This window comes from Dermacentor silvarum, chromosome 4 (assembly GCF_013339745.2).
Source record: "Dermacentor silvarum isolate Dsil-2018 chromosome 4, BIME_Dsil_1.4, whole genome shotgun sequence".
Taxonomy (NCBI): Eukaryota; Metazoa; Arthropoda; class Arachnida; order Ixodida; family Ixodidae; genus Dermacentor; species Dermacentor silvarum.
Genome location: NC_051157.2, coordinates 183,700,952 through 183,769,238, shown reverse-complemented (window position 1 = coordinate 183,769,238; position 68,287 = coordinate 183,700,952). Strand labels below are relative to the sequence as shown.

Below are 68,287 nucleotides of genomic sequence, written 5' to 3'. Positions count from 1 at the left end.
TATATGCTGCAGTTACACATGCCTCATCTAGTTCCGAATATTTGCTCCGGTATGTTTGGAACCTCAAGCAACTGGTTCGAGCCTCAAATAGCAAGGCACTGCCTTTTTGTGTTATCGTACAGATTTTCCCTTCTAATTTCTTTATTTTCATCCTTCTGAATCTCCATGGTCCTTTTTGTTTTCATTCTTTGCATGGGGACAAGAGGGAACGAAAACACTGATAGAATTCGGCAGTAAGGCCATCCGGGCCGGGCGTCTTGCCTTTAGCTAATGAATCTATGCATGCAGTTATCTCATTAATATAAATGTTATCATTTTTATAATCATAATCGTCCTGATGTAACTGGGGCAGCAACGATACAAATTTGGTGGCAGACACACCTGTATCCAATGGCTTATGGCTTGGAAATAATTTTTGATAATGTTCAAAAAGCGCTTTAGTTATTAGGGTCGGCTCATTAACAACGATTCCACCATAGCCTATATCTAGGATTTGTTTAGACAGCGCGTGTTGCTCATCACCTAGGGACCTACTGCATGGCTGTTCTTCCAGAAAACACTGCGCTTGCGCACGCACTTGTGCACCTCTGTATTTTTCTGTGTACAAAGCTTGTAACTGCGCCTTGGTGTTATGAATATCATCAATATATTGCTACGAGAGACACATTCTGCCAGGGGCAGAAAACAAAGAAGACGGTTCTGTCGGGTGGTGGTGGCTGTCCACCATCTTGGCTACTGTGTCCGTGTAGTGTAAATACAGTGTAAATAGTCGCGCCTTGTGTCGTTTTGCGTAACATCTTTGTGGTGGAGGTGCTGGGTAGTTCCCTGTTTCCATCACGGAGCTCTGCAACGGCCGCTTCATCACGCTTCCTACCATGTCAGTCGGTGCAGGCACATCGTCTTCACCCCCTGCCCCTCCCGTGGCTCCCACCTACATCGTTCTTCCTCCTGCTCGTGATCCTGGCGTCTTTTCCGGCCAGGATGGGGTTGACGTCGACAAATGGCTCAACCTTTACGAACGGATCAGCGCCAGCTACAGGTGGGACCCGACCCTTAAAGGGACACTAAAGAGAAACCGGAAGTTGAGCTTAAATGGTAGATTATCCTTTCGCGATCACAGCCATACCATTCTTACTGCAAACAGATGTTTAATAAGCGAGAAAATAGCGAAAAACTGAAGGATAGGTGCTGACGCCCCTTCGAAATTCCCGCACTAACGTTCATGACGTCGGAGATTACAAACGTAGGCCGGTCGCGATTGGTCGAGAGCGATTTATCGCTGTTAATAAAACGCAAAATGAAATACACCTTAAACGTACATAAACAGCATTTGCCAACTTTTTAAACCATTTCAAGCGAGGAAGTACAAGTTTAGCACAAAATTAAATAAATAAGAAAAAATGGCATGTCGATACATGCGGCCGTGATAGTTTCGTAGTTTCGTTTTTGGTCAATGCATTGTCGCGCGCGCCTGTTCCGCTCTACGGTGTTTGGTGGCGTGTTGCGTGGCTCGAAAAACGTTGACTTCGCGGGAAACAGCCAGAAAATGCCTCGTGTGTGTAGTGTTGAGGGCTGTATAAATGGCCCAAGGCGTTTGATCAGGGGCAGCGGCAGTGTTGACTCGATTGTGTCCTTTCATGTGGCGTCGCGCGGAGAGCCCCGGCTCCCCGGCGTTCGCAATGGCTCAGTGCTCTGCCGGTGATAAAACGGCAAAAGAGCCAGAGAAACCGATGGTGTGCTCTCTGCATTTCTCGCCCTCGGATTATGTGTATAATCTTGCCCTCGGAAAGTACCTTGGCGTGCCCCATAGGCCAGTCCTTTCTCGAGCAGCTGTTCCCTCAATGCGGCCTTCATCAAACCCCGTACCGATGCCCCTGCAGCAGCAAACTGGCGGCTCGGTGAGTGCTGAATGTCATTAAATAAAGCCACGAAATAACCATACCGAGTACGTGCACAAATTTCTACGCTTGTTCTGTCGGGAACATCGTCGCCTGGCTGACCGGACGCTTCACCTTCGTCGACGAAAACGAAGCTCTGCATTCCGCCGGCGCGGCCGGCGGCTCACCGCCATCGCACGCGGAAACACCTACCGCTCGAGCACGAAGGATCATTTCGCGCTCCGTTTCACTGAATCTCGCTGAAATGCAGTCCTGCTTCCCTGGCGAGCTCTTCGTTGCAAGGTTCAGCGGCAGCAACGGTATCCATCGCGGCGAACGCAAACGCAGCGACCATGCATGCAGCCATGATGCATCCAGCGCCTCGGCCGTTTACGCAAGCGGTGACGTATCATGGCGCATTCTGATTCGCCGAGAGCAATGCAATCTGTGACGACACTGCTTCAGCGCCAAATCTGGGGTGAGAGAAATTGAGGAAGAGATAATTGGTCTTTGTTTACGAATTTCTCCGCTAATAACGCATATTTTTGCACCCAACAAAAACCGCATGCATTCCTGAAGGTCCCTCTTTTATTCTAGCTGAACTTCCCGTTTCTCTTTAGTGTCCCTTTAAGCTCGCCAACGTGCTTTTTTACCTCGATGGCCCACCACGGGTGTGGTTCGAAACGACACAAGGCGGGACTATTTACACTGTATTTACACTACACAGACACAGTAGCCAAGATGGTGGACACTCAGCACGATGCGAGCCAAGAATTCACATCGGGTATTATAGATACGTGCGAGGTGACACGGTGCAACTGCATAGTTTGTGTAATCCCAGTTCTTTTTTTAGATGCGAAGCATCTTATGCTCGGGGCTATGTCACTCCCTCCTTGCCTACCTCCCTCCATCCATCCAACCGCCGTGCGTCCGAACCCCTACTGCGCATGCGCATCCTCCTCCCCCTCCTCTCCTTGTCTCATATCCTGTCCTCTCGGCATTCCTCCTCTCCTCTCCGACGCTCCTGTCCTCTCCGGATTGCGCAACGAATGACAACACCTGCGGCTCCGCGAGCGATAATGCGAAGCAGCTTAGGTTAGAGGCGCGACGGTAGGCGCCCCAAGGCACCGGCAACAGTCACCAAAGCCGCGCGCGTTCGGTGCGAACGCGGGCAACACGCCGACGGCGTCGACAACAGTTCTGCGCGTTACTGGTGCTGCTGCATGTGCAAGTTTATACAGCTGATAAAACTATCCTGAGTCGACCCCATGGCTGCTTCGCATACTACTCAGGGTTCCCCTACGGGAAGATGGTGTATTTTTTTATTATTTCGTGAATGTGGCAGTCATTGTTCACCTAGTTTATTTGGATATTGTATGTACCGGATTATAGTGGACATGATGTGCGTAATACTTTTAATTGCGAAGCATTTCTTGGCGAACATTTGCTACTTTGACAGTATTTATCTGATCTATAGTCGGATACAACTTTAGAAGACAGCGGCATTTGCCCCTCAAAGGCGGGTGCACACGAGCCGGCACCAATAGGAGCGCACTTCAGGTGACGTCATGAGCCGGACGGCCGGCGTCCCCGCCGACGGACAACATGCCTTTAAGCCCGGGATACATGGAGCGAACTTTCTCGACGAACTTCACGCGTCAAGTAACGACGCGGCGACACGACGCAGGATGTTCGCTGTGTCGCGATACATGCGGCGAACGCCGCCGCGCGTTGGCCGCCTTGTTGGCGGCGGTCCCGGCCGCCGGCTTCGAACTGAATTTGGCGTTGTCCTTGTAGAATTCACTTCGTTGGTAGCAAATGACTGCGTAAACGGCTTTCGCTTAGTCTCAGGCCGCTTCTACGACAAAGTATTATGGATAACCTTGAGTAGTTTTCGAGATCGCTTCTCGTTTCGAACGCGTCTAAGCCTAACGAAAGATGATGATGATGATGATTTATTGGCATCCCCTTTGAAACGGGGCGGCGACAAATAGTCACCTAGCCTGCTTGATTTAATCAGGTATACTATACATGTTCTTTATCTTGCATTTTTGTATACCTATCATTATTTTTCTTTTTCAAAAATTTACCTTGTACCGCTGCCTATGATTTTAAGAGATCAGGTCGCATCCATCTTTTCCCTACTTTTTTCCACCAGTACTCTAATCGTCTCTTGCTGATCTCTACGGCTGATCTGTTTATGTTTCCTTCCACTTTAAACCCAAGCGCTTCTGGGAGTTGCACGTTACCTACGGTTCTCGCTGGGTGGATCCCGTCGCATTCCATTAGGATGTGCTGAGTGGTCTCTGGATCTTTACTGCAGCATACACATGTCTCATCTAATTCCGAATATTTGTTCCGATATGTTTTCGTCCTTAGGCAACCGGCTCGAGCCTCAAATAGCAAGGCACTGCCCTTTGTGTTATCGTACAGATTTTCCCTTCTAATTTCTTTCTTCTCATTCTTGTAAATCTCCATTGTCCTTTTCGTTTCCATTCTTTGCATCCAATTCACGGTCTCTATTTCTCTCACTTTCTTTCTGATGACCCCTGGTTGTCTATTTACAGTTTCGATTATCCTGTACTTGGTTGCCAACTTCCTTGACCTCTTCCTCCATTCTGTGTCCACGCTTTTCATGTAGAGATACTTGTGCACTTTAGCCGCCCATTTATTTTCATCCATGTTCCTGAGCCTTTCTTCAAAACTAATTTTGCTTTGTGCTTCTCTGACTTCAAAAGAGGCCCAACCCATGTCTCCATGCACTGCCTCATTTGTCGTATTGCCGTGTGCTCCCAAGCCAACCGGCCTACTGATCTTTGGTTAACTTCCAAACCCGCCAATATATCCGATTTTAAGCATATAATGGCATTTGCGAATGTTAGCGCTGGCACCATTACTCCTTTCCAGATTCCACGCACCACCTCATACTTATTGTGGCCCCACAGTGCTCTGTGTTTCATTAACGCTGCATTCCGCTTCCCTTTATTTTCAGATTATCTTGGTGGTTGCTTGAGTAATTCTTTCCTTCGTTTATGTGTACGCCGAGGTACTTATATTGCTTCACTATGGGTATTACTTGCTGTTGAATTGACACCACGAAGTTACTCGTGTGCTCATTAAAGATCATAATCCCTGATTTCTCTGTGCTAAACTTAAGGCCTAGATTTGTCGCTGCGTTCCCACAGATATTCGCAAGTATCTGTAAATCTTTTTTATTGTCCGCTAGTAGCACAATGTCGTCTGCGTACATCAGTCCAGGGATCTTCTGTTGCACCATTTGTCCATTACGCATGTAGGATAAATCAAAACCTAATTCGCTGTTTTCCAGTCGTCTTTCTATGCCCTTGACGTAAAGCGTGAACTTGCATTGCCATTCTATATATCACCGACGTTACTGTAACTGGCCTGTACGAGCTCGTCTTATCCTTATCTCCTTTGCCTTTGTACCGGGTAAAGAAATACCCGATGCCAGCGCCATCTATCGGGGAAGTCAGGAGATAGGCATGACGACAGCATGCGGCCTCTGAGATCAGAAGATTTCTGTTGAAGGTTGTTGCAGAGAGCTTGCACTGCTTGTCTGTTTCCCCGCAGATCAGCGGATATGGGATGTACAAATACAACGCGATTCATGAAAGATGATACTGGGAACTACTCAATCGGTGCAGAGACATGCAGACACGGCAACACCAACGCGATTGCAGACGACACGAAAAGGTGCGCGCGCGCGAAACACCAGCATGCATTGCGACCGGAACTAGTGCCTCCTGATTGGCTGTCGTCCACTGCTGCGCGCTAGACGCTTCCGGCGGCGCCGCTCGCCCGACGAAAATGTCTGGACAGGCAGATCGGCTGCGGACGGCAAATTTCTTGACGCCGGCCGTCGGACGTTCGCCGCCCGACGAAGTTCTTCGCTCGGACGCCGGTTATTCGCTCCATGTACTCCGGAACATGGCCGCCCTCGCTTCGAACTGGGCCGAGTCGCGTCAGCTTTGTGCGTCTCCCTTCGTCAGAGTGAATTCGAATTGTTTGTGGTGGTCTGTCATGCCGGAAATATTATTGTGAGCTTACGATGCACAACTTGTGCCGCGTGCGTTTGTTTTGAGCCGTGAGCCGGCGAAGAAAGATTGCAGCGAACATCGGTGGCGCTGCGCTGCGCTTCGTGTGGAAACAAGATCCCGCGGCGACATACCGCTGCAAACAAACATCGTACGTGTTTGTTCCGTGGTGTTTTCTTTTGCTCCTAGGTGAAGTTACGACGAGGAGAGTTCGCCAAAGTCAGGTACCTACTGTGAGCGGCGGGTGTGTTTGTGTACTGGGCCGCTATTTTGTAGCGATGCCTTATGACTTATTTTGGAATAGTCTTATCATCTACCGCTCACGGCCGGCTGATCCCGTTGATAACGCGAGCGGACCGTCGCTCTGACCACTGACAAAGCTCGATAAGCGCGAAAAGGCATTATTACTTTAAAGTCATCGCTACAAAATACCGGCCCTGTGCCCCTGCGTTTCTCGTCGGACGTGGTGAAGTGATGGAGCAAAACCATTATCAGGATAAATGAGAAAAGCGTGCGCGGATGAAACCAACCTGCAAGTTTCTCAACAGAAAAGATTTGTGCAAGCAACCTCCAACGCAAAGATTCGTTGCTGCCAGCTCAGCGTGCAAACGACCGATCGTTGGCAGCAGTGCGATAAGATAGCCGAGCGTCTAGCAGCGTCATTGGAGTGTTGTGTAGCACCGTCGATTGATTGCTTTCCACCAGTGAGGCTTGCCTGCTCTACGCCTTGCTCAGACAAAAAAGATTAACACTAAAAAACCAATGGAATGGGTTCGGACGTGGCCACTAAGTGAAGGAAACACTAAAGGATGATGGTAGAAGTTATAGTCATGACCATGACTGAGCAAAAATGACAATGACTCAGCTAATAAAGATTAACACTCAAAAGCCACTAAAATAGGTTCTGACGTGGGCACTAAGTGAACGAATCACTAAAGGATGATGGTAAAAGTCATAATCATGACCATGACTGGGCAAAAATGACATTGACTCAGCGAAAAAAGATTAACACTCAAAAACCACCGAAAGGGGTTCGGATGTGGGCACTAAGTGAAGGAAACACTAAAGGATGATGGTAGAAGTTCTAGTCATGACCATGACTGAGCAAAAATGACAATGACTCATCAGAAAAAGAAGAAACACTCAAATATCACTGCAATTGGTCCGGACGTGGGCAATAAGTAAAGGAAACGCTAAAGGAGGATTTTAGAAGTCATAGTCAGGAGCACGACTCAGCAAAAATGACAATGATTCAGCGAAGAAAGGTTAACACTCAAAAGCCACTGAAATGGGTTCTACCCGCCGCGGTTGCTCAGTGGCTATGGTGTTGGGCTGCTGAGCACGAGGTCGCGGGATCGAATCCCGGCCACGGCGGCCGCATTTCGATGGGGGCGAAATGCGAAAACACCCGTGTACTTAGATTTAGGTGCACGTTAAAGAACCCCCGGTGGTCCAAATTTCCGGAGTCCCCCACTACGGCGTGCCTCATAATCAGAACTGGTTTTGGCACGTAAAACCCCATAATTTAATTTAATTTTGAAATGGGTTCTGACGTGGGTACTAAGTGAAGGGAACACTAAAGGATGATGGTAGAAGCCATAATTATGTGCATGACTCATCAAAAATGACAATTACTCAGCGAAGGAAGATTAACACTCAAAAGCCATTGAAATGGGTTCTGACGTGGGTACTAAGTGAAGGATAAGGCTAAAGGTTGATGGTCGAAGACATAGTCATGAGCATGACTAAGGCTTTCGCCTTAAGGCCTCTTAGGTGTAGCTAAAGGGACTCCTGAGAACTCATGACATGAATGTCATGACATGCATCTCATGTAGGGCATGAAAGAGCCGCCTACGTCTTGGTGCTTTCATGGTCGTTTCGTTAACTTAGTAGGCTCCCCATAAACTGCTTCGCATAACATCGATTCCCACAGGACGTGGGATCTGCCGGTTTTTTCATGATACGTGGAGTATCCTGGAATGTTAGCTGAAGCATAACGCTTTTTTGTTCTTAGTTGTTATATTTTAATTGTGTTGTTTAAGGTATATGGCTGCTCCGTGTCTATTGTGCTTAGTTTTTCTCGTACAAAACGATATTGCACTTCGTTTTGAAAACGTCTGCCTTTTGTTCCATCAAGGCTTGTCGATGAAGAACTTCACTTTGTTCTGCATAAAAAAGAGAATAAACTTTGTGCAATCAAATGAAAGCTCTAAACGCTATGTTATGGGTGTTTACATATAGTATTGAATTTATGATCCCGCAAAACGAGAAACACATTTTGGATTTATATGCAGCGTTCGTTCCTGCCCGGCTGTTTCCACCTTCGTTGTAGTACTTTTTTTTTCGGAATAACATCAGCTCGGCATGTTACAAGGACGAACTCCCTTGTAACATGTGGTTTAATATGCTTGCTTAAAAGGTTAATTAGTGGACTTCTGCTAATTAGCAGCTTTTCCGTCACTATTTGTTGAAAATAAAAACGTGTGGCCTGAATTCAATAAAACAACGTGGTAAAAAGAGCGCTAGCCCCTTGAACCAGTCCTCCCCCCCCCCCCCCCCCCCCGCCCCGCATTCTGGCAACACCCCCTAGATAAGGCCTTGAATGAATGAATGAAATCAACTGTATTCAAGGTCCAGCAGGCCACGAGAGCTTTGGGGCTCTCATGGAGTGGGCGTCTCCCACGACGGAACTGGGAGGTTGAGTTTCCTGGCGGCGTCGTGGACCTTCAAACTTGCGCTTGTCCGGTTCGGAGTCAATGAGAGCTTGCGAGCACAGCCATTGTAAATGATAAACGTTAAGGGATGTATTGCAATTGGTGCAATAAGACTTGTCGTAGAGCTCGGGCATGTAGTAGTGTAGTCTGCTTTGGGTGGGGTATGTGTCTGTCTGTAGCATTCTGAGTGTAACCGCTGGAGCTCGAGTGAGCGTGCGGTGTGCGGTGTGGCCTCTACGTTGTAGGTAGTAGTAGTAGGACTGGGAGAAAGCCCTTAAAAGCGGCGACCGCTCGGTTCAACTTCGGGCTGTCCAGAGGGCCGGCGAGAGGGCGGAGCGCTACGGTCTTCCGGTCCCTGCGTGGGAGCGGCCCGCGACTACTACCGACTCCCCCTGAAAGGGGGCGTCCCAACGCAGCTCCTCACGGCCTGAATAAAGGTTCTCTGTCTGTCTGTCTGTCTGTCTGTCTGTCTGTCTGTCTGTCTGATTTCATTGTATGTAGTGGGGGCGTCGTCATTCTCCGAGTGGTCGGGTGGAGCCGCGCGCACTGTAAGAGCGCGCGCAGCCTCGTGTAACACCTCGTTTGGGGACGTCGTCGATCTTTGGTCCTAAGTGTGCCAGGAACCAGTATATGACGTAGTGTTTAGTCTCTTTGTTTGTGACAATTCTGAGAGCCTGATCGCAGACCGTGCCCTTCTGAAAAGCTCTGATAGCGGCTATCGAGTCGCTGTAGACGTGAGAAAGATTGTCGTCGTTGAGCGCAACGGCGATCGCAACCTCAGGGGTAATTGGAGATCGCAGGGAGAGGCCTTCGTCCTGCAGTGGACATTTATATAGGCTGCTGCTGCTGATGATGATCTACATTTCTTGAATGCTAATAGCATTAACGTCACTATTGATCGGGAGGTGGGTTTTGTCGGAATTTTAATGCGATTGGCGTTCTTTGGGTACCTCACGGACTTTCCGAGGGCTATCTATCTATCTATCTATCTATCTATCTATCTATCTATCTATCTATCTATCTATCTATCTATCTATCTATCTATCTATCTATCTATCTATCTATCTATCTATCTATCTATCTATCTATCTATCTATCTATCTATCTATCTATCTATCTATCTATGCCTTTAACTGTTTTCCCGCCAACCTGGGGCACTGTGTAGTCCATGGTTGAGTGGTTAGAGCGTCGGGCGGACAGTTATGAGGAAACAGAGTTCGAAACTTATCGTCGGACTAACTGGGGTCCCTGAGTATGTGCCACTGGCTATGTGCTACTCTTCATTAACAAAGAAATAAATCTTTAAAATTTGACGGATAGGGGAGGGGGGGGATCAAGCCCTCGTCATAGATATGTAGGCAATCTTGTCCGAATATATACTGAGACACGCGCCACGCGTGGACTGCGCCAGAAGGCGCAGCGTGGCCATAGTGATGCGTGAGATGGGAGGCCAAATGGATACACGCATCGTACATGCGTGTATGCGTGTGTACATCGGCGATGGCAAGAGGGTCGCTGCATTGCTTCAATGATAATCGCTATATCGTCGACATTCATCGCGAGAAGGTTCCGCCCGGATTTTTCTTTTTTTTTTATGGGGGGGATTTGAGAGCGGTCATCTGACAGAAACCTGTCTAGGCAGTAGATGAAGAAGACGAGAATCTGAAACATCGCGTGCCATCGTGGAACGCCACGAGACCAGAAGAAGAAGCCCTGCTTCGCAGCGTACACGCATCGCAACGCCCGGTCCATAAGCTTCCCAGCGCCCTGCTTAGAATTGGACGAGCCGGCGCGACCTTCCGAGGCTCATCGAGATGCACTCGGACGCTGCCCCGTCATCGCCGCGTCGCCGACGCGACACCGACGACCAGCGAGGTGGGCACGAAGTCCGCGCACCGGTGGCCCCCGACGGGAGCTCCGCTGTGCGACGGAAGACGACGACCGCAGCCAGCAGCGCCTCTCGTGGACCGAACAGCCTACAAGTGCAGGCCTCAAGTCCAGATCGGTGAGTGGCGGAAACGAGGTTCGTTAATTTAGCACTCGAAATGATGTTGGGCGATGCATGGCGGCAGCGGTAGTCAAAATCACCCACCCAAGCGTGGCGCAAACGTGCAGTCCTGTCACAAGTTTCTTAGAAATTAGCTACATGGTCATCGTACGGTTGGCACTGGTTCAAAATACTTCATTACATATCATGCTCCGATAAGCTGTTGCAACTGCAGCTTTGATTCTACGGAAGCTCATAGTACCGATCAGCCATTTTTAATTTTATTGTGACAGCAATTATGTCGATACTTCAGGCGCATTTCCGCCGTAGCCGTGACGTTCCGTATAAAGTCCAAGTGCGACAACATCGCGGCCGCGCGCCGTATGCTGTGGGTGCGAGTGAAAGCGTGTGAGTGTGAGCCACGGTGTTAGAATAAACAAGGGAGGTGCTGACACTCTCCCCACAACGCGTACGAAAGCGCCGTCCGCTCGCGTCCAGATTATGTTGGGCCACAGAACACCCATACAAACTTAGAGAAGGGAAACTGTACCTTCCACAGTGCAACGAAAATAAGCGTAGCGGTGGCGTTATGAACTAAAGTATGCGACCGAGAGATGGCGCTGGCAGAATCGAAACTAATATCATCATCATTATGTAGTGAGCAATATGGCCGCTACGGTAGCGGTTCGTAGGGCTGGTCGCGCTGCTCGCTCGCCGCTTTTGGGCGTTTAATTACCGCTTTCGGGGAGGTATTCGTGTGTACTGTACTCTAACATGACTACAGATATCTTCATTATGTCGCCAGGTGACCGAGAGGCCTCAACTGGCAATAAAACACTTCAAACAAGTAAGCTCACATTGTTTATTGTCAATGGTGAATGAGGCAGTACATGATCACAACTTTCGTACAGCTCAGGTGGACTTAATGTTGTCCGTCACTGAGTTTACAACACAGAAACACAGATAACCATCTATTTATTGGGACCCAAAGCTGAAATCGAGCGAAGTTTTCTCATCGTGTTCGGCGTGCCGTAAAGCAGGGAGAACGAAGGTTCAGACAGTGATATTTATGCTGAGCTGCCCTCGTACTTGGATTGCGTACAGTGCTGCTTGACCTTTTACATTCTTTGCGTTCGACGATTTCAGCTAGATTAAAGAAAGGAACACAAAAAATTGCTCGGCAAAAATGTACTGTCAGCAAAATAAGCTCGAGCTGCAATGTCCCATTGCTCTCATAACACATTGGCGAGAGGCACGAAGTGTAGGAGGGGGGCGTTATGCTAAATTTTACATCACATTTTCTGCTCTTGATATTTTTCTGCTGCACATTTAGTGCTCAGGTGCCCCAGCAAAGGCTTTGACACAAGTGGAGTACTTGTAAGGAAACCAAAGAACGTTATGGAGACAGCAGTGCTTACAAGGACTTCTGGAAATATTGTGTGAATAAACAAGGGCACTAAATCAACATATAAGCAAGCCCAATTAATGCTCACAGATCCTTGGGAAATGGAATTTGTGGTTTCATGGTGAAAAATAATCTCGGTATATGTATTCAAACACAGCAAAGAGGTTGCAAGGAGATGAACATTTCAGTTGAGTAACAGGTGACCAAGGGAAGCCTCAGCTTGGAGCCAGCGTTTCACCAAGCAAACATATTAGTGAGGGCCGAGACGAAGACCAGTTCCCACGCTGAGGTTTCCCTTGCTCGTTCACTGTTGATTAGCTGAATGTTAAGCTGAATTTATTCTGTGAGTACATTTGAAAATATTTTTGGGAGCACACCGTGCGCAGGTTTTGTCATCTGCTGTTTGAAGAGAAAGAAAATTTGCTTTTAGTGATTTCTCATGTTTGTGAAGTGTGAAATAGGCTGACCGGTTGTGTGAGCTTGCCTTTTCTAGCTATCTCTTATGGTGCAGTACTAGCCTAGTTATTGATTTCATGCAAACTGTATATGAGCCTCTTGTAGTAAGCAAATGTAAAATCATGTGCATTTCCAGATCTAATTCTAATCCTAGCACTTGCCATGCTAACGTTCCCTTAGATTTTGTCATATCATATAAATAACTTAAATTGGACCAATAATATAAAGTACGTCATTAGCAGTGTTAATCACATGCTCGGGTACTTATGGCATAACTTTTCCAAAGCACCGTCTACTTTAGAACTACAGCTTTACAAGACTAATTCGCTTGAAACTTGAATATGCATCTGCAATACGGGATCCCAGTCGCGTTAATCTTATTACTTCACTTGAACTAGTACACAGTAACTCTACTCGTTTCATTATTTCTAATTATAACCGTACCGCAAGCATAACTTCAATGTAAACTGGCCTAGCACTCATTCCACTAGCTAATCACCGTAAAGTCGGCCATCGTTTGCTATTTCATAAAATTTTCTATCACACCACACTTCATGACGACCTCATACTGCGGCCTCAGTGTATTTCAAACTGCGTCGATCATCGCAGTAAGGTAGGAATTGATTCATGTAACACGAAGTCTTTCTTTCATGCCCCGTACATCTCAGAAATGGAACCACCAAGTATCGTAGCCATCACAGATAACAAACGTTTTTGCAAAACATTAGCTAACATTGTATAATCAGGAGAATCATTATGTTACAAGAACTCACTGCACTTGTTTTTTTATTTTTTACTCTACTACTTTGTAACCACTCCCCTCTTTAATGCCTGTGGCCCCGAGGGTACTTTAAGCAAAAAATAAAATGAGTTTCAGTCAACATGAAGTGTCATTTCCTTAAAATTGCATTAAGCGCTTTTGATCACTTTAAAATTCTTTGCATTGTCATGTAACAAATTATCGTTGTGAGGGAGCATGTGATACTTCGTGGTACTAATGCCCGTCAAATTGATTTGCACATAGCAGATGACAGAGTTTGTGCATTAGCAAGTAGGAGCTTGCTACATTGTTTCTGTTCTGGTCGTCATGGCTATAATGACTGCAAAATAAACAAGTTGGGACTCAACATGTTACTTCTCCGATTGTCATAAAGCGCCCTTAAAAGCAACTAAGCTTGTATGTCAAATTTCTCATTCCCACTCAGTATGATACAGAACTGTAGACTGCTGTTTTCCTAATAGGGCTCACACCTCTCTATCTGGTAAACTTCCAAACATTTCATAGTGGGCACGTAGTTCAAGAGGACCTGTTGTCATTGTGGTGACAGTTGAGCATCTTGTGGCTTAGCGTGGGCAGCTTGCAGACCAATAATCTCTCTTTTGTCAGTCTTCCTGAAAAGAGAAATGACAAAGCCATGACACACATGAAAGCAAAAAATGGTGAAACAAAAGTCAGTCCCATAAATGAAGAAAAATCACGGTTCTAGTTGAAGTGTTCAGAAACATACCCTGTGAGGATTCTGGCCCTTGATGATACTTCCAGTGGAGACACATTCACGGTTGACTTCTATGTCCAGAGACAATAGAGTCCAAAGGGATGAGTCCAAATATGAGCAGCGTCTTGGAGGCTGGAGTCGAAAGAAAAAAGAGCCTAAATTACTACGGTGGAAGTGTGCGTGAGTTTGTGATTCATGTATGACAGAGAACAGTGCACGAAACGCTCCATGACAGAAAAACACACAAACCCACACACACAACACTGTTTTGAGTGTGCATTTCTTTCAGTGGTGTCCTTGTGTGGGCTGTGCTTAGTCAAGTCTCAATTAGATTACAATTGTTTCTGCCAGATACTAGTAACAAACACAGTCATCTTATTATGTCTCAAATGCAGTTAATCTAACTGTATCACCGGAAGTACACTTGTCACTAATGTGCAGTGAACTTATCGCGGTGTACATTTATGCAGAAATAGCTAAAACTTTATTATTTATGCTGTACTCATGTTAGCAATTTTAGCAACTTGGCAAAGTAGCAAGAGCCTCGTTTGAATTGCTTTGGAAGGGCAACAACTTTATAATTATTACTATTTTCTACTTTTAAGAAATGACAACAGGAATCTGCTTTATCCACCTCGCACGCAAAGAAATTCAAAGTTGAAAATGCGAAACACTGCTTTTTTACTCACCGGCGCACAAGCCCAGGGGCTGCAAGGTTAATCAGCGTTCGTGGGTAGTCTTCAAGCAGACTGTGCTCGGTTCCGGCGATGAATTTTCGTGCTGGCCAGCACGTTTTTTCGAGCAACCAGACGCAACGCGGCCAGACGCGGCAGATCACAAACGGCGGAAGCCGTGCATGCAGCCGCCAGTGAAACGCCGCAGCTGATAAAATTCACCGTCTTTAAACACGTTCGCTTCGTGGCAGCTATCGAATGTTGGACGCATAAACTGGCTGAGGTATTATTGATATCTAATTAAAATGAACCTGCGTGATGCTGCTCAAAGGAAACGACCACCCCGTTCGCAAATATAACCGCCGTACAATTTGAATCGATAAACAGCACGGACTGCAATCGATACCAGTGGGCTGCCGCTGATAACATGTCAGTGAGGCCTCAAAACCTTTATTCAAGTAACAAAGCACGGACTTTAATAACAGAAGTCCAATAAAAACAATAGACTGCTTATTTTGTAAAAAAATGACACTGTAACTGTGTCTGTCGGTTATTATATGTACTTTAATACCTCAAATATTGAGTCGTGTTGAGCGCCCCTAGCAGAAAAAGTACAAACTAAAGTATTCGACCAAATTACAGTAACTCCACTTGCGCGCTTATGCTGGAACGCGCCGCGGTTGATTTTTCGCCCTCTGTGGCCATTTGGTGAACTCGAGAGTTTCCGGGGCCTGGTTGGGCTCGGTTACAGCTCGGTCGGCGCCGTCGTAGTGGGCGCTGCGGAATTCGGTCCCAGCCTCGGCGGCAAGGCGTGTGCTGCCGCTGCTTCGTCTTCCTACTTGCATGTGCGGCCGCGCTGTTTTGAATGCACGCTTTCTGTTCGCGTGCGTTTCGCGAGCTTGTGCTTGGATATTGTCGCCACGGTCCCTCGACAAAGGCCGCAGCGGCCTTCTGATGGGCGTTTGAAATGGCTAGAAAGTGCTTCGTTCCGAACTATAATTCTGGATACCGGACTTGTGCGGAGCGTGTGCCTTTATTCAAAGCGCCGTCCGACATTGGTCGTCTAGAGCAGTGGCGCCGTGCAAATCTGAGGGCAGACCGAACTCTAATCCGTACCGACCATGTCTGCGCCAACCATTTTTCAAAAGATACGATATTGACGGCATATTACGCGGAGCTTGATAGAAGGATTCCCACCTTATTTCCGAACTGTCAAAAGAACCTCACATGGTCAAATAAACCTCGAAAGCCGCTGCGGAAGAGAGAACCCCCTGTGTGCCACAGCAGTTTGTGCAAATTTTGCGGCATGTACAAAATATATACTGGGTGGTTTAACTATCATACACCAAGATTTTAAAATATGAAAATGTCACGTAGCTGGACAGACCCGAGGTAATGTTGTCTGCCGTCGCTTGGAGATACTCAGATTTTTGCATTCCGCTTAATTGCATAATTATTTTCATAATTGATTACTCAACTTTTCTAACGTTATAATTTTATAAAAAGTGTGAACGAGAGAATTGTACAGCAGCATGGATAACTCCCAATATAGCTTTCTGTTGCTCAATACGTGATACATAAAAGTGTTTTCCGAGCGTGAAAGAAACCCGCGAATACACGCAAAATTTCCGCGCGACTGGCCGGTCGAGGCACTTTGCGTGTATTAATGGGCTTCTTTCACGCTCGGAAGAAGTTCTACGTAGCGCGTATTGAGCAATAGAAAGCTGTATCGGTAGTCTTTCATGTTGTCTACAATTTCCTCATTGACCCTTTTAATCTATTTATAATATTTGAGAAGTTGATCAATGAATAAGACTAATTATGTAATTAGGCGGAATGTAAAAAATAATTGAGTATCACTAAGGGACGGCAACAACATTACTATGATCCTGTCCAGCTACGTCACATTTGCATATATTATAATTTTTGTGCACCCCGTATAATACTGCTGCTTTCTGTGCCGATAGGTGCCTGATTTTCAAATTTGTTCCATCCTGGCTACGGAATATATCTTTTTTACAATGCGCGTGCGGTGTATATTACACGCTTGCATGTTTTTATTCAACATTTTCCATTGTGGGAGTGTATGAGAGCGTAAGGTTCTGCGATGATTATCCCCTATTAAAATTATAGAGCTGCTTCATGCCCAATTTTTTTCGTATTGTGTCCTTGCAAAAAAAAAAGAGGTCTATGGGATTATTGTGTGGTGGGTGTAAGTGTATTTGTGGACAGGCTGTGGAATGCATTGTCAAACACGCTTACATTGGCACATTCTCATATGCAATTCAAGAAAAAAGAAAGCCACCTCTTTTTTTAGATCTTGCAAGAGCCACTCAGTCCTCAATGGACGAAAGCCAAATGAATAATATACACTGTCTATGTTAAGTGGAATTGGAATAAAAAAAAAGTTGTCGCAGTTTCACCCGAAAGGCGAAGCATCAATTGCGATAGCAAATTTGTAGCGAGCTATACGGAGTAAGGATAGTAGTTTTATCAGCTGTACAAACTTAGACATGCAGCAGCACCGGAAACACGCAGAACTGTTGTCGACGCCGTGGGCGTTTTGCCCGCGTTCGCACAAAACGAGCGGCGTTGGTGACTTGCCGGAGCCTCTGGGGGCGGGTCGGAGGTTTTCGACGAGATCAGAACGGGACACTCGTCGAGCAGCGTTGGAAGTCTTTACCACCTTCTCGCCTCACAACGTTTTTATGTAAATAGGCATTTTGTGCCGCAGCTAAACGTCGCCTCCCTTCCCCCCCCCCCCCCCCCCCCACGGCCTTTCGCGTGTCTGAAGAAGTCGCGTTTGCTCTACATATATGGTGATTGTAAAAGAGGAAAGAGACGCTTAATTCTGCAGCCCTTAAGGGAGCACGGCGCAGAACGCGCGTTTGTTCTCCGCCGTGCGTTCACTCCCCGTGAAAGCGCGCGTCCCTCGCGCCCTTTCAGTCGCACATACATCGTTCGGCGCGCGGCGACGATTTCATCGCCTTTGACGTCATACGGAACCTCACGGCGACGGCGACGGCGACGCCGACGGCAGAAATCTGCTTAGGAGTGTCCATATAATTGCTATCGCAATAAAAGGCATTTGCTCTGGTTTTCACCAGTAAACTGTATTAGTGATGCTCTAATGCAAGATAGACGCCTGCCCTTCGTCCCGCCTAATAAATTCCCACTCTAAAGGGTTTTTACATAGCTGATGTGCATTCTCATCTTAAGTTCTAGCCATGAACAGCCACTTTGCTCTAGTGCATTGCATTTCGCAAGCTTGTGCCGTTTCATTTCTTAATTAATATCGCGGCCACATTGAATTCGCGCAACGATGATTGAACGGTTTTCTGAGTGTGAATGAAAGCAGCGATTAACATGAAATACAACATTTTCCGGTGCAGTCACTATTTTATTCTGATCGAGGGGTGGTACGTGGGCTAACGCGTTTATTTTTTTATGCTTGGATGAACGGCTAGACCGGACGAAACAAATTGTGCGCGCGAGCGTAACTTGAGTGGGCTTTGAGTGCTGCCCGATTGATCCGTGTTAACGACATCCACGCCCTGCACAAGGAACCTTCATGTAAGCGAAGCATTAAGCCTGGTACACTTATCACTTTAATGTGAAATAACGATTTTTTTCGCGCTTTGAGTTTTACTCACTCCACTAAAAAAATATCACAGTTTCGCCCTAAGGGCGAAGCAATGAATGCGATAGCAACACAGCAATGTCATACGAAGTAAGGTGAGCGGCTTTGGTAGCAATACGAATTGTAGTAAACATGAGCTGATTAAGTAAGCAGGTGTGCTGCGGCGTAAGTAGACCGACATGAAGAGAGACTCGATGACCACGAGAAGGCGCGTGTGAAACGGTGGTGTTGATGAGAAGCGCTTCCCGTGGGCAGCGCGTGCGAAGGGACACACCTGTAGCGCTGCACTGCCGATCCGGGCAGCATTGCGTGTGTAGCGTGCGTTGGAAAATGTGGCCCGACTATTACGAACTGAATGAACAAGCGTGGTGTGAGCGCGCACAAACACGAAGAGATCACACTGAATGACAGCAGACAACGACTGTCAAAACGCTGGCAGCAAGCATACGCCGCAGCGGGCGAAGGTACGTGCGGTCTATCGCTTCAACGGAAACTGAACTGCGAATGCACGGCGCTTAAAGGTCAGAGCCGTGTGGAGATAAGAGACGGTGCGAGCGAGCGACGAGCGCGGTTGTTGGCAGAGAAGTGCGCCCCCCCCCCTCCCCCGCTTCCTCCGGCGCTGGCTTCCCGCTTCCTTGCTTGCGCGTGGGAGAGATAAGAGACTGCGGACGAGCGACGAGCGCGGTTGTTGGCAGAGAAGTGCCCCCCCCCCCCCCCCCCCTGCTCCCTCCGGCGCTGGCTTTCCGCTTCCTTGCTTGCGCGTGGGAGATTGAGTGCGTTCGCTCTCCGTGATAGCGCGCGTCCCCGCACGCTTCCTGTCGGGCATACGGCGCGCGGCGAAGATTTTATCTATAGGGAACCTCACGGCGACGGCGACGGCGACGACCACGGCGACGGCGACGCCGACGGCAGAAATCCGGTGCAAGTGTCCATATAATTGCTATCGCAATAAAACGAAAATTTAGGGGAGGCAGAGCAATGTCAAGCCGCCGGCGCCGCTAAGCTGGCACCGCTGACCGCAGCGCCTTCCTATCGGCTCGCAGCAGAGCTACTCGGTGCGCCCGCGCGCTGCCGAACATAATCTGGACGCGCGCAGTGTCAACACCTAAATGTTCTTACACCGTGGTGTGAGCCGAGAAGGATGGTGGTTCGATCTATCGCGCGCATGGGAGGAAGGCGGGGAGGAACGCGCGCCGTCTTCCATTGCGCGCAAAGCAGTAGCTAGCGGGAGAGCAGAGGGTGTTGGGGGCCTTTTACTCCGTCGGCGGCTGCGTATATGGCGCGGGCACGGAGGAAGATTATTTAGGAGTAGAAACTCCCGTCAGCGCGGGCGCTCGCGTGCGACCAGATAACGTCACATTATTATGCGCCGACGGGGGCGCATGCAGTGGCGGCGCCTTGCGGCACGTCATGCAAGCAGCAGCCCGGCGGATCGGTGGTGCCGCTCGGGCGCGTTCTCTTTGGCGGCGCCCGTGTCTCCCGCGCTCAAAGTAGACGACACAGGCGTTCGGCGTTCGCTTCAGCGTGCACGCCGTAGCGTTGGTTTTGTGGGCCTTTAAGTCAAACAGTAACTGTTCTTGTCGATGTCTGTTCGAGGGCCGTAATACTAACAGCGCTGATACGTGCAGTGTACCCTTGTTCGGAAATTGCTAGCCTAAGATGGGATGCAGGTGGGATGCGTGAGTGCCCTCAGTAGAAGTTGTGAGGCGCGCGGCCGAACGGGAACAACGCGCGCGGCCGCGAACGAGATAAAACACACGTGACCGGTTGCCTTGGCAACCAAGACGGCGGTAATTTCTTTCTCGGCCGCCAGGTGCCGCCAGCATGATAGTGGCTCCGCGGACTTGTGACATTATCTGGTCGCCGCAACTGGCGGAGTTTCCACTCCTAAAGGTTTCTTGCTCCGTGGGCGCGGGTGAGCGTGGCCGCGCGGGCCCTATCTTGAAAGCCATTGACAGCCTGTATAGCGTATAGGCGCGCCGAGGGCTGGTGGCTTCGTGTGCGCTGTGTTCTGGCCGCTTAGTTCGCGTTGAAGCGAGCGGCAGCATGAATGCTGTGATCTCTCATTACGCTCACGCTCCGATCGCGCACGCCGAACCACCAACACGGATTCGAGCACGACGAGCCGCCTTGGGTATAGGGCGCCGGGTCGCCTGCTCTGTGCTCCGGCCGCTGTGCGCGCGCGCCCCGCCGGTCCCAGCTATAGGGAAGGGCGAGATCGTGCACGCAGCACCGGAGACCCTAGGCGAACCTCTCCGGAAAGAACAAAGAACATTTATTTAACTGGGTTTCGATACAAGTTTAACAACACAACTGAACCTCAGCCTAATCGGTACACAAAACGTAGCCGAATGGGCGCCGGTGTCCGCTAACGGCGCGCCGCAACAGAATTAAACATAAAACAAAGAATCCAGTCTATCCTTCGGTCAGCGCCTGCCATCGCGCACCCAACAGCAGTGGAAATAGAAACAGAGGGACAAATAGGGCACGATCTGACGGCGCTGCTTCAGGATATTGAGACGTCGGAACAGTGCGCACGGCCGGCGGCGGACGAAGGAACACGTACGCACCTTCCGACGCCTGTATGTGGTCTCCCCAGAACCCCATCTTGCGGGCGTGCACCCAGAGCTCACGCAAGCAATTCCCGGATCCCGCTAGAAAGTCCGCGAATAGGGGAAGCCCGCTGACCTTCCCGTGGGCGGGATGACAGCTGAGTGACAGTGTATTATGACGGTATGACCCGCGGCCATCCCGTCCAGGCAGGGACGTGAGGGACATCGGGAGCGCAACGGTACAGCGTGCGAGCGCTCCAAACCCCACAAGGTCGATTCCCTCGCTGCTGCTGACCGCTCTTCCTCACTCCAGCGTTTTGACAGCAAGTGTCCGCGCTCATCGAGTGTGATGTGGTCATTTTGCCTGTGCGCGCGTGACACCACGCTTGTTAATTAAGTTAGTAACCGAATGTTGACAAGTTCATACGGCCGATAAAGCTGTCCTTACTTCGTGTAGACGTCTAATAATCTGCTATCGCAATCGATGTTTCGCCTTTCAAGCGAAACTCTGGCATAGTTTTTTTTGTGATCTGTCTTGCGATGAGATTCAATCGTTCGGTTTAACAAGTCACAATTCGAGTCTCCTTCGAACACAATGGACGGCACAGTTGGTCAGCCTCAGCCTGCCATATGAAAGGTCTGACATCTGCGCTGGCTGCATATGCACACGATGTAATTATTTCAGATGACACTGACTGGAATTATTGAAGTGCAAATATTCCTTGCGTAGGCTGAGACTTTTATTGAGGAAAATCAGGCCGAATTTTATTTACCCAATACAGCTGCACGTCATTCAGATTGGCACAGAAACACCCGGCAAAGATTGTTTTAATTTGCGAATGTGATCTACGCGCTCCGAATCCCGACGAGGTCACTCTTGAATATAGGTCACTGCAAATAGTTATTTGCTCTGAATCTGTGATACAGAGTGGTAAGGAATGATAAGCGAGCTTGTTTTCTACTCATAGAGCATTGTTCTTGCGTAGCCTGTTCAGAAGCTGGTCATCTCTGTGTTCAGAGGAGCCCCGCAACACTTTCAGGCCATCATTTTGGCTATAGATCAATTCTTATTATATCAAGGAAGTAAGAGAAAAACAAATACGAGAGCACACAATAAACCAAAGTTATCAGTCGCAGAATAATACAAGCAAAATAAGTTACCCTCAACCCAAATTCTCGCTGCTCTAAATGTCACATTTCGCTCTCCCATGAAGTAGAACTGCGGTTCCTTACAACAGCAGGGCATGGACGAGTGCAGCTGAAGCCGGCGTGCTGAAGCTGCCGAGCGTGCTCAGTTCGTTGATGGTGTCGCTTCCATGGTTACAACACCTTCTGCGTGGCGGTCGTGATAATCAGGCGATAATGAAAACGGCTGTGACACGTAATGTCCTATAGTTGTTTCGTACTGCTCACAATATCGTGAAAACGTAAGTCCGTGTACATTAATTTTCATTTGCGAATATTCGAAACCTTTGAATAAGGAATCGAGTATTCACCAATTCTGCACTCAGTATTCGCAATCAGCGAATATTTCTCGAATACTTTTCGAATGACATCCCCAGGATTTCGAGGCATGTACACGTTGCGCCATCTTTTGACAGCGGCCGAGCGCCCCGCCGTGACTGGAAGGGGAAAAAAAAAAAAAACTCATGAAGAAAATTGTCAATAGAAAATGATTCATGGTTATACATACTATAGATACCCAATAAAACATTCTGGGGAAATTCCAGTAACGTGCAGCATGTAAGTTCCAGCATTCAATACAACAGCTAGAGAATATGAGAGAGTCTTATAGGCAATGTTGTGAAAAATCTCATACATGTCCTGTAATCCTGGCAATATTTAACTCGTGAAGTGTGCTTGATCAAGCTTGAAATTACAGCAGAACTTCGATAACTTTTATCTCGGCGGCCATAGTAGGCATAAAACACGGGAAGTTACGTAGCGGAGCACGCTATACGTCGAACTGATGCCGTCGCACTGATGCCGGCTCCCATGGGAGCCAGACGCCAGCCAGCTAAACCGACATCATTCGCACTCACCGAAGAATCCAGAGTACGCGAACAAGCTGCATGTGTGTTTCTGTGCTCTATTTGCGCTTTCAATGAACAACGCTACATAATGTGCATTGGCATGACAGAAGATTGCTCACGTCGTGGATATACTAAGATGTGAACATTGTTGTGTATTAATGGTTAAAACTGCTGCTTATTATTCGTAAACTATTCGTAAATTATTTCACATTCATATTCGATTCGGTTTCACAAATTACTATTCGCACTTCATCTATCTTTAACCAATGATCTCATTGCTGAGGATCGAAGTCACGTCCTGTTTCAGAGTGCACGAAATCGCCGCATCGTGTCGATGCCGCCCAACAAGCATTCTCGGGCGTGTTGCAGCGCCTCTTTAAAGCGGCCGTGGTGCCAAGGGCCCTATAACGTAACCCTATTCCAGTCAGAGTTAATTCAGATCTCCTGATGTCAAAGTTACGTAACTGCCGACGCAAGCACTGGCGGTAACCCGCAAGGTTGTTTTAACAGCCCTGGTCACAGCTATTCTCGTTTATAGGAGGTCACTTTTGTTTGATTTCAAAGCGAATAGCATTGACTACGTTGACACGTTCTATTTATCTAATTGGCTGACAAAAGGCCAGGAGCACGCTCAAGTGGAGAGGGTTTCGATGAGGCCGAGCTAGCGCCAGTGAAAGTAGAAAACCGGTCGAGGAGTGTGATGCCGGCGTCTCAGATTGGTCTCCTTTCTCTTGCTTAGCTTGCGGTGGCTGGTCGAAAATCGCGGTGACGTGCATCGCGGAGCTAAAAAAACAATGGAGGACGCTTAAGCTTCGCCTTTAAGAGTGGAACGCGATAGCATTCAAAGATCCTTGACTGTTTGTCAGGCTTCCCGGCAATTGCAGCTTTTTTTCTGCACCTTCGCCTCGGCGCGCCGCTGCCGAGGAGGCGAGTGCCATCTGGATGGCGTTTTTGCAAGGAACACCGAGCAGGGCGCGCCGCTGTATGAATGGTAGAAATGCTGGAAAAGGGGCTTGTGTTCGAGTTTCCGCCCCATAACAGAATTATGTTTTCTCGTATACTCAAATTACAGTCCGACGCTATCTATACTTGTAGGTTGTGGTTAAGCCGTACTTTAAGATTCTTCTGACCCATTTTACTTGGAGAAATTAAATTAGTTCACCAGCGCGTCTGCGCCACGCGGAGGGCCTGCGTGGTCGGGGTGGTTCGAGATGATTTTCGCGGCCGCGGACGCCGAGACTGACGCCGACGCCGGATTTTCTGCGACACGGGGCCCTTAACGCTGTCGCGTTAAAATGATGCTAAAACGTATCCTCAGCGAAGAATTCACAGAGTGTGGTCGTATACGTGTCGAAACGGCTCGACAACGTTACACTGCCTAGCAAAACGTTTTATTACGCGCAAAGAAATTCATTTTCGCCGGCAGCTCCTAGTACAAGGCGATCTATTGGACGCCATTTCCTGTTCCTTTCAGATAGGCCAGCCCCTGGATATTCCAAAGTAAATTCAGGGTTTATTCGGCATATTAATTCATTTTTAGGGCTTACACGTCGCTTTGACGTGGTGAGCTTTCGTGACGTCGTGTGACGAAAAGGGAAAGTGGTCGCAGCCAGGAAACCTTTTTAACTGTAGCGGAGGACTAATTTCGGAAACGGAATGGAAAGAGATCGGAATTGCTTTACGTAAGAGCGCCCCGAATTTTCGAGCTTGAAATATCCATTGCATGTTAAACCGTGGGCGTGGCACCGCAATCTGACCACAATTGAACGCATTCGATGCGCTATGAAATTAGTCTTCAAGATTCTTATATCGCGATTGCACCTTACACCACTCTGGCAACACTGGCAGGTGACAATGCGAAGTGCGTTCCGCGTCGTCAATGCGCGTGGTGTACGCGCTGTTTCGTTTTTTGCGTGTGCGTCTCGGCGATCGTTTGGACAGGCGTAGTCTTGTTTGTGCTACTTTGATCGCGCGAGTGAAAAAAATTGCGGGCACGATGCACCGGCGACATCATTGCTGCGCCCTTGAGCGAGCAGAGTGAGCCCGGCAAAGGCCTGCACGTGGTTTCGGAATGTTCCGGAGCAGACAAGGCAGCGGTTACCCCGCACTTCTAGACGTCACACAAGCCATGCCAACATGTCGGTCGCTGGCGGAGGGAGGCTCTTAGAGGCAGCGATTTCAGATTGAAATTTCGCTTTAAATGGCGCATAGGGGGGCCCGGGTTTTTGTAGTATATAACGATAGTAGTGCTTCTACTATCAGTTGGAATAAACTGGGAATAGTTGGACGACCGTGTCGTGAGAAATGACCTCTTTAATTTCATACCTTTATTATAACTAACACTCACCCGAGCGCGCTCTGTCCGAAACAGTGCTCCCGTCGCCAGTGCTGGTCACGTATCGCCTCGGCAACCGCGTTCCCCCGGTGCGGCGACCGACAAAGGCCAGGCGACGGACGCCAAGGATCAGGGCCACATGCAACTGTCCGTGTCCAAATCAAGGCGGAAGAAGAACGGGGCCAAACAGCGGCGCAAGCACGGAACGGAGCGCTCGGGCGCCGGTTCTCCGATTTCGGATCGCGCCCGCAACCTCAGGTATATGTACATGCGCTGCTGTTGCAATTAGGCACATGCTGTCAGAATGTCAGGGTATCCACCCAAAAGTACATAGGAACGCTATCAGTGCTTGTGAAGCTTCGTGTCTTGAATTTAGCCATGGGAATCTATAAACATCGATGAAGGAAGTATTAGCAAGAGACACGTATAAGTTTCGAGGTGGCTGCCAGTATACTAGCTACGTCAAAATCAATTTGCGTGCCATCACAAGGTAGTGTGAGAGCGCATGCACAATAGTGCGTCGCTCACTTCACGAGTTGACTGGTATGTGAGGCTCCAACGATCGCAGATTCATAGCCTCGCTACTGTCGATAATAATGTCCGGTACAATGGTAGCTGTACAACCACTTTCCAGGTCACCGCAACCGATGTCTCCGTCGTCCGCCGCCAACGAGCTTCTGTCCAACGCCTGCTCGCTGCCACAAACAGCACCAAGTCCCGGTGCCGTTCTCTCATCGCCGTCAGAGAATGTTGGAAGTTCTTCGCCGGCCGACTCTCCGCATCTCGGTGACACCCACGTGACATCCCCTCCAGCAGCTGCCGAGAATGTCGCCAGTCCCACCAAGCAGTCAGGCCGCCGCAGAAGGGGAAGCGTCAAGGACCACATTAAGCACGAGGTCAGGTCATCGACAGCACCGAGGTGCGTTCCGGCGTCAAACTCGAAGGCTACCGAAGCGACCGGAAGGATCGCAGTGCCGGGGTCTCTTGAGGTTCCAGCGGCGAAGCCGTCACAGGGAGCTGCAGAGCAGGTCACCTCTGCACCTCTGTCCAGGGACGAGCGTCAGAGCCGAGACAAGCCAGGGAAACGGCGCAGAGCCGACGCGGGAAACAATGTGATTTCCCCACCTACTCAAGGGTCGCGTGAGGCGATGGCAGAAACCGTTCCCACCAAGTCTGCGCTAAAAGGCTCGATGAGGCGCGTGTCCATTTGGGGCGAAGATTTCGGAAAGGAAAGCGACTCGGGCCAAGTAGGAGCACGGAACGCTATGAAGAAGCGACGACTGAGCCGAGCCTCCTTCAAGGACCCCATGGCCACCGAGGACATAGGCACCTCACGCACAACACGCAGCACGATCGCGTCGGCTCTCGCCAGGATGACTCGCAAAATGTCCCTGCGCTGTGAGTAGTGGTGCCAGCTCTATACACGGTGTTTCATTTTAGCTGCACCAAATTAAACATTGCCTACGGCAGATAGCACAACTATAATCCTTGATCTAAACTACTTGATGAAGCGGCTATTACTTCCACGAGAAATCAAAACGCCTAATTGAATAATTAACATAATTACGCTAATTAACTTCTTAATATATTATTTTACGGCACATCTTTCAATCTACGAATTATAACCGCTGAGTTCGCAAGGCGTATTCACTTGGAACGAATTCTCAGGACTGAACGAGTTTCGAGATATTTTTCAAAGTGTCCGACGAAATGCATTATTGTTCCAGTTACTTTTGTGCTTCAATGCATAAAACAGCGTTTTCCTCAAAAAGAAGTGCGGCAGCAGCAGCGAGCGAAGGTTCGTGTGGTCTATCGCTTAAACGGAAACTGAGCGGCGAAAGCACAGCGCATACAAAGCTATGAGCCGTCTGCAGATCGCTTTCAAAATATGGTGCGGGCGATTGCCCTCGACTGAGTCGCCAGTTCCCCTTGCGCCGTTGGTGCCGCAGCACAACGTCGCCCTGCCCCCTAGATTAAAAAAAAAACACCGTTTTGCCAAGGCCTCGATTGCTAACTTCGTAACATTTTCTGGTGGAGGTGCTGGGTAAATGATACGATCGCCTGAGACGCAGCGTACTCCTGACTCGTCGCCAGTGTGTAGTCCGACAGAGCTCACCCCTGTACTCGTCCGTACCAGCCGTCGTCTTCAAGGGCTCCAGCCACAGCACGGTCTGCTACCTGATCCTACCAGGACGATGCACCAACCGTCTACTGCTGCGCTTGCCGCACCGACGCAGATCCTTTTGCATCAGCCGCAAACAGGCAATGTTTTTCATGGAGGAGCTTTTGAACACGTCGAAGACTGGCTTGACCACTTCGAAAGGGTAGCTGAATTCAATGGTTGGTGCCAAAAGCGCAAGCTGCGTAATGTGTACTTCGCTCTTGGGGATTCCGCAAAGATGAGGTGACACTGACATCGTGGGAAGAATTTCGTCGGCAGTTAGTTGCCGCCCACACCAGCGCCGACAGGAAGGAGAGAGCGGAGTTGGTGATGCAGGCAAGAATTGAAGCCCCTAATGAGAGCGTCACGACATATATTGAAGATATGGCTTTGCTCTTCAGACGTGCAGACGCTTCAGTGTCTGAAGACAAAAACGTTCGACACCTAATGCGAAGCGTAAAGCAGGAAATCTTTCCCGGCCTTATCCGCAAACCACCGACTACGCTTGCGGCCTTTCTCACTGAAGCCACTGCAATGGAAGGGGCACTACAACAGCGCGCCAGGCAGTACAATCGAAACGTGACTGCAATTTCGAGTGGCGTCCCTAACGTGACACTAGGAAGCGACGTCAGCGACCTGAGAGAATTAATAAGAGCGGTCATAAGAGAAGAGCTCCAAAAAAAAAAAAAAAAGTTGCAGTGGATTAGCTCGGCTATGCCAGGATATACGTAGCGTTAGCAAAGGTTCAGCTGATTAGCAAAGGTTCAGCTGTTTAGCATCTCGTCCGTGTCTACCGGCACGTTCACCACGGGTCCCTTAATGCCAAACTGACAATTTCTCCAGTTCATTAGACGACGGATCTGAACGAAGGGAATGCGCAGCGAAAGTAAACCTTCGGCCACATCGTTCAGAACCGGTAGACCTGCCGGCATGGCCGGGTAACGATACCCATTCGTAACGCTAAAGAGTGGAATCTTCTGCTTAACGTGAAAGTTCTTGCACGTTGTACAAACCCGCGCCACGGTTTCAGCCCACTGAGGCGCCGCCGTTAAACTCAACGTTTCACGCATGGCACTACTCAGCGGCGTCAAGTCTTTCATGTGCCGTAGTCTTTCGCACACGTCGCACACATATCCAAACGGATTGTTTACGAAGTCCGTCTGGAAGGTCCGAGTCGCACTGGCGCTTTCGCTGAGTTTCACAGTATATTCAGTCGATCGGCGAGCCTTGACGTTCTCGACGGTGTTTTGCTGTTGCTGCAGGGGTAGTCGGGCACGTCGCTCAGCCTCCTGGCGACGCCGCTTTGCTAGACGTTCGTCCCTTTGCTCCAGTGTCTCCGCATCACGTTTAGCCTTCTTCTGTTCATTCCTCCTACGCTCAACCGCTAATTGCCAGGCAACTACTTCTGGATCCGATGAGTCAAGCTTCTCCGTTCTTCTGCGCTGTTGAGCAGCATTTGCGCTCTCCTTCTCCATGGCTATACCACACTGGCAAACGCCAGTCAGAAGCGCAGCGGCTCCAGCGCAGTGTCAGACGGCGACTGCACAGCGAGCGCGCGCCGGCGCCAGTGCGTCTACCACGGCTACGACGTCACTCCTCTGGAATGCGCAGACCTGCGGCGGTGAGTCGCGCGCGGCGGCGGCGGAGTGCGCGAGTGGTGCCGGCTCCGGTGGCTCCGGTGCGCAAGCCGTGTGACATCACTGATCCTTGCGCATGCGCAGCACGGCTCTTGATGTGCCGCGCGAAACGGGCTTGGCTAGGCCAGTGTAGCTAACGCTACAAAACACCGCATATCCACGGGGTGAATGATGATGAGTGGGCGAAGCTCCGGAGGGAATCATCGGTAAACCGTGAATCTTCCGTGTAATTCGCCCAGTCTCGCCGCACTAAATGACACGCGCCATATGTGACGTCATTCCTATTTTATAACAGCGCCCTTCATTATAATTGCACCATCTCCCGCTTAAGGGGACGCTAGCACAAACTCGTTAGAAACGTGCAGTACTCTCTAGTAAGGGGAAGAGGCCACAGCGTCTTACGCAGCCGTTTACACATGCCGGAACGTGCACCGCGTTTGCCGACGCCATCACATGACTGCTGAGAGAGTATAACCCCCGTATTCATAAACGCTCCTCGACTTGAACTTGACTTGCCTCCGCCTTGGGCAGCGCGTTGGCAAGTCAAGTTCAAGTCGAGGAGCGTTTATGAATACGGGGGTATAGTGCCTAGAATATACTTCTAGGCACTATAACGGGGGTAAGGCGGAGAGGCCACAGCGTCTTACGCCAGCTTCTTACACGGGCCGTAACGCGCTAGCACAAACGTGTTAGAAACGCACAGTCTTTCGTTAATGTTGGGTATTTATTGTCATCGTGGTGCGTGTGTCCATGTGCGCTTCGTGGCGTAGTGGTTAGCGCCGCGCGTTCGGAAGCGAGGGGTCCCTGGTTCGATTCCGCGCTACGGACACAACTTTCGGAATTTTTTAGCGGCGAAGCTCCCTATACGGCACTCGTTCGTCCCCGTCGTAGTAGGTAGCCACGTCTAGTTTTATGAATTGCTCAATAGATGGCGTTGTGTGTCCGTATATGTATGTATACCCATATATACATATATATGTATACGTATAATATATCCGGAAGCCGACTTCCGTTTCCACTTCCGGTTCCGCTTCCGGAAGCCAGCTTCCGGCTTCCGGAGAACGCTTCCGGCGTTTTATGAAAAAAAAATTCCGAAAGTTGTGTCCGTAGCGCGGAATCGAACCAGGGACCCCTCGCTTCCGAACGCGCGGCGCTAACCACTACGCCACGAAGCGCACATAGACACATGCACCACGATGGCAATAAATACCCAACGCGTTTCTAGCGCGTTTCTAACGCGTTTGTGCTAGCGCGTTACGGCCCGTGTAAGAAGCTGGTGTAAGACGCTGTGGCCTCTCCGCCTTACCTTCAACGCGTTTCGAACGCGCTGCCCAAGGCGGTGGCAAGTCAAGTTCAAGTCGAGGAGCGTTTATGAATACGGGGGGTATACTCTCTCAGCAGTCATGTGATGGCGTCGGCAAACGCGCTGCACGTTCCGGCATGTGTAAAGGCTGCGTAAGACGCTGTGGCCGCTCCCCCTTACTAGAGAGTACTGCACGTTTCTAACGCGTTTGTGCTAGCGTCCCCTTAAGCGGGAGATCCGATGATTCCCTCCGGAGCTTCGCCCACTCATCATCATTCACCCCGTGGATATGCTGCGATTTTTTTTTCATAAAAGTAGACGTGGCTACCTACTACGACGACTACTACTACTACTACTACTACAGAGGAGGGACAGACCCAAACCCTAAGAAGCTTCGCCCTTAAAAATGCAGGAAGTCGAGCCCCCGGTCGCGCGACTTTCTGTGGCGGAGATGGTGCGAGACGAAATCAGGCAAGCCATCCAAGTTCCTGAACGCTTCGGGGCACCACAGCCGCAGGAGCAGGTTAGGATGACTTATGCGGAAGCCGTACGACGTCCGTCGCTGTATAATACCTCAAACGTCGTGCGCACCACTGAACAGACAGAAGTCGGGTTCAGACGTCGTAATACGCCGTCCGAGTCCAGGCCAAGAAAGAGTGATGTCTGGCGCGCTCCTGACCACAGTCCGCTCTGTTTTCATTGCGGCGAAGCCGGCCATATCTACAGGACGTGTCCCTACCGACGCGTGGGTCTCCTTGGGTTCCACCCGAATGATCCGCGTCCACGACCTGGTGAGCGTGCGGTGGAGATCGAGAGCTTCCTGGCGAGTCGTCCCAATTTCTTCGAACAGCCAAGGCACGAGCCTCGCTCGTCGTCACCGGCTCCGTCACGATACCGGTCGCCAAGTCCTGCCTTCCGTCGAGACGCCCCTAGACGCCGTTCGCCTAGCCCTGCAAACCGGGAAAACTGAGTTCAACGACCTCCGGAGGTGAGGCCGCTGACGCCGAGTGTACCGAATATCCTCCATTACGACGCAAGCGACGACAGCGACAACAGACCGACGTTCAAACGCACTCACGTGATCCAAGGCACGTCGTAACATCGGATATACCAGTCAGCATAGACGACGAAGTCACAGCTTTAGTCGACACTGGCGCGGACACCTCTGTTATGAGCCGAGAACTTGCCGCTAAATTGAAAACAAATTTTACACGCAGTGGACTGGGTCGCAGGTCCGTACTGCCGGAGGACACCTCTTAAATCCCGTGGACAGGTGTACAGCACGAGTGAATATTCGCGGCTTTACGTACGTCGGATATTTCATTATCCTGCCGAGTTGTTCGAGAAAGATGATCCTTGGAATGCACTTCCTGCAGGCTAATGGATCCATCGCTTATTTTCTCCCCAGGGCAAAACAGAAACAAAAAAAAATGTGGGGGGAGCCCGCATCACCGGAAGGTATAACGGGCATTAAAATCAATCATAAAATAAAATAAAATGGGTCATCGGGGCTGAAAACCCAAAAAAGGAATTCCGAGAAAAAACCAGTCAAAGAGAGAAAAAACGAAAAAGAATTTCGGAGGCAAAGTCAGCGAGCTGAATCGTGATCAACAAAAATCAATAATTCAGGTAGTGCTTGTGTAACAATAAAGAAACCTGGTAATCAGCTCCGGAAGGAAGATTAAGGAAATTATGTGGCAGTGACCCGATCGCTCGGCAGTGACCCGCAGCGATCAGCATATTTATTTTATAAGATAAAATGAAAGAAAAGTGCAAAAGTAGAATCTTGAGCAGCTGGCAGGTCTGGGTGGTAGGGCCATCTCGTGGAATCAGGAGCGAGTTCACCACTCGAACGCTGGAAGACCGGGCCCAACCTGTACATGCGCATGGCCGAATGCTACGAAAGAATACTGTTTAGTAATGGAAGTGAGCAGTCATAGTGAAGAAAGAGTTGTAAGAGGCAAGCGAAATGAGGATGGTGCATGCAGTTAATGCCAGATGACACGGGGCGTACCCCACCTTGGTTGGCGCAAACAGTGCAAGTGGCAGGAAACGAAGCATGCTAAAGTAGCATGAGGTATATAAGAGCAGAAATAATGATAATAGGGATGGAAAGAGAAAGGCCACGTATAAGAGGAGGAAATGTTAATGTGCATCAGGAAGAGAAGACAGACTAGGAATAAGAGGCACGAGTGAGGTGATGATGTGAGCCAGCTGCAGCTGATGGGCTCACAGCCAGCTGATGTGAGCCAGCTGTGAGCCCGCGATCGCTTACTGTCAAGCAACCTCGGGAAAGTGGCAGGCGTGATGGTGTCACGAATGTGACACTCCGCCCTCAACTGAGCGGCAATCTCCGCGGTGCGCGGGCACACAGTAAGGCAGTGAAGCACGTCGTCACACTGCTCCCCACACGCGCACTGACTCGATGAACTGAGATTAAATCGGTGCAAGTAGTAAGGATAATGCCCGTGTTCAGTCATGAGCCGTGCGAGATGGTGGTTCGGGGGGCACCAAGAAGGGACGGCGTGCACACTACCCACCCAGCGATGGAGGGACGTGTCGACCCCCTTCCGGGACCAGTAAGCATTCCATTGGTTCTTAGCGATGGCGTAAAAGCGGCCGCGAATCGTACGGAAGGAAGCGGCACAGGTTCCCAAGCTCGTTACCCGCCACTCCCCGGTGTCCCGGGACGTGATGCATAAAGACACGGCGACCGCTGGCGCGCAAGGCACGCAATGTGCGCTTTATTTGATGCACGCGTTCGTCTGTGGTGTAGAGACTTGAGAGAGGTTAGGAGTGACAGGCAGTCAGTGTACAAGTATACTGTAGCCGTGCCACGCACAGATGCCGCGTACGCGAGCGCCTCCGGCATGGCACACACCTCAGCGGTACACGCACTAGAAGCGTTCAACAAGCAAAACTTCCGAAAAATACTCAGGCGACCAGTAGGCTGGAACGCAACAAAAGCTGCGCCGGTCGTGTTGTTGGAGAAGGAGCCGTCCGTATAGATATGATGTGCACGCGTACGAGCAAGCTGTGCCGCCTGAAGAGGAGTTAACCTCATGAATGGAATGCGGTACTTCTCACGCGGGTGCTCGGTCCATGGATCACAGCGATATTCAACCTGTTCAGGATACATGGTTGTGGGGCCATAATGAGTCACTTGACGCAGAGTGAAAACGGAAAATTCCGCATCGAGACGGTCCGACTCCACCGTAAGTGGGGGACAATTCGCTAAGATGTGAAGTGCCGACGTGCGAGTAGTATGACAGGCACCAGTAAGCGCGATCAGTATCGATCGTTGTACGGAATGTACCCGAGCACCGAGGTGAACTGACGGAAAAGAGGGCCACCACACGGGCGACGCATATGCAAGTGCTGGCAACAGAACCTGTCTGTACAACCGCCGAATAGTAGTGGGAGGAAGGGAGTAATATAAACGGGGGAATTTAGCAATCGGGATACCAATAGCTCGGCTTTAGTTTTAACGTAATCAACATGGGCAAAGAAGTTAAGCCGATCGTCAAAGACCACGCCGAGCAGTTTAATGTGATCTTTATGCTGGAGAAAGACTCCGTCCAGACGAATAGACGGACGTCGTTTTGACGTTCCAATATGCCCATTGTTGAAAAAAGCAAAAAACTACTTTTGAGAGCTAATTTTAACCTTGTTCTGCGCGGCCCAATTACAGACCAAGGTGAGGACAGATTCTGCCAAAGCCTACAGTTGCAGACGCGAAGTTCCAGAGATTAAGATGATTGTGTCATCTGCGTAAGCTTTAACATGAACGCCCACGGGGTAGTCAAGGTCCAGGAGGGAGTGGATGATGTTCCACATGGAGAGGGCTGATAGGCGAGCCATGCGGGCTGCCTATTGAAGGGTGTGCCACTTCGCCTGCACTGGACCTGTACACAACCCTTCGGCCCGACAGAAATGACCGAAGCAGATAGTAAATGTTGGCAGGGCATTAGTGTTTACGTAGGGAGAACAAGACAGCGTCATGCCAGACGCTGTCGAAAGCGCCGGTGAAATCTAACGAAATTAACACCGCCGGGGTCTTAGCAGTTTTGAGCGAATACAAGCGTTGCCGCAGGGCATAAAGGGCTAGAGGGGTGCTCCGAGCATAGGTGAATCCGAATAGGCGGGGATGAATGAGTTTTCGGGAGCAGAGAAAGTAATATAACCGGGAATTTAGTAGGCGTTCAAGGACTTTTCCAAACAGCGAATTCATCCCAATGGTAGGCAGAAGGTTGGTCAGGGGGACGGCCGGGTTTAGGAATGAAGATGATTCTGCCAGCCTTCCAACAAGAAGGAAAGTGACCCAATGCGAGTGCTGCATTAAAAATGCAAAGAAAAAAATGAGGATGAAGTCGGAATAGATTTCTAATGAACATGGCGGTAAGCCCGTCCAGCCCCGGCGCCGCGCGAGGGTTGCACAATAAGACAGCGTGCTCCCCCTGCGTGAGCGTGAAAGAGAAATCGTTGGTGATGCACAGATACGGAGTGTCGACCACGCATCTCACACGGCGATGAAAATCGCTGTCCTTAGCAGGATCATCTGAGGCGACATGCACCCGCAAGAGCAACGCCGCAGAGTTCAAAACAGAAGGTCAAATTTCCATCCGACTGAATGAGTGGGGCAGATGCGTCGGTGGCGACAGCTTGGCAAACGCCAGCTTAAAAGGCTCACCGAAAAGATTTTTAGACATGAGTTCCTGGCACAGTGACCTGTCAAATGTATCTTTAGCGTGTCGCATATTACGATTGTAACACGCTGAGGCGCTGGCATATTGTAACCTGAACGCATCGCGCAGGTGTCGCCGGCGCATAGCATTCACCCTTAACCGCTCGGCGGCCAGTTGTGGCGTCCACCAGGCATTGCCTCGAGTAACATGCGGCTTGACCACTCGTAGATTGCTTTTATTAAGAGCAGCGTAAATACTATAAAACTGCTCCAATACTTGATCAAGGGCCAAACTCGAGGAAAACCGACACCCAATGACGCGGTCAAACCACACGGAGCGGTTCAACGAGTCAAGGATCTGGAAACGCGCGAAGTTCGTCAATCGTTTCGTGCTCACGCCAGTCATGCTCGAGAATAAAAATTCTATATACCTGTGGTCGGATAGCATGTCGGAGTCCGACACCGACCAGACAAACCCGTTCCGTGTCAACGGGATAGACGCCAACGACACGTCAATCCAGGAGCTCGCATAGGGGGTGTGGAAAGTCGGAGGAGAGTCAGGGCTATTGAGCCATCATTAATTTGCAAGAGTCGTGGGTAACGTTTTCGACGGCGCATGCTATAGCAAGCAACAAGTACGACAGTCATGACAACGCCTTGCGCATCGTCGACGACAACGTCACGTTACCGCCGAGGAGTAGCGTATTAGCCCTTGTGACCTCCGACGCGTTCGACGACAATGAGGGCATTCCCGAGGCAAACATTTCGTTGCTGCTCGAACGGTATATCTGCATAGCTCGAGGCCTTGTTCAGTTGCAGAGCAAACGGTCACTAGTTCTTCTGACGAACTTCAGCAACGAGTTTCAGCACGTCCCTCAAGGCACGGCTGTCGCCTTCCTCAACGAAATTGCGGACTTCTCCGATGTCGGCACTTTAGAGGTGACTTCACCAGACATGACAAATAGTACCACGCTTAGCAGCGGCATTCACATTAATGCCGGTTTGTCGGAACAACAGAAGCAACGACTATTAGGCCTCGTGAACGAATTCTCTATAGCTGCTTCTCTACAGAATGTAAAGTTCAGCGCACCTCCGTTTCGAAACACCGTATTTTCACAGAGGGATCGTCGCGCCCAGTTCGTCAGCATCCATATCGCGTGTCGCCAATGGAAAGAGAGGCGATTAAACGCCAGGTTAAAGAAATGCTGAACGATGACGTGATTCAGTGTTCGACAAGCCCGTGGGCGTCCCCCGTCGTTCTGGTAAAAAAGAAGCACAATACACTACGCTTCTGTGTACACTACGGACGGCTTAACAAAGTCACCAAGCGCGATGTTTACCCCCTGCCAAGGATTGACGACGCCTTGGACCGTCTACGTCATGCCCAGTTCTTTACCTCGTTAGATCTTAAGTCAGGGTTCTGGCAGATCGCAGTCGACGAGCGCGACCGCGAGAAAACTGCATTCGTGACACCTGACGGGCTATACGAATTTAAAGTCGTCCCATGCGGCCTGTGTTCCGCTCCCGCCACATTCCAGCGAATGATGGACACTCTGCTCGCTGAACTGAAGTGGCAGACGTGCCTCCTCTACTCGGACGACGTCGTTGTGTTTTCAAGCACCCTCGATGAACACCTGGCACGGCTGAAGAGCGTTCTTGATGCTATCAGAATGGATACCAAGAGAAGGTAAGCGCAGTCGAGGTTGGCAGAAAACCAGATGGGGTGATGAAGTTAGGAAATTTGCAGGCGCAAGTTGGAATACACTAGCGCAAGACAGGGGTAATTGGAAATTGCAGGGAGAGGCCTTCGTCCTGCAGTGGACATAAAATATAGGCTGCTGCTGATGATGATGATGGACGTCGCGTCACGACACCTTTAGAGGCCATGCTTCCAGTAGACGACGGCACCACGACAAGCGAGGGCGCTGATGACTATCCAGAAAGCAGATGAAGCTCGCCAGCTTGCTCGGAACCGCATCCGCAGCCAGCAGACTACTGACGCCCGTCGTTACAACCAGAGCCGACGGAATGTCCAGTACAACCCCGGCGACCACGTGTGGGTGTGGACACCTGTCCGTCACCGTGGGCTCTCGGAGAAATTATTGCGACGATACTTCGGACCATACGAGGTTGTGCGCCGGCTTTGCGATGTGAATTACGAGATCCTGCCCTAAAGCGTTGATCCTCGCTTCGGCCGACGACGTCCCCGCCCTGAAGTTGTACATGTAGTACGGATGCAGCCGTACTACACCCGCGAGTGACGTGCACCTTTCAAACCCTTCGTCGTCCTACGCAGTGTTGTGGTTATCCTTAGCTTTCTGTGACCACATTTGACATTAGAGCTGTCCTGCCACCTTATGCACTTTATTTTGCCCACCTGACCGGGACGGTCGCTTTTGAAGGGGAGAAATGACCGGCCGCTGCATCATCGAGAATGACGAAGTGCGTACTGGAACGCGCGCTCTCCGAGTGTCAGCCTAGATTTAAAAAAGAACACCGTTTTTTCCGAGGCCTCGATTGCTAACTTCGTGACAATATGTCCTCATCTCTCTCTCAATAAAGCCTCGCTTCACATACATTCACTGCATTGGTACAGACGAGAAAACGATCGCCAGACGGCGCTACTGCGCCTGCTGACAGCGTCCCCAATGTGGAAATGTCAAGCAGCGCGGTCGCGCCCACCGTTACTAGTGGTCGCGCCGTGGTGCCGTCTCCGCTTTGTTTACGTTGTTTCGCACACGCTTTCCTTCGCTGCTCTTGCACACGACGCTCCGTTTTCAGCGGCGGCAGATCGCCTGCTTGCGGAACAGCGATGCAAAGATTGCAATGTGGTTTCAAGAAGGTTGCCGACAGCTTTTTTCATGGCGGCAACCTCATGAAAGGGGAGCGTCTGCTTCCACACGTATGGTGTTGAACAAATTATCGACGGTGATGTGACAGTGAAAGCCAAGTGCGTGTCGCAGGTGTGCGACAAGAAGGTATACGACGTCGAGTTAGAGGTATACACTGAGTTTAGTTACTTTTGTTTCTCTATGATGCAGTCACAAAGCGGTCATGCAGGCTTGCAGAGATGTGCAGAGACGGTGACGATTGCGGTTGGTTTCGTTGGTAGCTGGGCGCGCAAGCACGGCTGCTTTCATTTTGGCTCCCAGGGAGTGTCATCATCACTGTGAGCACGGAAAGAACACATGCGTTAGGCACCAATTAGCATGGCACTATACGAACAAGAATCACCTTGGGACCAGCAGCACGAGCGCAAGCATTAGCGCGATACATGCCTCATCAAAGCAAATCTATAGTTTCTCGTCGGGCGAATGCCCCCGCCACAGCTAAAGTAAGCTCGTACCGATGGCCGGCTACTACACGAAACGCAGATTCCTGGCAGGATGAGTGAAGCAGGAAGAACGTGCAAGGTGGCAGTTACCCAAAGCATGCTTGGATATTGTGAGCCTAGAAAGCATGGCGAAGCAACAAACATAACGCGCACGTCTCGAGCAGCTGCTTTCCGATCTGCTGCTTACCGACGCACGCGACGGCCACGCCTTGCATTAAGTACGGATTGCTACCACACAAAAGACAAGTAGCGCGCGGCCCCTTCCGTTACCTGCACAACTAGTAATTTAAGTTGCAGCGTTTGGAAAAGGGAAATAATTCTTGAGCTCGTCCTTGTCGATCGCGAGTAAACGCACAGTACAACCAATTAAATTCGGGAGTTTTACGTGCCAAAACAACGAAATCATTATGATGCACGCTGTAATGGGCGGTCTCAAGTATAATTTTGACCACCGGAGGTTCTTTAAGGCATACAAAAATCAAAGTACACGGCCATCTCTCTCTCGGGGAATGTGTTGAGACGTATTTCGCGATTGGTTCAGGAGAAGTGCGCATATTTTGCGTCGAGTACTACATACCCGTACGCGCAAAATCTCAGTTCCCCTTTTCTTCTCCGGCTATAACAGCATGTCCAGGAACCCCGCATTCAACGGTGGTCTTATGCCGTTAAGATACTTAGATGGGCTAGTTGGTTGTTGGCTTGATGGAACATGTTATCACGGCGCGTGTGAGAATGGGACACAAAAAGAATGCACAAAGGACAATCGCCGATTGTCCTCTGGGCATTTTTTTTGTGTGTGTGTGTGTGTCCCGTCCTCACACGCGCCGTTATAACATGTTCCATCAGGTCTTATATATGCCGGTTGGGTCGGTGTACATCCTGTGCCATATTCCAGTAATAATCGACGTCAGCTGCCCCATTGTTCCTCGCAGCCACCGTGATGGACAGCAGCGCTCGTTCCCTCCTCCCGGAGGAGAAGAGCACGCTGTTCATGGTCAGCGTCGCGTTCGCGGCCATCCTGTGCAGCGTGATCGCGGCCGTCCTCCTGCTCGTCGTCTCGCGCAGTGATCCTGCCGCCCAGGTTGCCTGCAGGTGAGACCCTCACCGGAGGGGGGGGGGAGAGGGGCGGCGTAAGTAGGCCGTAAGTCCGAGCCGCTAACTCTCTGTGTGCGATAGCATGCTTGGATTGTGATTATTGTGACTTCTCGATAGCTGAGCGCGCGAGCGTCAGGGGTGCGCATGTGCACTTTAATGTATCCAAGCGATGTTTCTATACCTCGTATATCTCTTTGAAACTTTCGATTTCGTGCACACTGTGGCGCCCTCGCTTACGCTCAGCACACCTGCCGTTTTCTCATAACACCAAAGTGATTGATTTCTGCCTTTATATATATCACTAATGCTATTAATCCTTTTCGCGAACCAGTTTGTTCTAGAGACACAAAATGGCGGTTTCGGAGGCGCGCCGCCGAAAGTGCCGTAACTAGATGAGACATGTGTATGCTTCAGCAAAAATCAGGAGACCACTCAGCACATCCCTAATGGGATGCGCGAAGGGATTCACCCAGTGAGAACCGTAGGTAAAGTACACCTTCCAGAAGCACTTGGGTTTAAATTGGACGGAAGCATCAACCAGTCAGCAGTCGAGATAAGCAAGCTACGTGTATACAGTATTGGCAAGCTACTCTACACGTAGCAAGCTACGTGTAGAGTATATAGAGTAGAGTATATTCACCGAAAACACTGAAGTGTTTTCGGTGAATCGGAATAAAAAAAAACACACAAGAAATTCGGTTCGACACTGGTCTAAACGTTAGGCTTCGTTATTCCCATGCGTCCCCTCTCGTCGTGTGAGTGCTAACTTCACTACCTCCACTACCTTCCGTAGATGTATACAAAAAGGCTAGATAAAAAAAATGTATAGCATACCTGATTAAATCAAGCAGGCAAGGTGACTATTTGCTACCGCCCCTTTTCAAAGGGGATGCCATTAATACATTATCATCGCACGTTGCCTCAGCGAAAGCGCACGAATACGAAACCATTATCTCGTATGCCCTGCTCCTGTGTGATCAGCTGTCGGAAATGCAACTGGGTTTTCGCTAGCGCACTGTGCTGCATTCATGCTGGAAAATGTGGAGCGGTGGAGTGAAGACTTGTGCAGTAGTTGGATGCAAAAACTGTGACTCTCATATTAAGGAACGGAATGAATCTGTGTGTTCAAGCTCACGGACCGCTGCTAGAAAAGGACTGCCTGTGTTGCCGGCTCTTCGCGATGCACGGCTTCACTCGAGGATAAAAAAAATCACTCATTCGCCAGCGTTGTAGCGCTATGCTCCAAGGAAAGGACTTCAACCCCGGAACGTCTGCACGAGTGAGTACCGCTCGTTATACGGTCACAAAGGGTGTAGCGCCGCTTCTTGGCATATAGTAAGTTTCTCGCACGTTATCTACACACATCCAGCTAAACTTAAACATAAGCTTACGCTCACTCTATCGCCACCGTATCAAGAATAAGTGAACGGGCGCACAATGGAATCAATGCGCCGAAGCATGGGTGACGGGAATGACGCCGACACCATACTAATGTTCGAAACTGAATGTTTCGTAACGGTCCACGCGGTAAGCGAGTGATTAGCGATAATACGTGTTTGCTACAAGCTATTACAACGTGTAGAGAGGCACTATAGTGTAATTAATTAGGGCGTAGAGCACTGCAACGAGAGGTTACACAGCGCAGGCAACACAGGCACACGGCTTGCGTCGCTCACTTGGTCGTGTATGACCCGACGTAGTTCCGGAGACAAGGAGGACTCAGACGACCGGGTAGCAGGCAAAAGGGACAGTTGACGCGCCACTTCCTCTCGAACAAATTGTTTGACTTGGTCGAGGAACGCGGAGTGGGCGGGAGCAGCATTGAAACTGTCGGTGAGGGCCGAAATCGTGTCGTCCGGCGCGGCAGCTCGGCGCGTAGTTGAGGCGTTGTTTGCGGAGCTCGTCGTCGCTCTGGCACAGGGTGATCACCTCGTCAACCGTTCGAGGATTTTTCGCCAAGAGCATCTGGAAGGCATCATCGTCGATGCCTTTCATGACATTCTTTATCTTTTCACTTTCTGGCATAGTGGGGTTGATGCGCCGACAAAGGTCAACGACATCTTCAATGTAGCTGGTGAAGTTTTCACCCTTTTGCTGAGCGCGACCACGCAAGCGTTGTTCCGCACGAAGCTTTCGCACAGCAGGGCGACCGAAGACCTCTTTGAAATAATTAGTAAAAGCAGTCCAGGTGGTAAGGTCGGATTCATGATTCCGGAACCAGAGATGAGCGACTCCAGAAAGATAGAAGTTGACGTTAGTCAGCTTATCCTTGTCGTCCCATTTGTTGTGCGCACTTACGCGGGCGTATGAGGAGAGCCAATCCTCGACGTCATGATCGTCGGCGCCACTGAAGACAGGAGGATCGCGGTGGCGTAGGGCACTGGAGCAGACAACAGGCGAAGCCTGGGGAGGATCGGGCTGTTCGGCGTCCTCAGGCATGGCAGAGACGGGAGGGAGCGTCCGGCTGCGGAGTTCCAGGTCGGTAAAGGGCCCAGCACCTCCACCAAATGTAGATAGGCACTATAGTGTAATTAGGGCGTAGAGCACTGCAACGAGAGGTTACACAGCGCAGGCAACACAGGCACACGGCTTCGACCAACTCGTCGTCGTCGTCTTTCTTGAAGCAGTGCATACTGCTCGTTCTTCTTCAGTACAAACGTAACGAACACCTACGTTACAAGCCTTGTGCCCAGCAAGAACAAAGCTATCGCAATTGAGCACACCCGCGAGCGATCAGGCAGAAAATAATCAGAAAGTGACCACCCGGTGAACTTTACATAGCAAGAAACGTGATAAGCCGCTGCTTAGAACTATTTGCTAAATAAAAAATGAAGAGCTAAACACACTGGTACTGATCCAATTCATAAGCGGCAAGGTAGGATAGCTTGGAATACATTTTTGCCCTGCTTTTATTACAAACACCTCGTATACGTTGCTCGCGCCGTTTGGACAAAGCGTAATGAGCTCCGAAAGCGCTTAAATCCCCTTTGAAGCTGTAGCCAAAGCTTCGCGTGCCATCCACCCAGTCACCGTCCAAGATATCCGCCAAAACAGGTTTGCATAGCTACACCGGCGTTTATTGCGATAGCAATTATATGCTAGCTCCAAGCGCATTTTTGCCGTCGCTGACGCCATCGTCGCCGCCGTGAGGTTCTGTATAAAGTCCAACGGCGATAAAATCGTCGCTGGCGCCGTACTCTGTGCGTGCGAGTGAAAGCGTGTTATGGTGAGCCGGCAACCGCAGCTCAATCTCGCGCACGCGAGTGAGGAAGGCGGCCAGAAGCGCGCGGTCTTCGTTCGCGCGCGAGGCACGGGAGGAGGCGACCTACGGAGACGGCGGGAAGGAGGGGAGTGCATTTTGCTTCCGCGGCTGCTGCTACGGAGCTGCCGCGCGGGCGCCGTATCTTGAAAGCGATCAGCGATGTGGACGAAGTGTGCGCACGCGGGGCCCTCATCTTCAAAGCGATCTGCGATGGGGACAAAGTGCATGCGCCGAGAGCCGGTAGCTTCGTATGCTGTTTCGTACGACTATTGTTGAGGCCAAGCGATATCCTTCAGCCTTTCATAAATAGACGCCAATTCAGATTATCGCATCGTGATTCACAAGCACTGTTCTCATCTTGTTTATCTCCGACCACTGTCAACTCTTAAACATTTAACGCTTCGCTGTGTGCATGCTCATACTTTTATTGTATATTCTTTGCGCATTTTGCGGTAATTTTAGGCCCATTTACAACCAGCCTACGGAGACGGGGGAGAGGGGGGGGGGTGCGTTCTGCTTCCGCGGCTGCTGCTCACGGAGCTGCCGCGCGGGCGCCGTATTTTGAAAGCGATCTGCGATGCCCCGCTCATACATTTATTGTATAGTTTTCACGCATTTTGCGGTAATTTTAGGCCCATTTACAGCCAGGCTACTTGCACAATCTTACATAGCACCACCTGATCGCATTAATAATGTTGTTCTGGCGCTCTTTGGTCCAATTGGCCCTTGCGCCATTAAACATCACATATCATCATCATCATTCGTATGGGCTGTGCTTCCGACGTTTAGTGCGCGTTGAAGCGAGAGCCAGCGCGAAGGCCAATTGGCTCGCGACCGCGCTTTCTCACTCCAGCCTTTTGACGAGTTTTCGTGGACATCGAGCGAGATGTGTTCATGTTCACCTGTGCGCGCGTGACAGCGTGCTTGTTTATTTAGTTAGTAAGCGAATATTTGTAGCTTTACACGGCCGATAAATCTTCTAACCTTACTCCGTATAGCTGTCTATTATAACTTGCTATCGCAATCGATGCTTCGCCTTTCGGGTGAAACTGCAACTTTCTTTAGCTATGAGAACACTATAATATGGTCGTACGTCGTCCTGAATGGAACAGACGGCTCTTGCACAGGAGAGTGTTTAGTGCACTTGAGAGTACTTCTGTCGGTCTCGCTGATTATCGTTGCTTAAAGGCGCTAAAATGACGCTTGATGGACGCTCGCGCGATGTAGCTAAAAATGCGGGAGGCTGTACATCCTTTGTAAACGCAGAGGAAACGGAAGCGACTGAGGTAAGCAATGGACGCGTCACCACGTGATCAAACATGGCAGCGCCCACAGGATAGCCGTGAAAAGGGTCTATAAGGAAATGCGTAACCGACGATGGGATTGAACTTCTTTCAACGAAGCAGCCCAATGCTCTAGCCATTATGTCACGATCGTACGCATGCTTCTCTTGTTCCCAAGTGGCTCGTTGAAACTTTTGGCGCCTGCGTCAAGTGCCAGTTTCTCGCGCTCTTCCGACGTGACACCTAGCGCATTGAGACGCTGTGTTAGACTTCTCTACCTTCGGGATCGGTCCACATTTTTCAGACTTCAGTGCCTTCATGAGGATCGATCCACGTATTTAGGCCACGCGATGATACCGGGAAAATGGTGAAGTCCACCTATAATGCTATCGTAATAAAACACATTACTGCAGAAGCTATCTCACTATGACTGGCGACGGTAATCCGATTCATCATCATCATCATCATCAGCCTATATTTTATGTCCACTGCAGGACGAAGGCCTCTCCCTGCGATCTCCAATTGCCCCTGTCTTGGGCTAGCGTATTCCAACTTGCGCCTGCAAATTTTGTAACTTCATCTTCCCATTTGGTTTTCTGCCGACCTCGACTGCGCTTCCCTTCTCTTGGTATCCATTCTGTAGCCCTAATGGTCCACCGGTTATCCATCCTACGCATTACATGGCCTGCCCAGCTCCATTTCTTCTGCTTCATGTCAACTAGAATATCGGCTATCCCGGTTTGTTGTCTGATCCACACCGCTCTCTTCCTGTCTCTTAACGTTAGTCCTAATATATTTCGTTCCATCGCTCTTTGTGCGGTCCTTAACTTGTTCTCGAGCTTCTTTGTTAAACTCCAAGTTTCTGCCCCATATGTTAGCACCGGTAGAATGCAATGATTGTACACTTTTCTTTTCAACGACAGTGGTAAACTCCCAGTCAGGATTTGGCAATGCCTGCCGTTTGCACTCCAACCCAATTTTATTCTTCTGTAAATTTCTTTCTCGTGATCAGGGTCCCCTGTGAGTAATTGGCCTAGATAAACGTACTCCTTTACACACTCTGCAGCCTGACTGGCGATACTGAATTCTTGTTCCCTTGCCAGGCTATTGAACATTATCTTGGTCTTCTGCATATTCATCTTCAACCCAATTCTTACACTTTCTCGATTAAGGTCCTCAATCATTTGCTGTAATTCGTCTCCATTCTTGCTGAATAGGACAATGTCATCGGCAAACCGAAGGTTGCTGAGATATTCGCCGTTGATCCTCACTCCTAAGCCTTCCCAGTCTAAGAGCTTGAGTACTTCTTCTAAGCAAGCAGCGAATAGCATTGGAGAGATTGTGTCTCCTTGCCTGACCCCTTTCTTGAAAGGTAACTTTCTACTTTTCTTGTGGAGAACCAAGGTAGCTGTGGAATCCTTGTAGATGTTTGCTAAGATATTCACGTATGCCTCCCGTACTCCTTGATTACGCAATGCCTCTATGATTGCTGGTATCTCTACTGAATCAAATGCCTTTTCATAATCTATGAAAGTCATATAGAGAGGTTGATTGTACTCCGCTGATTTCTCGACTACCTGATTGATGACATGGATATGATCCATCGTAGAATATTCCTTCCTGAAGCCAGCCTGTTCTCTTGGTTGACTGAAGTCAAAGTGTTGCCCTGATTCTATTGGAAATTATCTTGGTGAATATATTATACAATATTGAAAGCAAGTAATGGGTCTATAATTCTTCAATTCTTTAACGTCTTCCTTCTTATGGATTAGTATAATGTTGGCGTTCTTCCAGCTCTCTGGTACACTTGAAGTTGTGAGGCATTGCGTATAAAGGGCCGCAAGCTTTTCAAGCGTGATATCTCCTCCATCTTTGATTAAATCTACTGTTATCATCTTCTCCAGCAGCGTTTCCCCTGATCATGTCTTTCAAGGCCCTTCTAACTTCAGCGCTAATCCGATTAGCATTCGAGTAATATGAAGAATATGAATAGTATTTCCCAAATTAATTTTATTTAACATCTCTCCCGCTCATTATGTGATTTGCGTTGCTTCGGCTATATGCGACAAACTAAGTTATGCCCCACTTTAGCATGACACTCACTTGCGAAGGTCGCCCACGAGCATGTCGGCATGACGGTGACTGTACGTATTGCGTCGATGCAGTGACAACAATAGAATGACGAAGGGACGACTCGAATGGCAAAGGTCCTATGATGAAGGTGGCGCGGTGGCAGTTAGACGAAAATTCCGAACTGATGACAATAGTATAACGACGACATGATGAAATTAAGATGACGATGCCCCCCTCCCCGAGAATACGACGACGACGGCTTGGTGACGATGGTATTGTTGCCTTGAAGTTTAATTATTCAACTGAGTAATAACGGACACGATTGTAACGGACACTTCTTTATTCTGCCATTGCAGAGCATACAGAATTGCCAACTGCGTATATACATTCGGTTAGATAAAGTGAGTATGTAACAGCATTCACGCCACATAGTTGTCAACTGGCCTTGAATAGTTGGCGTGGTATAACATAGCAATAAGACAGTATATTTATTCTCCCTGGAAGAACAATTTAACTCAAGGAGTGTTCATACATCAAAGACTGAATCGCCTTGGTGGTCTGCCGCCTCGCAAAGAGTACCGCCGGTTAGTATAGTGACCTGCACAGGTGAACTGGGGCCACTTGTAGGCTTGTCTGTAGCTGTGAAGGGGCAACTGTCCAGACAAGGTAATAGTGACGGCAAGACGTCTAGTTCAGACTTCTCCGGAGGAGTTCCTTGGATATTTGCTGCGTCTTGAAAAGTAGTGACGTTGCGCACAATATTTGTTTCACCTCATGGCTTTTGTGGTCCATGGATAGCGATGATAGTGTGGGGCAGTGGCGCAGCCAGAAATTTTGTTCGGGGGGGGGGGGGGGGGGGGGGGGGGGCTCAGGTTGCAGCACGGCCTCCTCCTTACAGAATTTGTCGCGGGATCCAATGCAAGAATAATAACTGCATTGCCAATGTCATTGTATATTAAATGCTGCAAACGAATTATTGCACGCTGTGCACTGTGAAGTAAAATATGTATTTTTTAAATAAAAGAATATATTCGTCTGTCCCAAAAATTGTGGCAGAAATAACTGATATGAATGCTTCCACGTTTTTTTTTCTATTTAATAAGTAAAGAAAGTATCACACAAGCTTTAGAACTATATCAGTTCGAAACCAGCAAAGCAGTGCTTGCAGCTGATATGAAAAACGTAAAGGCCATGAAATGAATACGTTGAGGACAAATATTTTGATGAATCTTTGTCATTCAAGAACCTTGTTTACATTTTTGTACATATGCAACGGCCAGGAAAAAGCCTCAATGACGCTTTCCCTCGTTGCAATAGATTGCGCAGGAGCAGCTGTAACCGGTCGTGTATTGTAATTACACCGAGATTATACTCGCAACAGTGAGCACAAATAAAAAGTAGCAGTTCTGCAAAATATACATTATAAATGCGAAGCTAGAATGGAATATACAAATGCGAAGGTACAACTCGCTAAAGGGCAAAAAAGAGTCGCTGGAAACAAAGTTCACGGCTTGTATACACAACCTCGCAAAAAGATATTTAAATACACGTATAAATATCCAATAAATCTACGTATTTAAGCAAACGTGACTGTATATTATGCCTCAAACATGACAAATAAATATGTTGCGCAGTAACAGATAGTAAACTTTGCGCACAGAAAGGCAGATGATGCAGTTTTTTTGTCTATTTAATAAGTAAATAAAATATCACACGAACAAACCTTGATCGCAGAAATCGTGATATGTACTCGGGCCATGCGGCGGACGCGACAGCGCCATATGGGTAGAATAATAGAGGAATAACGCAGAAATCAGTACGAAAATGTGTAATTTAACTGCCTGCACAGTGCCAACAATCATTCTGCACCCAAAATTAAAGGAGGGTTTTGCTTCGTTTCAAAAAAGAATTAAATAAAAGTAGCTAAAAAAAGTTGTCGCAGTTTCACCCGAAAGGCGAAGCACCAATTGCGATAGCAAATTATTAGAGCTATACGGAGTAAGGATAGTAGTTTTATCAGCTGTATAAACTTGGACATGCAGCAGCACCAGTAACGCGCAGAACTGTTGTCGACGCCGTCCGGCGTTTTGCCCGCGTTCGCACCGAACGCGCGCGGAGTTTTTATATAAATACGTATTTGGTTGCCGCAGCTAAACATCGCTCTCCCCTCCCTCCCTCCCGTCCCCCCACAGCCATTCGCGCGACGGAGAAAAGTTGCGTTTGCTCTCTTATATGGAAAGGAGGAAAGAGACGCTTAATTCTGCGGGCCTTCAGGGCTTGCGCCGTGCTCCCTCAAGGGCTGCAGAAGATAGCGCCAACCTTTCCCTTTCCCTCAAGAACCACTTACCACCTTCAGGGAGCCCGGCGCAGAACGCGCGTTTGCTCTCCGACGTGCGTTCGCTCCCCGTGAAAGCGGGCGTCCCTCGCGCCCTTTCACTCGCACATACGGCGTCCGGAGCGCGGTGACGATTTCATCGCCGTTGACGTCATACGGAACCTCACGGCGACGGCTACGGCGACGGCTACGGCGACGCCGACGGCAGAAGTCTCTGTGGGTCTATAGAAGCGCCAGCTTCTATAGACCCACAGAGACTATAGACCCACGGCAATTTCTTGAATACGAGGCATTACTGGGGCAACCATGCGTTCCACAGGCATTGTAGAGCGCAAGTAGGTTTTTAGTAAACTCTTGTTAAAAAATATTCTCTCTGCGCTGGCAGTGGTCACTGGAAGGCTGACTAGAATCTGCAGCAGTTTGTCCACATTTACATAAGAACCTGCAGTCGCAATGAGAGATGGGCACCTATTCCGGTGCTAAAACCTAAAACACTCCCTCGATGTCGTTGGCATACTTGTTTAGGTACCTTGCACAAACAGTAGGCTGTTCGATTCCAGCGATGTCCGTCGTTTCGTCAGGAAGTACGGAGAAGCAGCCTGCTTTTGCATCTAGGCTTTCTTTGATAATTTCACGGCAAATTTCTGTAATTTGGTTTCGTGCATCTGGGCTTGAATACGAGGCATTACTGGGGCAACGTTCCGAATGGTTCTTCAGATATGTATCTCCACAATCAGCTCGCATGCGAAGAAGCGCTCTGAAAATACCAGTATTTTCAGAGGGGGCTATGCTTAAATCCATAGGGCCACTGTCCCTCTGGCCACGGAGAGCCAGACCTTGTCGCCCGCAAGAAAAAAAAATTACTCAATAATAGGCCGTTTACTTTCTTCTGTTTTCTCATATTTTACTTTGCCTGCCCTGGTCCAGCTGATCGATCACATTGGACACGCTTCCTGAACATGTTTGGAGAAAATTATCAGCTGCTAGCTGACAGTCACGGTGATATTTAGTATTTTTGTGTGTGTGGAAAATTGCGAGCGCGTGCTTTCATTTCTGGAACGGCTTGGACACGAGGGCTCCAGTGCGCATGTTGGCCCATGTTTATAAGAACATTAACCCCATAATGTTCCAGAATTGAAAATATTTTAAAGCACGCCTTTGGAAATGTCAGTGCACCTTACGCGTCTAAAGTTTATGAGAGCTTTATACCCATAACGTTTCGTAATTGAAATCCATGCGCTCCGTAGATTCCGCGGCCGCTGCGAGATGCCGCAACGCGCCCGCTCGCTATCGAAAAGCCCTTGAAAGTTTGTGCTCGGATGGGGCTCCTTGCGTTATGTGACTCCAGGGTGCAAGAGCGTTGCCACGAAATCCAGCCCGAGTTCGCTATGTTCGAGACGAAATGTCTTTTCGAGCGTGAAAAATACATTGTAGACAAAATCCAGCATGATTCCCGGCGTCGGTGCATGCCAGCTCGAAAACATTTCGGGGGGGGGGGGGGGGGGGGGCTGAAGCCCCATCAGCCCCCCCCCCCCTCCCCTGGCTACGCCCCTGGTGTGGGGTATGAAGTCGTACAGTAGAGTGAACTTGTGGCTGTCAGTTATTGGCATGAGAGCCATTAACCATGCGGAACTGATGTGGTCGAGCATTTCTCTTTGCAACTATTCAGTGCTTGTTGTCAGTTTTCTTCTGGATTTTAGATGACTGCATGTTTCGAGAGTGAGCTGTCCCAGCAGTCATTAATGAGCAGTGTGGGAGCATATTCTTCATGGGTCTGCCAAACAACAGTTCATATGGCGTCCGTGCTGTTGTTTCTTGTTTCGTAGAACATGAACATGTCTAGCTCAACTTTTCCAATCTTTGTGTTCAAGTTCACTCATGTAGACGTTTTTTTTTGCGTCCTCATAAATTGTTCCGCTTCTCCATTGGCCTGGCGCCACAAGGATGTGTTGTGCGGTGCCTAAAACAAAGCTGTTCGTGAACTATTTGAATTCTTTCTCTTAGGAATGGTGGGCCGTTGTCAGCTTTTACTTGATGCGGTATGCCAAACTGGGCGAAGAATGCTCGAATAGCAGGGGTTACGCTTTGCGCATGCACTTATGGAGTTTATGATTTACATCACGGGGTCCTTTTCAAAATTGTCGCTTACTAGCGTAACGTATTTGCTATCTGGGAACGGGCCAGAGATGTCGACTGAGAGTTCTTCCCAGGGCATATTTGGCGGTAGTGAAAGAGCAAGCGGTTCTTGAGTTCGTTGTGGCATGGCGGGCATGACAGCTCGGCAAATGGCCCCACGAAGGCGGACAAACCGCTTGCCCTGCGCTGGGTAAAACTTGCATGGCTTGCCCGAAATTAGGACACTTTGTTAAAGTGTGCATCTCAACAAAAAAGAAAGTCCGCACCGTCAACCAAGAAGACAGCCGGAATATCAGCACCGGAGAGCATGCTTTTAAGCGAATACATTGTCGGCCTTTGGTTCATCTCCACGAGCGGTCATTAAAGTTAATAAATGTACCACTCAAGCTCACCATAGGCACCGGTGCAACTGTGTCTCTCGTTCACAAGACATATCGAAGCCGATAAAAAAAGACTGAGCAGGTTTTCTCATACAAGGCAACGTCTCCACTGAATATTATCGGCAAAGTTTCTGTCATACGATGTACGAGGACAGGGTACAAAACATTATATTTTGTCGTCCCTGGAGTCTGTTCATTCCTAACTTTCGAAGCTGCATACGTGTTCAGTCTAGTTCAGATAACATACCAGGTTGAAGACCATACAGCAAGCAACAGAGTAGTTGAATCGTTCCCAGACGTCTTCCAAGGAGTCGGAAAACTCGAGGATCAGCAAGATCATATCTTGAGGAAACTGTGCTTCCAATCACCACACCAACGCATTGAGAAGGAACTTCACCGTCTCAAGTTACAGGATATCATCGAGCCAGCAGTTAGCCCTACGCCTTCTGCCTCCCCAATTGTCGTTGTTCCCAAGCCGCATCACAATGACGACATCAGAATATGCATAGACACGCGTGCGGTACACACTCCCATTTAGCGAGTACGAACAGATCTGTACTACTTTAGACGACATCATTGTAGCACTCAATGAATTGACTACTGAGAAGACTTCCTCCCGAAACAGGCAGTCATTAGACCTCCAGAAAGAAAACTTCAAAGACGTTTAAGCTTCGCCTTTAAGAGTGGCCGATACGGAATATAGTGCATTCTAAAAGAATTCACTGACGATTACGATGCTCCCTAATGCGAAATTTGAGCGCAGGTGTATACGTGTTTTCATTTCGCGATATATTAGCTGGCGCGGCCAATTTGTCTCGTGCGGCACGTTGCAAACCGAGCGAAGTGTGGCGCGACTGCCTCGCTAATCGAGAGGTCGCCAGAAGCGGTGCGCGGGCTACGCGTGGCCGCGATTCACCGCAGCCGCCGCAGACAAACCTCCGCTCATGCAGCGCTTTGTTTCCATACAGACGACGCACGCTACTCTAGCGCCATCGCGTAGCCATCGTCGCGGCAAAGCCTGTCTTGCGCGGCACTACGCTTTTCTTTTCACGGTTTCGACACATCCTCCTCCTCCGCTTTCCGCCTCATGGTTCCGATGCACGCCCCTCCTTCGCTTTTTCCTCGTGCTCTCTTCGCTATCGCCGTCTTTCATCTCCTGCTGCGCTCCGCGTTCGCTTTCATCTTTTGCTGTGATCGTTCGCTCTGTTACGAGGGACAACGCCGACGGTCTCCTCAGGAACGGGTGCCTAGGAGCTGCGCTCAAAAATGTAGGCGGGTCCCGATGATTCCGCTGCCAAAAAATGTAAGTCCAACGATCCTCCTGCTCCCCTCACGCGATAGTTTAAGCGACTGAGGGCCGTGCGCAATGACTTCGCCCCTACCTCACCCCAAACTTGTTCAGGAAGACTTCTTTCGTCGACTTCAAATGGCGGTCTAATCGGCTCCCAACTTTTATTTAATATATATATATATATATATATATATATATATATATATATATATATATATATATATATATACGGTGGCGGGCTAGCAGACGCACGAGCGTAAGGGTCTATCTATTCTGTCTAGCCTCACTCATCACCGGGGGGTTCATATGTTTGTGACTATACTGTTCTGTTTAGGAGTGTAATCTGCTGGTCCAGTTTAACCTTTTGAGTTTTCACTCAATTAACAATTATTATTATTATTATTATTATTATTATTATTATTATTATTATTATTATTATTATTATTATTATTATTATTATTATTATTATTATTATTATAAACGGAACATACAAGGCGGCCAGTGGTCCTACTGGCACATATCGGCCCACATTTTTAGGCTGCACTATCTTCGAGATCTGCCCATGAAAGAGGCTGGAAACCTGCCTGATAGGGGAACGTGCTGGTAACTCGCTAAGAAAGATTTCGTCTGTAAGAAAAAAGAATAGAAAAAACCACCAGCTCATGCTTTCGATAAACGTGACTATACTGTTCTGTTTAGGAGTGTAATCTGCTGGTCCAGTTTAACCTATTGCTTCCTTTGAGCCGTCACTTAAATAACAACTTCCAGCTCTATATACGGAGTTGTCTCTAACCTGCAATACCTACTGGTCCAGTTTAACCTGTTGCCTCCTTTGAGTCATCACTTAATTAACAATGTCCAGCTCTCTATACGTAGCTGTCTCTAACCTGCAAAATATGCTGGTCCAGTTTAACTTAACTATTGCTTACTTTGAGTCATCACTTAACTATTTCCAGCTCTGTATACGTGGTTGCCTCTAACCCGCAAACCCTCTCTCTCACAGGTCGCGCAAGTGCGTGCAGTTCATGAAGCAGCTTCGCGCCGTCGTCAACGACAACCAAGACCCGTGCCTGGACTTCTACCGCTACGTGTGCGGCCACTGGATGGACGGCGGTGGCAGCTTCTTTGGCGACAACGCAAACGCCTCGCTCGTCGGCCTCGCACGCGCAATGCGCTCGCCCGAGAGCGAGTTCGTCGACGACCGGGAAGGGACGAGCGTGCTGCTTCACGTGTTCGGAGCGTGCCAGGACTACGTGTTCGGTGAATGGACGCTGCAAGCGGCGCTCGAAGAAGTCGACAGGCAGCTCTCCCTGTCCGCCCTGCGTGGTACCTCGACCTTCAACGACGTCGTCCGCAGCTTCCTCAAGTACCTCGCTTTATACTGTTACGGCGGTTTAACGAGATAGCATTAAATGCCCCGTGTCGCAGAAAATCCGGCGCGGGCGTCGGAATCGAGGACGGCGTCCGCGGCTGAGAAAATAATCCCGAACCGCCCAGACCACGCAGGCCCTCCGCGTGGCGCAGATGCGTTAGTGAACTAATTGAATTTCTCAAAGTAAAATCCGCCAGGAAAATCGTAAAGTACGGCTTAACCGCAACCTACAGACATGATAGCGTCGGATTGTAATTTCAATATACGAGAAAACATAATTCTGCTACGAGGAAACTCAAATACAAACCCCTTTACCAGCATTTCTACCATTCATGTAGCGGCGCGCTCACGTATGTTACTTGCAAAAACACCGTCCAGATGGCGCTCGCCTCCTCGGCAGCGTAAAACGGGAGCGGCGCGCAGAGGCGAAGGTGTAGAAAAAAAAAAGCTGCAGTTGCCGGAAAGCCTGACAAGCATTGGGGAATCTTAGAATGCTATTGCGTTCCACTCTTAAAGGCGAAGCTTAAGCGTCCTCCAATTTTTTTAACTGTGCTTACAAAACTGTTACTGAATTATTAAAGCGCCAAACAGACGACACAAGAAGAGACACGGGCGAGCGCTTCTTGTGTCGTCTGTTTGGCGCTTTAATAATTCAGTAACATGCACCAACCAGCCCAACAAAAAGTTCTGCTTACAAAACGATCGGCCGAGCTACAAATGCAAGCTAAAAGAAGTATTAAGCGGAAAGTGGGGTAGATACATGCAATTTTCTATGCCTATTTCGAACATGATCTCCATTTTTGTTTACCTCATTCTGTTAATATTCTACTGAAGTTTTGTTCCTTTTTTTCCGGAAAAAGTTGTAAAAAATCTGTTATCCAGATTTCGCAAAACATGGTATCCGCGGCTTCAGCATTCATTCGATATATCCAATAAGAGTAACTTTATTGCTCTGTCTACGCTGGAACAATATTTTTCGCCCACACTATCGGAAAACCACTCGTGCAAAGCCGCTTGCGCGTCACCTCCACTGCAGCGGCACGCACGTGACAGCCTATCTTTCCACTCGAATCTTGCTGGAGTTGTTATCACCTGCCACTGGCGCCCAGGTCAGTGATGATTCCAGGCGGAGCGAAGACTATTCCTGACGAGCGAAGGTGATTTAAGTTGGAGGTATAGTCCCTCGCGCAGCTAGGCCATGTCGGCTACTTCTCGTTGGTCTCCCCTATCGACAGGTCGCGGCGCGCCGCAGACAACAGCTACGAGACTCATGCCTTGTGCGGCACCAGAATGCTGCCGCACTGATGGGGCGAACTGCCGAACTCGATGAGGACGAGAGGCGGCTAAGATGGACGGGCAAATAGAAGTTTCGTTTCTTTCGACTCTCATCTTCGATGGCTTTTCCTTATTCTTTCGAAAAGGTGCACCAAATATATGCGAATCACTTAAAAGGCCCCTCACCAGCTTTGGGAATTGCGAACGTAGGAGCGCAGCGTGTAGATCGCGTGTCGGCAATCGTGTGTGCAAAGCGTCAAATGGCTGCACTGCTGAAGTTTCCGAAACAGCTGAAATTTCAAACAAACGTCTGCGAGCCCTTCCTCCCGACACATTGAGGGTCAAGGTCACACGCCCAAATGCCTCAATGTTTTTCGTGTTAGTGATCTTATGGGTACCACCTTTGCAGCGCAGCCATAACCATACAGTCATACGTATGACGTACTACTTGCAACGTCACCGACTACGGCACGTGACTTTGGAAAACCATCCAATGCAGATCGCGCAATATCGCTACAAGAAGCGCAGAAAAGCGGAGAGGAACCCATCAGGTTTATACGTAACGAATAGCCCGGTTCAACTTTCCCACGGAACTGTTGGAAAAAATCTGGTGTATCTGCAATCAATCAGTGAGCGACTGAGATACTTGCGCTAAAATTCATGTTCTTACTCTTCAAGCACGCCTTACAAATCGACATACTCGTCGAACACAACAAGCATGCTCGCGCTAAATACACCTTAAAGAATACAGACTTTATTGCGGTACTTTCAGGTATTCATTTTTCCTGAGTGCAATCAGAGAAAGGAACATGCTTCCCGACCACATTGTAGATAGCCCGCCCTCCGAAAATTCCTCTTTGTGCTTTCTGATTGCACTTACCGTTCCTGAAATACATTATTGTAAAATAACGCTAACTGTGGCTTCCTCTTCTATGTACCTGTAACCTTATCCTTGTAACAAGTGCTATCCACATTTTTGGTGCAATGAATTGTTTTTTTTTTGTACTTGTTCATGTGTTTCCGTGGTTGGTTGCATAGTTATTGATTGTTTTCACCCATGATTGTTTAGTGTCTATGCAGTACACGACTGTTACTACCCGCTACACGATGCAGTATGTTTCGAAGTTCTCACTGTATTGTATAGTAATGTAGTCACCATTGTTGTCTTCAAGTGTGAATTGAATGTATTTTGTGTATAACTGTATGCTCCTCTAACGTCCAATATCCTGCTGCAGCCTGCAACAAAAGCCTAGTGCAGTACGCATAAATAAAATACTTTAAGAAAAGAAAAGGAGGTGGTGCTCTTGACGGAAACGTGACGTGGTCCTTCGGCTGTGACATGCGAGAAGGCAGGAAAGAGACATTGCTTGAGGACGCCGACCGATTCAACGGGAGAGAGTGTCGATGTTGGCAGATCGGCTGCTGGCAGCTCTGCAGCACTGCATTTAAATTTCTCCTATCTCCTCTAATAATTAGCCAATTCAAATTTATTGAGCTAGAACGCTCCCTCGAAGGTGCCCTAGAACTCCCAGTCTATGACGAAAATTTCCAATGGAGCCTGGTGAGGGGCTTTTTCACAATGTAATCCTAGGTTTCGCGAGATTCTATTACTAGCTACATTGAGCGAATTATTTCATGAGACTCTAATTTTTAACGTATTTGCCCAAACAACCCTCCAATAAATAAAACATCTATTCAATCAATCGAGACAATATTCTTATAAAAAGCGCCTAAATGCGCCCTAAAATGTTTTTTCAGGAGAGGAATATTTGTTCCCATGCTGCATTCTTTTCGTTATATTGTGTAGGCGTGCCTCGACGTTCAACCGAAATAATACAAGGCTGCTTGTGCTGAAATGTATTCTTTTACAAACGCATAAAACCGGTTCTGCTTTGACGGTCCTGCTTTGACGCATTGAGTGTCCTGCTTCACTCGAAAGCTGTTTGGAAGAAAACTTTCGGTATGCCGAGCCACAGGATATCTTTATTTAAGAAAGTCGCAGGCGAAAAGGCTAAACACGGTAAGATAACGGAGCATGGGAGCTGCGCGAAAATAAAAACTGCTTTGCCAGGTGAATGCTGTTCTTCAATATTTTCTCTTTATTATGCTGCTGATTGTTCGCTGCAGTCGCGGTTTAACCCGGAACTTGGCTTAGTCTGAGAAGCCTTCAACCTCGTTCACAAGGTTCAGTTAAAACTGATGCGCCGCTAACCTGCAGACCTGCAACTACACTTAAGTGCACTTGCTTCAAGGTGGAGCTGTTGCGCTGCCTCGACGGTATAACGGCAATACGACTCTGCTATTCTGAGACGTCGAATAAGCGGGCCGGATTTTGCCGGCACGTCCAAGTTTGTTGAACCGACAAATATTTGCATTCACTTCCGCTGGCCGCAACAGTCTGAAAGACTGACATATATAGCTTTTGTGAGTAAGAAAAAAAAATGCTCTCGAACCACGCCTTTTCTACGCTCCGTTGGAGTTATTGATTCAGTGTTTATTTTGAAACGGTAAAGCGCGTCGTTATTTCCGCCCGTGAGCCTACCGTAACTGCATTGCAAATATCGGAAGCTTCACTGCTTTGCACACGCTAGCTTGTTTTCACCTCTTCACTTGCCGGGTGCATGTGAGGTTGCGACTAGCTACCGTGGCGATACCTGCAGTGCCGTCGAGGTTAAAGGAATGACGGGATAAAAGAAATCGAGGCGTGGTTAAAGAAATTATATTGTGGGGCTTTGCATCCCGAAACTTCTGTGGATTACGAGGGACTCAGTAATGGAGAGCTACGGATCAATTGTGGCCATGTGGTCGCAATGCGACAGGTACGGCCGAAACGCTAAAGTCACCTTGTTACTGCGGTGACTGTCGTTGTAAGAACGAATGAGCTATTTGAAAATGTCGTATAACCAGGTGCGATTTTGCCGGCGTGTCGAAGCTTACAACGGCTCCATTCGTAGCCTTGCAAGTCGATGGCTTCGACGCAAAATGACCCTGGAATAACCCCGGTTTGGCCCATTGTGTCTTAATTGCGCTGCATTTGTATGATCAGAACCACCGCAATGAGCACTTTCTGCTATCTGGAATGCAAGCGATTCTCCGTTCGTAAGACGAGCCGCATTCATACACAAACTACTTTGTTATGCCGATATAAAAAAGCAAAAAAAAAAAATCGTCAGCCCTTCCATTGGAAGACCAGCGAAGCTGTACTATGGTGGGAATTATGTATTTCCAATTATGACTATTAAGATGTGATGGTGTAATTGGTTATTTGAACTATTAAAGGATGAGAAATATATATGATCCTGTGGTTTTCATTTATTTAGTGACCACAGGGACCATGGCCTTATGGTCGCTACGGTACACCGCCATAGGATGTACGGCAAAGGTGGGCACGTACGTTCTTCATAAACACGTCACCAACGCCGCGCGCGTTCAGTGCGAACGCGGGCAAAACGCCGCCGCCATCGACAACAGTTGTACGCGTTGTTTGTGTGACCGCACACAACCGCTGTCGAAACGCTGGCTACGTGACGGATCGGCTAAACGCCGTTGTCGACACTGTTAGGGGAGAGGCGGGCGAGAGCCCAGAGAGAGTCGGCGGCACAGGCGGCAGAGGCCGGCAGGTCTGTGCGCGCAGTGGGAGAGCGGGCACGCAATCTAGGGTTCTCGATGCCCTCCTCGCCCACCCCGGGCCTGACCGGCCTGGCACAACACCCCTGCAGACTCTGCAGCACGCCAAGGCCTTCCATCTCGGCCTGATACGTGCCGCCTATGCCTGCCGGTTTTGCTTCGCCCAGCCATGGCGTCTCCACTCTATCCCTTCTTTCGCTCCCACTTACCCCTCCCCGTTGGCGCTGAGCCGTGCTCCCTCAAGGGCTGCAGAAGATAGCGCCAACCTTTCCCTTTCCCTCAAGAACCACTTACCTACCCTCCTCGCCCAACGCTCCCCTTCCACTGGGAAGTCGCGTTTGCTCTCCGCCGTGCTTTCGCTCCCCGTGAAAGCGCGCGTCCCTCGCCCTCGCGCGCTTTCACTCGCACCTACAGCATACGGCGGAGTTATTCCTATTGCCGGACGCGACCACAGAAGAGTGAGCCCTTAAAGCTTCGCAGTAAAAACATCGTGCAGACTATATTAAAGTGCACGCGCTGTATTAAGCGGGCACGACGCTATTATGCCGTGTCTGGCAAAGCAAGGTGTGCCATGAAGTGATTGCAAGCAGGTGAGATGGACTGCATGCACGTTTGCATACATAATTATCTCGAAGGAGAGATTGAATTAGGATTTAGGTATCGTGTACATTAGTTGAGCGTCTCTCCCTCGTTATACAATAATAATTTCGACCACCTGGGGTTCTTTAACGTCCACCTAAACCTAAAGGCACGGGTTCCTTCGTTATATCAGCTGCGCCCTATATACACAAGTTATTAAAAGGACAAGTATTTCTCCTTCCACTTGAAGTATGCTTTAACGAATGCCCGCTTCATCTGTGTACGCGACCTGAGAGCATGCTGCACATTAATGCACACATGTTCATGCAGGCATAAACACGGAACATTATTTTTCAAAGGAGAATGATTTATTTACAATACAACGAATTGCCCAGCATAGTCTCACTGTAGGTTTTTAACACAGCATGAGGACTTGCATACCAAGCTCTGAAAGTTCCAAGTAAAAGACTAACGGCAACAGGAAATACAAAAGCAGATAGGCCAGCTTTTAAAATGTGAAACAAGCATAACGCATGAACTGGCATGAACGTCATGCGGTTGTGACCAATGGAAGTTGGGCCTCTCAGTTCGCCACTTTCTCGTTCATTAAAAAAGTTTTGGTCATAATGAAAATTATGTGAAATAGCAGATATGTACATCAGGAGCCTAACACACATACATGCTAAACTTACTGTAAGGTCACATTTTCTATAGATAAGCTATCTAATGAGGAACTTAGACAGCTAAGTGCTCGCAGCGTTAATGAAAAAAATAACTATCCATGACTAGCACGAAAAATTAAAGAATGAAAGTGCTGCATGAAAATGTACGCATATGAATTGAACTCTTCTGGAAGCCAAGCAACGTAAAAAAATCTTCTGTCCTGGGGAGAACACTACGTATACATACCGCAGTGTTTGGGTTAACGCAAAGAGATCCATGTTTTTTTTTTTTTATGTACACATTGCTAATAAGAAAAAAAATAGCCTTTTGAAATTTGTTTCATTTTGACATAACTAAACACATCAGATATCTTTCGTATATGTTCAGAATTATTTGTCCTGATGTCTCCTGGACCTATAGGCTACCGTCGTACCTGGAAGGCAAAAGAAATTCCACTCAATGTTAGACAATTCCAAAAACGGTTTCACCTTGGTCCTTTTAGGGCTATGTTTTGTTCGATAGTTCAAGGTCAATATATGTAGTAGTGATCTTGCACGAAACAGGTCTCAATGTTAACCGTAAACTTCTTGAGGCGGCGAGATAACGATCCGAGGTCTTTTATGAGACTGCCCTTATTGCGGTGTGGCTAGAAAACCAAACTCTACTGCGCTTAATTGCACACCTTGTTGTGGGAGAGAACCTTTGTCCAGACTGTGCTCAACACCCTTGCGTTGCCCTGCTACTTGACGTGCGGGCTGTTGCTGTAGTCCACGGCATCGCATTGACGTGCACACATTTTCTGTTTTATTTTAAATCTTGGCTCTGCTGTTTCTTTTCACTCCCTTCATACTCTCTTTTTCCAGCACAGAGTAGGTCGCTTGTATTTACGCTGGTTAACCTGCCTGTCTTCCTATATTTCTTCCGCCTTCCTCCACTGAGCACCTGTCAGCATTATAAAACTAGGCGTCAATGATTTACTACAGAAAGCTGAACATTCTATATCACACACCTAACGTGTGCATAACTACACACGCGTGTGGAAGTGCAGCATACATCGGCAGTCTTTTAGGCCCTGAGATTGTGAACGACATGCGAATGTGTGCGAGCTTTGAAGTTGCAGCATTGTAGCTGAAATTTCACTGGCATTATTACCAATAAAGTCCATCCCTACTTAATCTGAACAGAATGAGCGCATACGTAGTGTAAACAAAGCAATCAAGTCATGACAATAGACGAACACACGTAATACTCCGAGCAAGCAACTAAAGCGAGCAAAATATGTTCAGTTGCGTTCTTCACATTATGCACAAACACATTTCACAAATATACTTGGCCGCTTCGAAATCTACTCAGTGTGCTTGGGCTTATGATTTATTTGAGTCATATTTCTTCACACTTGCAGGGAATAACTAATTGGCCCACATTGTCCGCTGGCACTCAGGGGCACTCATTTGTGTCCCTTATACTTAATGGCATTGGGCTGCACTTGCGCTCATTTACACTCGCGTTTAACTAATTCAGAGACTTTCGACTCTTATCAGCAGAAATGAGTGACAAATATTACAGCGCATTTAAGTGCTTCAATGCCATTCGCATGCGAGCAATATTGTAAACAGTTGCCTGTTTCTGAGCCCAACCCCACTTTTGTGCTGGCAAAATATGAGCATTTTCTTCGTGTGCTTCATCATAAGCATATGATCTCTGCGCACTGCAATGAACAGCCATTCTGGGCCTGATTTTCGCTTACCGATGCTGTGGTCCACTCTATAGTTGACAGGAGAGCCGGGGGTTCTGCTTCCTGTTGTTATCAGTGTCTACCTCTCCCGATTTATTTCTGTATAGAAAAAAAAAATTCAGTTAGGTGAGAATCAAACAAAACTGTAGAAATTTATAATTCGAGAAATATAAACTCACAAGAATGGTCTTATTCACGGTGTAAGAAGAGCACGTGATCCGACGACACGGCGGCCGCTGATGCGCAACGCGTCTCACTAATGGTGGAGTTTCACGTCTGCACCGCTGCACGGCAGCACACGTTAGGAGGCTGAAAAAGCGGGAAATTCGAACGTGTAAATGATTGTAACTGTACGTAAAGCGCGTTTAAAATAATTAAAACTATTTGTTTACTGTTTCTGTGTGCCACTATAATAATTGAAATCCCTCAGGCGCCGAAACAGACGATAATGTCTCCGACATTGCGGTCGCGTCGCTCGATCTAGCAGACGGCGTTTGACAATGCCTGGAAGCAGTCGCAGAAAAGTGGTGCGGGCACACGATAAGTTAATCTTAATATTTTGCAAAATTTGCTTTACCGTTGAACAATCAGTCGCCCTTGTTCTCGGTAAGCGCTTAATAAAGTGTTCCCGGGGTATAAATGGTGGAAAAGGACGAATCCGTTTAATCTCAAGAAAGGGAAGAAGAGATTTGCCGTTTGAGTGGCGACGATACCTGGCGGAGACGGATCGAGCCGGACTATGGGCAAGAAGTGTTTCGTTCCAAACTGCAAGAGTGGATATGACTCGTGCAAAGACAAAGTATGTAGGTTCAGTGTCCCTGAAGAGACGAGTCGACTGCAAGCATGGCGGGATACTATACAACGTGAAGACCGAGTCCTGCGACCAGACGTGTGCGAAAAGCACTTCGACCCAATGTACGTGTCAGAAACATGGACAGCAGTGCACAACGGAGTTGTTTTAGCCAGCACGACCCGAAGAGCTTCTCTAGCTAGATATGCTGTGCCGACTCATTTTCCGGCTACTTCACACTCCACTTTCAAAGAACTGTGTTCCGTGACAACTGACGCTTGCGAAGCGCTCCCGAAAGAAAGAGCAATAGGCAGAAAGCACAAGCGAAAAGGAAGAAACAGAAAGCAAAATGTGGTAAATCACGAGTTACTGGAGCTAGCAACTGACGTACAAATAGAAGACCGGCAGAACCAGAGAAGCGCAGCCAACACAGAACAGACTCCAGCTGACGGCAAGCGCAAATCAAAACCTGAAGGCAGTTAACTACAAGAACCGCAGGCAAAAGTATATGCGATGCAAGAGACAAGAGCTCAAGAGACTTCTCGTGTGGACAAGGAAACGTTAGCTATAGCAGCTCAGCAGTCTACAGGGCCTCACAAAATTCAGCTCTTCAGTGCAGCATCGCATGACGGTAACACCGACAGCAACCAACTTCAACACGCTCTTTGAAAATACCTGTCTCGCCACGAATAACGTCACGAGGTATTTATATTCTACATCGATGGACTTCCTTTCTGTTGGTTTGCAAGTTTCTTCCATTTGTTTTTCTGTTTTTTGAATAAAAAGGCAAGAAAAACGATCAGAGCCTTCTATCATGAATATATTACTAAGGAGCATGCACATACTGATTCCATGGGACGATATTGACGCGTGCTTTCCATGTACGTGAATATAGAGCACAAAGATTGGGACGAGATTATGCCTTATATCACGTTTGCTTACAATACGGCTAAACAAGAAACTACACGGATGACTCCATTCCGCCTTGTCCACGGACGCGAAGTAAGGACGATGCTCGACGCCATGCTACCACACGAACCTGAAGACATTGACACGGATGCCGATGCGTTTACGCAACGTGCAGAAGAAGCCAGGCAGCTCGCACGCGTGCGAATACACCTGCAGCAAGAATACGATGCAGGTCGCTATAATGCCCGTCATAGGCCTGTAACTTAGGACACCGGTGACATAGTATGGGTCTGGACGCCTATACGAAAACGGGGACTATCCGAAAAGCTGCTGAGGCGAAATTTCGGACCCTATAAAGTGCTCCGTCGGCTAAGTGACGTCACATACGAGGTCGTTCCAGATAGCCCTTACTGCACAAAGCGCCGCCAACACTGTTCTGAACTTGTGCACGTAGTGCGCATGAAGCCCTACGTCAGCGAGTGACTGTACGAGGGACTTTCGTGTTCACCAAGCGAACTTTTTGTTTAGCATCGGGGCGATGCTCTTTTCGAGGGAGAGCAAATGACGCGTGCTCTATGTAGACATTTAGACTATGATGACGATATGTGCTTTAACGTGCTCCGTGTAGTGGGACAGGCAGAACTCGAAGACGAAGAAGACGTCTGTTGTTCTGGTGTTTTCTAAAGCTGTTCCGCCGTCTTGTTCAACGTGTTGTCTCTTGTTCGCGTTGACACGCGACAATATATACGCATGGAAGGTGCCGCATGGTTCATGAGAAACAAACAGCCTTTATCTTGGTGCTTTATGGACCCAATACTATGCGCGGAGCCTGTATGTGAAACGCGCAAACTAAATTTTCGTTTGAGTCTGCATAACAATGATATCACAGTTCACCGCATTGCGCGAAAGCGCTTATATACGCACTCAGGAGGACTTTGTACGCGGTACTCCCTTACGCACTGTTTTCGCATGAGAAATGAAAACGGCGACGCAGCGTATAGTGACGACAGATAGCAACTCGTCATCTAAACGTAACTTGCAAAATGAATTGTCAGCTGCTACAGCAAAAATGCGGACTGTTAGCGCCGCTTTGAGCGAAATATACGCTTTTCATTTAAAAATGCAGCAAGCCTAGCGACACTGTCAAATAACTCTTTAAGCTTCCGGGAAATTAAGGTGATGACCTCAATCTGAGAGCGTTACACTAACAGGCGCTCTGAAAAACGCAGGCTGAAACGGCTTGAAACGCGCGCTCGCTCAGGGTATGTCTGCTCCCGGTCCCCATGCCCCCGGCGCCCAGCCTCTTAGTCGCGTGCGCCACCTAGCGGCATCCCAACATTAGTGAGACACGCCGCGCGCTTCCGTCGGATCACCTGCTCTTCTTACACCGTGGTCTTATTAAGGCCTATTTTAGGGTTAGTGGGTACTTCATAGCCGAAAATCAACACTGCATAGCAATCACAACACAAAAGCAAGATGTCCAACTTGTTGATATGTTGTTTTGGTTCTTTCGTAGCTTTTACCTATGCAACGCTGCTTTCTGACAACATTATGAAATGACGCAAGTACTGAGAACCATAAATTTCTGTCTGCAATAAAACTTGAAATTGCTACGCTCGACGTGACATAGAAATTTTGCCAGTGGCATAGAACTTCGCCTCTTCCACAAGTAACGAGTGTATTGCTCATCTCCAAGATGCTGCTTCTAGCGACAACCGACACTTAAGGCCCAACCACAGGCACGCTTCGCCACGCGCCGGCACGCGCAAATGCGTCAAATGCGTCAAAAGCGTCAGTCGCGAACGGGGTGACGCGTGCCGGCGCGCGGAGATTTTGCCAGCTGCCGATGCTAGAAACCAGCGGCGCGAGCCGACGCGACGCCGGCGTCCACCAATCAGAGCCTGCAAACCGTCGCCGGCGTCCACCAATCAGAGTCCGCGAAGCCTCTGGCTGCTACGCCTGATGATGGCCGCCGATGCGAAGGCGCCGACACCAACGATCGTCCGAGTGCTTCGGACGCACGACGCGCGCGACAGTGTTTCTGAAAGACAGTGTTGTGATACTAGGCCGACACGACCCACGACCGTGGGTGGTGGAAGTGCGACGAGAACTTGTGCCGCGTTCGAACGACGCCGCCGAACCCAACCTGCCGGCCCGCTGGATTCCGCCGATCTCAGTGCGATCGTCTGCTAAACATCCAACCTAATCACGATTGCAGACGCTTGCGGCAACGCCTGTGCTTGTTGTATGTATATTTTCTTGTGCTCGAAACGAATGGGAACTTGCTTTCGAAGTGCGAAGTCTGGATAATCAGCACTCGTCTACCGCCGATGTTGTTTGCATTACGCGTAGGCCTAGCGCGTCCGTCGAGTTCGACCGGCGGTGAACGAGCCCAGCTGAGAAACTCTGCCGAAGGAAATGAAATTTCAGTTACGTTTTGCGCTGCTGTGATTTGAAATATGGCTCTCCTGACTTCGTGCTGTGTGTGGTGTGGTGTAAATGAACCGTGTGGAACTTCAGGTGGTGAACCGCGGCGTGTTTCGTGTGTGAATTATGTGGTCTCGGGACTCTGGTTTAACGGGCGAGCTCTGCGCTGTTTTCCAGCGGCAAAGATAACTTGCGAAAGCGAAAGACACTAGTAGCCGAGCAATGGGAAATACGCGTACATCTTCAGCCATGCCATTCGTTTAGTTGAAAGTGCACTCTTCGATTCGGCGTGTGAAATCTAGTTCACTACAAGTTCACAGTACTCCTTCACTCACTTCTTTCAAGTGCAGGTGTCTTATGGGCTAGTTGGCGATTATCGCTCGTGCTGCGCTCAAGAACGCTGACACACTGTAGGAAACGTGATACAACACTGTCATGTGTTCTTGTAGTTCAGCACTTGGAAAAAAAAAAATCTGTTTGCACTATGTGCACCGTGTGCAATGCATAGGAGGACCTGCGTCATAAGGAGGACCTTATGCATGCTGCTGCGTATACCAGGATTGCTTCGATGCCTGCTTGACAAGCAGCACGTACTGAGTCAGTGAAACTGCAATTGGCTTTTGATATATCTTTGTTTTGTTTATGAAAAGAGCAGGTGGTGTGAGTGCATGCATTGCAGGGAAGGGGTAAAGGTGTCATCAGTGCATTTCGTAGTCTGTATGCTTAAGCTGCCCAAATCTCTTCAGCTTGCACTAAAATGCATCTCGCTGTGATACTATAAACTGTAGTCGGGAAAAAGATTAACTCAAAACCAAGTTCCTAATGCATCTTCGCAGAATGTGTTTAATTCACTAGTTAACACTTGCACTGCAACATTATGCCAATACACAGTGCAGCATACGCGCTTGAAATAAATACATTTTGTAAAGGGTGGACAACTGGGCCTACAATAACAAACTGTGTTAGCACTGAAATAAGTACTGCCATGCATATCAGCCACACCACAACCTCTGTGCACCCAACTACTTCCTCAGTGGCACCCCCATGAAGACCGTTCGGACCCTTCCCACCCTGGGTGTAATATCAGCCCTTCTCTCGACTTTTCCGCACAAGTCACTAGGCTCGTCGCATTCTGGGATTTGTGACCTGTCTCTCCCTTCCCTGGGGACCTGAGGTTTTCAGAGCACTCTTACACTTCTCTCGTACCACCACAGCTGAGTACTGCTCATCAGTTAGTCCCCTTACCAAAATCTCTCGCTGACAAACTTGAGCTTGTTCAGCGCCGGGCAATGCACACCCTCTACTCCCATCTTTTCGATCGTCGCAAGCTCATGCCAGCCTACAAGGATCACCTCAAAGCCCTTAAGTGGCGCACCCTGCATAACCAGCGCAAAATTGCACTTGTCCGTCTATTCTGCAGGGCGCTGTGTGCTCTCTGGAAACACTTATATTCTTGTTCTGTCGTCCTCTGAACAAGCCATCAGGACAGCCTGAGCCCATCACACCTGTACAGTCCAACGCCGCAACTCCATTATATACAGAGCTTTCTCTCCATTAGGACTCCCGTTCCTTGCGACCGTAGTGAAACGGCACTCCTGTGCATTGTGCACCGTCGACTTCCCAGTTATGGGTTGTATGTGCGTGTGATGTGTTCTGCAAGTGAGCAAGCGTGTTTGTTTGTTTGTGTGTGTGTGTGTGTGAGCGAGCGCGTCATCTAGAGCAAATTCTGCTCTAGATGGCTGTCTATCCGCTCTAGCGTGCAGGCATGAGCCTTACTTTTGCGAGCTGTCTAGAGTGCCATGGTACTGCTAAGGTTATTATATTATTATTATTGTTGTTGTTAATTATAGTTATAATGATCCCTACAACCACATTGGTGGTGTTGAAGCCAGCATGACACATAATTCAAAATATTTTGGAGCTTCGTGCGCTGTCATTCTTCTAAAGAGAGCACCAAAGAGGTGTCTTCTTGATGAAAATGGTGATGATGTCTTGAACAATGGTGATGCCTTGCAGAAACATTTCGCTGTGTCTATTGTGTAAAGGATGCTTCAAGTAACCTTCCTCTCAGCCTGGCACAGTGTTTATGCTATCAGTCAATGAAGACTTGTTTTCAAGTGTATGAAGTGCCTCAAACCTTCCCTTTCTTGTGGTGTTGATGGTATTCCTCCCACATTGCTTAAGACGTATAGAAGCATCCCTGTTGTCGCAAGCATCTTCCATAGTTCCCTGAAGTCTAGCACATTTTTAGCACTTGGGTAGGTAGCATGGATATTGCCCGTGCACAAATCGGGTGCTGCGAGTGCAGTTACAAACTACCAGCTATATCTATCTGCTGCATTGAGTCAAAAGGTTTGAATTCAGTATTGCATTCCCTGCTTTTGTTAGTGCTAAGAACATGGACAGCATGGCTTTGTATGCAGGACGACTTAAGGATATTTAAGACTGTCAACAGTGTTCACGACTGCATTGACCTCCAAAAAGACATTTCTCACTCTCAAGCGGTGCAGAAACCAATAATGGATGTATCTAAAATGCTTCCAAAAACTATGGCATTAAGTACACGTGAAAAAACCTACCATGTACGATTTTCATACGCCCTTCGGGAGCTCCACTGTACAGTGACGATGAAATCAAAGATCTTGGTGTGTACTTCGACAAAACACTAAGCTTCTGTTCAACATTAAATATGCACAAAGTGCACTTAACTCT

At 48.7% G+C, this 68,287-nt stretch overlaps 1 protein-coding gene across 1 annotated transcript; it reads left to right on the top strand.

The window, feature by feature from the left end:
• The first annotated feature begins 10,444 nt into the window (after positions 1-10,444).
• LOC125944863 (nuclear pore complex-interacting protein family member B13-like) lies at positions 10,445-53,858 on the top strand. The gene is made up of 5 exons (XM_049666271.1): positions 10,445-10,651; positions 25,261-25,482; positions 25,859-26,622; positions 39,276-39,435; positions 53,202-53,858. Exons 1-5 carry the CDS (start codon positions 10,461-10,463, stop codon positions 53,602-53,604), a joined length of 1,740 nt encoding a protein of 579 aa, XP_049522228.1. The 5' UTR covers positions 10,445-10,460; the 3' UTR covers positions 53,605-53,858.
• Positions 53,859-68,287: the final 14,429 nt, after the last annotated feature.

What these genes read in the sequence shown, in the direction of transcription:
- LOC125944863 (XM_049666271.1), top strand. Translation starts at nt 10,461, where the DNA reads ATGCACTCGGACGCTGCCCCGTCATCGCCGCGTCGCCGACGCGACACC. An exon ending in CAGGCCTCAAGTCCAGATCG is followed by an intron (nt 10,652 to 25,260) that starts GTGAGTGGCGGA and finishes TGTCCGAAACAG; the next exon opens with TGCTCCCGTCGCCAGTGCTG. An exon ending in GCCGCCCAGGTTGCCTGCAG is followed by an intron (nt 39,436 to 53,201) that starts GTGAGACCCTCA and finishes TCTCTCTCACAG; the next exon opens with GTCGCGCAAGTGCGTGCAGT.